The 72,089-nt window shown below is 36.0% G+C and overlaps 2 protein-coding genes and 1 non-coding gene across 5 annotated transcripts in view; 2 read left to right on the top strand and 1 right to left on the bottom strand.

The window, feature by feature from the left end:
* Window positions 1–29,985: 29,985 nt before the first annotated feature.
* LOC130935208 (B2 protein) lies at window positions 29,986–33,103 on the bottom strand. 3 transcript variants are annotated; one of them, XM_057864823.1, is made up of 6 exons: window positions 32,962–33,103; window positions 31,445–32,055; window positions 31,267–31,367; window positions 30,690–30,773; window positions 30,475–30,585; window positions 29,986–30,393 (listed from the first exon to the last, which is right to left on the bottom strand). In XM_057864823.1, the coding sequence occupies exons 2-6, from the start codon at window positions 32,004–32,006 to the stop codon at window positions 30,346–30,348; spliced, it is 906 nt and encodes a 301-aa protein (XP_057720806.1). In that variant the 5' UTR covers window positions 32,007–32,055; window positions 32,962–33,103; the 3' UTR covers window positions 29,986–30,345. The 3 variants fall into 3 exon arrangements, with proteins under 3 accessions (XP_057720806.1, XP_057720807.1, XP_057720808.1); XM_057864824.1 differs by having other exon boundaries at window positions 31,445–32,017; window positions 32,962–33,065; XM_057864825.1 differs by having other exon boundaries at window positions 31,445–32,031; window positions 32,962–33,046.
* An 11,452-nt stretch (window positions 33,104–44,555) lies between these two features.
* LOC130938098 (small nucleolar RNA R71) lies at window positions 44,556–44,659 on the top strand. Its single transcript, XR_009069278.1, has one exon. It is a non-coding gene; the product is annotated as a small nucleolar RNA R71 (small nucleolar RNA).
* Window positions 44,660–71,047: 26,388 nt separating this feature from the next.
* Window positions 71,048–72,089, top strand: part of LOC130933064 (uncharacterized) — a 3,932-nt gene continuing 2,890 nt past the window's right edge. Inside the window, exons 1-3 of the mRNA XM_057862564.1 lie at window positions 71,048–71,433; window positions 71,600–71,715; window positions 71,976–72,029. Of these exons, the coding sequence (XP_057718547.1) occupies window positions 71,248–71,433; window positions 71,600–71,715; window positions 71,976–72,029 (356 nt within the window). The 5' untranslated portion in view covers window positions 71,048–71,247. The remainder of the gene's footprint in view (window positions 71,434–71,599; window positions 71,716–71,975; window positions 72,030–72,089) is intronic.

Here is a 72,089-nt window from a genome sequence, read left to right as displayed (position 1 = left end):
AATCTATATCCGAGAGTACTAGTCTCCCGAGTCGTCCTCCCTTGGAATTGCCAAAGTGTGCATCTTATTGATTAGTAAGCCTTGTTGGATTTCTTTGAAGGTTTTAGCAAAGTAATGAGAAACAAGCAATCAATCATTAAAAGACTTGGCTTAGGGTTGGCATTAGAAATTCTATCCTCATAGTTCATTCAATGATGACAACAATTAGGCCTTGCTTCAATTAGTCATCCCCTAGGTATAGGGGAAAGTCAAATGAAAATAATCAACTTGAGTCACAAGTCCTAGCTTCACCTCATGGGAATCTAGCTTTAGTGCACTCCAAGCCAATTAGCAATTCCTAATTCCAAATCAACAATTGACACAACTATTCAACTTCTTCTAATGGCCAAACCCTATGCCAAGTGAGAAATTTCTACTCCATAACTAGTGTTGACATTTTATCAAACATGTGATGAGCAAGAAAGGAAGTCATAGTAAAATGAGAAGAAAAGTAGAATTAAAAGTATTGCAACACAAGGAACTAACAACAAGTATCAAAGAGCAACAATGAAAATCAAATTCTCAAAGTTTTGATGAAATCCAAAATTACAAAGTTGAATTCTAGATCTATGAGAATTGATCAATTACAACTACTACTTGAAATTGGAGAAGAAAATCTATGACATGAACAAAATGGAGTGGGGATTGTAATGGATCTCACCAAAAAGTGATTGAAAATTCAGAAATTGGATGAGGATGAACCCTAGTGAAAAGCTTGGAATCTCTCTCTCCTCCTCCAAGAGTGTAACTAACTATCCCTCAAAATATCTAAAAAATAGAAAAATGAACTAAAAGTCCTTAACCCTTGCTCCCTTGGTCTTCTTAAGCTTTTCCCGCCAAGGCATTCCCTAAAGATGGGATTCTCAACTAACTCCATGCCTAAGTCACGTGACCTCTTAAAAAATCATATTCGCAGATCGGCGCGCACGCGCAAGGTACGCGCGCGCGCCACCGAAGCGTCTTGTAATGTGCGCGGAGGCGTGATGTACGCGTGCACGCCCATGAAGATTATGGCTTAGCCACTACTCAAGTCGGCTCGTGGCTTGGCTCTTGGCTTCGGCTTCAAGTTGCTCTATCCACGCGGACGCGCCAAGCGCGCGCACACGCCCATGCTGAGATTTCCAAAGCTCAATTCTCATGCTTCCTTCCTTTGCACCCGTCTTCCTTCTCTCTTCCTGTCCATTCCTGCTCTATATTCTGAAACCACTTAACACCCAGGTCATGGTATCAAATGGCATCGAGAGAAGATTAGAAATGTATCTATTTTAGTGCAAAATGAGCATATTTTCATTCATGGGGCAAAACTAGGAAAGGAACACAAAATCTCTTATTTTCATATAGAAAGTGTGTGGAATCATTGATAAAACCCCTGAAATCAGCACAAGATAAACCCTCAAAATGGGGTTTGTCACTCTTCCTGTTCCCTTAGGTGCCATGATCTTGATGAGTTTTAGCTCAGTGATCATGGCGAATCACACCAAACTTAGAGGTTTGCTTGTCCTCAAGCAAAAAAAAGGAAAGGAGAGGAATAGTAGGAGAGGCAAATTCGAAATTCAAAAGATATGATGAGTTGAAAAAGATATGAGAAGAAATTAAAAAGATTTGAAAAGAGTTCAAAAAGATAGATGAGTTTTGAAAAAGATTTGAAAAGAAATTAAAGAAAAATCAAGAAATATGTTTAGGATTAAAAATTTTTTGAAATTGAAGTTGAAAGATGAGAGTTTGTAACATGTTTATGCAAGAAATCATGAATTGAAACGTGAAAATTGGAAAAAATTTGAATTGAAAACGAAATTACCTCCTCCCTACAATCCTGGCGTTAAACGCCCAAACGCCGCATGTTTTGGGCGTTTAACGCCCAGTTGCTGCTTCTCTTGGGCGTTCAACGCCCAGCTGTTGCTTCTTTTTGGCGTTGAACGCCAGGAAGTCCTTTGTCACTGGGCATTTTTCTGAACGCCCAGGACGCTATCAATCTGGCGTTAAACGCCCAGAAGATGCTTCTTTCTGGCGTTTAACGCCCAGATGGCTACCCTCACTGGCGTTGAACGCCCAGTGGGTGCTTCTTTTGGGCGTTCAACGCCCAAAATGTTTCTTACTGGCTTTTTCACGCCAGTGAGCTTCCAAATTCCCTTGTAACTTTGTGAATTCAAGCAATTGCTATTTTACCTTGAAGATACCTGACATATACCTGTAAAAAAAATGAATTAATTAACAAATACTTTGTAAATGGCTGGGTTACCTCCCAGCAAGCGCTTCTTTATTGTCATTAGCTGGACTATTACTGAGCTTTAATCAAGCCTCAGTTTTGAGCATTCTTGCTCAAAATTGCCTTCAAGATAATGTTTGACTCTCTGTCCATTAACAATGAACTTTTTATTAGAATCATTATCCTGAAGCTCTACGTATCCATATGGTGACACGCTTGTAATCACATATGGACCTCTCCACCGGGACTTCAATTTCCCGGGGAATAATCTGAGCCTAGAATTAAATAGCAGAACTTTCTGCCCTGGCTCAAAGACTCTGGATGACAATTTCTTATCATGCCATCTTTTTGCTTTCTCTTTGTATATTTTTGCATTCTCGAAAGCATTGAGTCTAAATTCCTCTAGCTCATTTAACTGGAGCAATCGTTTTTCTCCAGCTAACTTGGCATCAAGGTTCAGGAATCTGGTTGCCCAGTAGGCCTTATGTTCCAGTTCCGCTGGCAAGTGACATGCCTTTCCATACACAAGCTGGTATGGAGAGGTCCCTATAGGGGTCTTGAATGCTGTTCTGTATGCCCACAGAGCATCATCCAAGTTTCTTGTCCAATCCCTTCTACGGTTAATTACAGACCGTTCTAGGATTCTTTTGAGTTCTCTATTTGAGACTTCAGCTTGCCCATTTGTCTGTGGGTGATATGGAGTGGCCACCCTGTGGCTAACTCCATAACGAACCAAAGCAGAGTAGAGCTGTTTATTGCAGAAATGAGTGCCCCAATCACTGATTAGTACTCTAGGGGTGCCAAATCTGCTGAAGATGTGTTTCTGGAGGAATTTTAACACTGTCTTAGTGTCATTAGTGGGTGTAGCAATAGCTTCCACCCATTTGGATACATAATCCACTGCCACCAGAATGTAAGTGTTTGAGTATGATGGTGGGAAAGGCCACATGAAATCAATACCCCATACATCAAACAACTCAATCTCCAAGATCCCTTGTTGAAGCATGGCATAACTGTGAGGCAGATTGCCAGATCTTTGGCAACTGTCACAATTAAGTAAAAACACTCAGGAATCCTTATAGAGAGTAGGCCAGTAGAAGCCACATTGGAGAACTCTTGTGGCTGTTCGCTCACTTCCAAAATATCCTCCATATTGTAATCCATGGCAGTGCCAGAGGATCTTCTGTGCTTCTTCTTTAGGCACACATCTACGGATTACTCCGTCTGCACATCTCTTGAAGAGATATGGTTCATCCCAAAGATAGTACTTTGCATCCGTGATCAACTTCTTTGATTGCTGCCTACTGTACTCTTTGGGTATGAATCTTACTGCCTTGTAGTTTGCAATGTCTGCAAACCACGACACTTCCTGTATGGCAAAGAGTTGCTCATCCGGAAAGGTCTCAGAGATCTCAGTAAGAGGGAGGGACGCCCCTTCTACTGGTTCTATTCGGGATAGGTGATCTGCTACTTGGTTCTCTGTCCCTTTTCTGTCTCTTATTTTTATATCAAACTCTTGCAGAAGCAACACCCATCTGATGAGTCTGGGTTTTGAATCTTGCTTTGTGAGTAGATATTTAAGAGCAACATGATCAGTGTACACAATCACTTTTGATCCTACTAAATAAGATCTGAACTTGTCAATGGCATAAACCACTGCAAGTAATTCTTTTTCTGTGGTTGTGTAGTTCTTCTGTGCGTCATTTAAAACACGGCTAGCATAGTAAATGACGTGCATGAGCTTGTCATTCCTCTGTCCCAACGCTGCACCAATGGCATGATACTGACATCACACATCAAATCAAATGGTAATGTCCAGTCTGGTGCAGAAATGACTGGTGCTGTGACCAGCTTAGCTTTCAGGGTCTCAAACGCCTGCAGACACTCCTTATCAAAGAACGTGTGTCAGCAGCTAGCAGATTACTCAGAGGTTTGGCAATTTTTGAAAAATCTTTTATAAACCTCCTATAGAATCCTGCATGCCCCAGAAAGCTTCTGATTGCCTTAACATTGGCAGGTGGTGGTAATTTTTCAATTACCTCTACCTTAGCTTGATCCACCTCTATACCCTTGTTCGAGATTTTGTGCCCAAGGACAATTCCTTCAATCACCATAAAGTGACATTTTTCCCAGTTTAAAACCAGGTTCGTCTCTTGGCATCTCTTTAGAACAAGTGCTAGATGGTCAAGACAGGAGCTGAATGAGTCTCCGAATACTGAAAAGTCATCCATGAAGACTTCCAGAAATTTTTCCACCATATAAGAGAAAATAGAGAGCATGCACCTTTGAAAGGTTGCAGGTGCATTGCACAGACCAAATGGCATCCTTCTGTACGCGAATACTCCGGATGGACATGTGAATGCTGTTTTCTCTTGATCCTGGGGATCTACTGCAATTTGATTATAACCTGATTATCCATCCAAGAAGCAGTAGTATTCATGACCTGCCAGTCTTTCTAGCATCTGGTCTATGAATGGTAAAGAAAAATGATCTTTTCTGGTGGCTGTATTGAGCCTTCTGTAATCAATACGCATACGCCACCCTGTAACTGTTCTTGTGGGAACCAGTTCATTTTTTTCATTATGGACCACTGTCATGCCACCTTTCTTAGGGACGACTTGGACAGGGCTTACCCAGGGGCTATCAGAAATAGGATAAATAATCCCATCCTCTAGTAATTTAGTGACCTCTTTCTGCACCACCTCATTCACGGCTGGATTCAGCCGCCTTTGTGGTTGAACCACTGGCTTGGCGTCACCCTCTAATAAGATCTTGTGCATGCATCTGGCTGGGCTAATGCCCTTAAGATCACTGATGGACCACCCAAGAGCTGTCTTATGTGTCCTTAGCACTTGAATTAGTGCTTCCTCTTCCTGTGGCTCTAAGGTAGAGCTTATGATTATAGGAAAGGTATCACCTTCTCCCAGAAATGCATATTTCAGAGATGGTGGTAATGGTTTGAGCTCGAGTTTGAGAGGTTTCTCCTCTTCCTGAGGGATTTTCAGAGGTTCTACTATTCTCTCTGGTTCCTCCAGATCAGGCTGAACATCTTTAAAGATATCCTTTAGCTCTGATTCGAGACTCTCAGTCATATTGACCTCTTTTACCAGAGAGTCAATAATATCAACGCTCATGCAGTCATTTTGGGTGTCTGGATGCTGCATGGCGTTGACAACATTCAACTTGAACTCATCCTCATTGATTCTCAGGGTTACTTCCCCTTTTTGAACATCAATGAGGGTTCGGCCAGTTGCGAGGAAAGGTCTTCCCAGAATGAGAGTTGCACTCTTGTGCTCCTCCATTTCCAGCACCACAAAGTCAGTGGTAAAGGCAAATGGCCCAACCTTGACAATCATGTCTTCAATCACGCCTGATGGGTATTTAATGGAGCCATCAGCAAGTTGGAGACATATCCGAATTGGTTTAACTTCATCAGTCAACCCAAGCTTTCTGATAGTAGCTGCAGGTATTAGATTAATACTTGCCCCAAGATCACATAGAGCTTGCTTGGTACAAGTACCTTCTAATGTGCATGGTATCATAAAGCTTCCCGAATCTTTAAGCTTCTCAGGTAAGCTTTTCAGAATGACTGTACTGCATTCTTCAGTGAGGTAAACTTTCTCAGTTTCCCTCCAATCCTTCTTATGACTTAAGATCTCTTTCATGAACTTTGCATAAAAGGGTATTTGCTCAAGTGCCTCTGTAAACGAAATCTTTATTTCAAGAGTCCTGAGATAATCTGCAAAGCGGGCAAATTGCTTATCCTATTCCGCTTGGTGGAGTTTCTAAGGATAAGGCATTTTGGCTTTATATTCCTCAACCTTAGTTGCTGTAGGTTTATTGCCTACAGGTGTGGGCTGAGAAGCCATTTTAGAGGGCTTGTTATCAGCACTTGTATGTGTCTGATCTCCCACTGGCGTTCGAATGCCAGGGGTGGAAGCTGGAGTGGCGTTAGACGCCAGCTCCTTACCTGTTTCTGGCGTTTGAATGCCAGAACTGTGCTTCCTTTGGGCGTTCAACGCCAATTCATTGCTTGTTTCTGGCGTTGAACGCCAGGACTGAGCATGGTCTAGGCGTTCAGCGCCAGCTTTCCCCCCATTTTCTGGCGTTTGGGCGCCAGAGTCATTCCTTTCTGGGCTCTGTTTGTCCTCAGATGGATTTTGGGTGGTTTGCTCATTTCTTGGCTTCCTGCCAACTTGAAGTGAGGTATTTAATGTTTTCCCACTCCTTAATTGAACTGATTGGCATTCTTCTGTTATTTGTTTTGATAACTGTTGTTCTGTCTGCTTCAACTGTATTTCCATATTCATATTAGCCATTCTTGTTTCTAGTAGTATCTCCTTGAATTCGGCTAACTATTTTGTTAGAAAATCTAATTGCTGATTGAATTCAGCAGCTTGATCTGTAGGACTGAGTTCAGCAGTTACTGTTTTAGCCTCTTTGTTGATGGAAGATTCCCTGCTTAGGTACATATGTTGATTTCTGGCAACTGTATCAATGAGCTCTTGAACTTCTTCTATTGTCTTCCTCATGTGTATAGATCCACCAGCTGAGTGGTCTAGAGAAATCTGAGCTCTTTCTGTAAGCCCATAGTAGAAGATGTCTAATTGCACCCACTCTGAAAACATTTTAGAGGGGCATTTTCTTAGCATCTCTCTGTATCTCTCCCAGGCATCATAAAGGGATTCATTATCTCCTTGTTTGAAGCCTTGGATGCTTAGCCTTAGCTGTGTCATCCGTTTTGGAGAAAAATAGAGATTCAGGAATTTTTCTGACAGCTGTTTCCATGTCTTTATGCTGTCCTTAGGTTGATTATTTAACCACCTCTTAGCTTGGTCCTTTACAGCAAATGGAAATAGTAATAATCTGTAGACATCCTGATCTACTTCCTTATCATGTACTGTGTCAGCAATTTGTAAAAATTGTGCCAGAAACTCTGTAGGTTCTTCCTGTGGAAGACCGGAATACTGGCAACTTTGCTGCACCATGATAATGAGCTGAGGATTCAACTCAAAGCTACTGGCTCCGATGGAGGGTATACAGATACTACGCCCATATGAAGCAGTAGTGGGGTTAGCATATGACCCCAGAGTCCTTCTAGACTGTTCATTTCCTCTTAGTTCCATGATGGAGCAAGGGAGATGATATGGATATTGAAAAAAAAAATTTATATATATTTTCGAAATAATAAAATAAAATAAAATAAAATAAAATAAAATAAAATAAAACGAAATAAAAATGAAAATAAAAATAAAAATAAAAATTTGAAAATATTTTATGAAGATTTTCGAAAAAAAAATGAGGAGAGTGAAATTGGTTAGGATATTTTCGAAAATTTTGAGAAAAGATAAGATAGAAGATATGATTTGTAAAAGATAAATATGATAGGAAACAGATGTAATTGAAGATTAAACAGATATAAAAGGTATTTGAAAAAGATAAATTTGTTTTGAAAAAGATATTGTGAAGATTTGAAAAAGATATTTATGAGTTGAAAATATTTTAAGAAGGAAAATATAAATTTTTTTTTAAATCTTAAAAGGATAAGATTTGAAAAATTTTGAAATTAAAATCTGAATTTTTATAAAAAAAATTTGAAAATATGGCTTAAAAATAGTTAGAAAATATATTTTTTTGAATTTTGAATTTTATGATGAAAGAGAAAAACACATAAAAGACACAAGACTTAAAATTTTTAGATCTAATGCTCCTTGTTTTCGAAAATTTTGGAGGGAAAACACCAAGAAATACCAAACTTAAAAATTTTAAGATCAAAACACAAAGAAGACTCAAGAACACTTTGAAGATTCACAAAAACACCAAGAACAAAAGAAAGAACACCAAACTTAAAATTTTTAGAAAACCACAATAAAATTTTCGAAAATTAAAGAGAGATTAACAAGAAAACACCAAACTTAAAGTTTGGTATAAGATTTAATCAAAGAAAAATTTTTTAAAAAAGGTTTTAAAAAGGGAAGATACCCAATTGCCAAGAACATAAGCCAACGCTCTAGCCAACTGATTTACAAATGTAACGTGTTTTAATATTGTATATAAAAAGATTTATTTTTGAAAACTAATAATTTGAAATTGCACCATAAAAACACGAAAAATACACAAAACAAAACAAACCAAAGATCAAACAAGAGAAATTGACAAGAACAATTTGAAGATCAAGGAAGATCAAGAACATTCAATTCGAAAAATTAAGAGACAAGGAAAAACATGCAATTGACACTAAACTTAGAACAAGACACTAAACTCACGAAAAAAGTTAGAAATTGATAAAGAAAAATAATATTTTTGAAAAAATTTTTGAAAAGGGAATAAAGGACTTAGAATTTAATAACTCTATAACAACAAAAATAAATTATTCCAAATCTAAGCAACAAAATAAACCTTTAGTTGTTCAAATTTGAAAAATCCCCGGCAACGGCGCCAAAAACTTGGTGCACGAAATTTTTAATCTTAATATCAAAATCAAGATTTCTTATGATCTTGTACCACTAACCAGCAAGTGCACTGGGTCGTCCAAGTAATACCTTACGTGAGTAAGGGTCGATCCCACGGAGATTATTGGTTTGAAGCAAACTATGTTTATTTTATTATTCTTAGTCAGGATATCAATTAAAATTATCAGTTTGAATTATTAGAAAAATAAAAGAGCGTGAAATAATTACTTGTTGTGCAGTAATGGAGAATATGTTGGGGTTTTGGAGATGCTTTGTCCTCTGAATTCCTGCAATGTAATATTCAACTCAATAGCATAATGCAAGGTTCCTTCCATGGCAAGCTCTATGCAGGGTGTCACCGTTGTCAATGGCTACTTCCCATCCTCTCAGTGAAAATGGTCCAAATGCTCTGTCACAGCACGGCTAATCATCTGTCGGTTCTCAATCAGGTTGGAATAGAATCCAATGATTCTTTTGCGTCTGTCACTAACGCCCTGCCTTAAGGAGTTTGAAGCTCGTCACAGTCATTCAATCCCGGAATCCTACTCGGAATACCATAGACAAGGTTAGACTTTCCAGATCCTCATGATGCCGACATCAATCCGGCTTATACCACGAAGATTCTGATTAAGGAATCTAAGAGATATTCATTCAATCTGATATAGAACGGAGGTGGTTGTTAGACACACGTTCATGGGTTGAGGAAGGTGATGAGTGTCACGGATCATCACCTTCTCCATAATTAAGCGCGAATGAACATCTTAGATAGGAACACGCATATTTGAATGGAAAAATATAAGTGATTGCATTAATTCATCGAGACGCTGCAGAGCTCCTCACCCCCAACAATGGAGTTTAGAGACTCATGTCGTCAAAGAGTATAAAATTCTGATCTAAAAATGTCATGAGGTACAAAATAAGTCTCTAAAAGTTGTTTAAATAGTAAACTAGTAACCTAGGTTTACAGAAAATGAGTAAACTAAGATAATTGGTGCAGAAATCCACTTCTGGGGCCCACTTGGTGTGTGCTGGGGCTGAGACTTAAGCCTCTCACGTGCTTGGGCTGTTTCTGGAGTTGAACGCCAGGTTGTAATGTGTTTTGGGCATTGAACTCCAACTTGTAACCTGTTTCTGGCGCTGGACGCCAGACTGCAACATGGAACTGGCGTTGAACGCCAGTTTACGTCGTCTATCTTTGCGCAAAGTATGAACTATTATATATTGATGGAAATCCCTAGATATCTACTTTCCAACCCAATTGAGAGCGCGTCAATTGGACTCCTATAGCTCCAAAAAATCCATTCCGAGTGCAGTGAGGTTAGGATCCAACAGCATCAACAGTCCTTTTTCAGCCTAACTTAGATTTTTGCTCAGCTCCCTCAATTTCAGCCAGAAAATATTTGAAATCATAGAAAAATACACAAACTCATAGTAAAGTCTAGAAATATGATTTTTGCCTAAAAACTAATAAAATTCTATTAAAAACTAATTAAAACATACTAAAATCTACATGAAATTACCCCCAAAAAACGTATAAAATATCCGCTCATCACCTTACCTTATCCACTGAAATTTGGGATAGAACCCAACAATCTCTCTCTAATGATTAGTACCTAAACAACTAAAATACAATTTCACTCAAAACCGAAACCCACAAACTCAAAATTCTTAGGGCAGTAAACTGGGAAGAGATGAATGAAAAGCTTACCACAATATTTAGCTATAAGTGACAGGCTCGGCAAGAGCTTCACGTAGCCACTGACGACACGCGAATTGGAGCACCGTAGCTCAAGTTATGGTTGAATGAAGAAGATGGTGAATAGTGTTCAAAACCCTCACCTCTCCTCTTCTTCAATTTCACGTTGCTACTGCTGGTATGTGGTGGAAATGGCTGACTTTGCCACTTAAGGGGCTTTATACTTGGGCCCGGTCCAACCCGTTAGCATTTTTGGCTAGGCCAAACCTTTAAAATTAGTGCCCGATTTTCAATTCTAAATATTTTTCTAAGGTTTTCTGCTATTTTTATTCTCGCACAGTACCAGACAGACTTAAGCCGGTACTGCCGGTTAATTTACCGGTACACATTTTTATGCAATTTTCCAAAGAAAATTATATTTTTCAACTCAGAAAAATTTGCTGAGTCCAAATATCATATTTATATTTCTAATTAACATTCTAAATTTTTTAATCTAATTCGGGCAATTAAATTATTATTATTTAACGTTAATTAATCGATTAATTAATTCACGGTTCTTACAACTCTAGGAGACTATGGGTGTACCCGATCAAGAAAAAGTCATATGTGTTTGCGATGTTTAAGAAGTTCAAAGCAAAGTTGGAACTTGAATCTGGAAAGAAGATCAAGTGTTTAAGGACAGATAATGGAAGGGAATACATCGATAGTGATTTTCTAACATTTTGCAAGCAAGCAGATATTCAACGACAATTCGCAATTGCATATACGCCTCAGCAAAATGGTGTAGCAGAGCAAATGAATAGGACTATCCTAGAATGAGCATGAGAGTTATGTTGCAAACTGCAGGTTAAGCTAAGTCTTTTTTAGTAGAAGTTGTTAAAGCTGCCTGTTATGTGATAAATCGATCACCATCAACTGCAATTGGATTGAAGACACCAATGGAGATGTGGCAAGATAGGCCACCTAATTATTCTTCTTTGCATATATTTGGTTGTCCTGTGTATGTGATGTACAATTCCTAAGAAATAACAAAGTTGGACCCAAAGTCTAGAAAATATATATTCTTGGGTTATGTTGACGGAGTTAAAGGGTATCGCTTGTAGGATCCCACCACCCGCAAGGTAGTTATCAGCAGAAATGTAATATTTTCAGAAGATGAATTCCGAAGAGAACAAGAAAATGACAGCATTATTAAAGAAATAACAACTGTTCAAATAGATGAGAAATGTAGAGAATGTGATTTTTCTGAAATAGAACCAAAACACACAGAACAAGAAGTAGAGGCCGATGACATAAAAGTTCGTCGATCCACTCGACAAAGAAAAACACCATCATGACATTCAAATTATGTTTTGACAAGCCATGATGCATATTGTCTTTTGACAGAAGATGGATAGCCAACAACTTTTATGGAGGTTATGCACAATCCAGATGCTTCTATGTGGATGACAGTACAAGAAGAAATTGAGGCATTGCATAGGAACCATGTGAAAACTTGTTACACTTCTAGAAAGTCGAAAAACCATTAGTAACAAATGAGTTTACAAGATCAAGTGAGATAGTAATGATCAGGGAAATGATATCGTGCAAGATTGGTTGTCAAAGGATATGTTAAGAAAGAAGGTGTTAACTTCAATGAAATATTTTCTCCAGTAGTGAGACTAACTACTATTAGAGTAGTTTTGCCTATCTATGTTGCATTTGATTTATATCTAGAGCAATTAGATGTAAATAATGTTTTTCTTCATCGAGAACCTGAAAAAGAGATATATATGAACCAACCAGAATGTAAGGCCCCGGATTTTTTAAAATTAAATAATAAGTTACTTACGATTTATTATATTTATTTAAGACTATATTTTAGAGATTTTTATATATAAGTTAGAAAATTCTTATTTACAATTTAGAGCTTTAATAATTGAAAAATAATGAGAATTTTATGTACTTTAATTTAAATATTAAGCTTTTGAACCTTATTTTATAAATAAAAGAGAATTAATTTAATTATCTCCAATTTTTATTGAATTAGTATCTATTTGAAAATAATTTACAAGTTGATAGTAAAATGATATTTCAAAGATAATTATTTTGTATTTAATTTGGTTTTAATTTATCACTTTATCCTTTATTTTTATTAAAATTACTACACTATCTTAACTCCAAAATTTTCAATAATCTACACAAACCCTAATCCAAACATACTTTACACACACACTCACCCTCACTTACCTCCCTCACAGCCGCCAGCTCCCTGCCCCAAACTCACACACAAACGCACACACCCACACCCACACAACAAAGAGAAGAGAGGATGGAACTGTCCCGCACTGCCACTGCGCCACGTTTCCATAGCACCGTCTAACTCGCTATTCTGACGTGCCGCCGTGCTCCTCGCAAAAGCCGTCGACGTCAACCCGAAGAGGAAGAGAGAGAGAGATTGCGACATTGAGGAGAGAGAGAGAGAGAGAGAGGGAGTCTGAACGCTGCTGCCAACTCGTGTCGCTGTCGTGCCCGATGCTGTCGCTGAGAGGAAGCCCGTCGCTACCGTTCGTGCCTCTGTCACCGTCAGATCTATCACCGTCACTGAGAGGGACATCGAGGAACTCAGAAAGAGAGAGGAAGAGAAATGCATGAAGCTGTGCCATGAAGGGAGAATTATTTTCGTCACCGCTGTCGCGTTGCCATCGACGAAGCTTCTGTCGCCGTTGCCATAGGTCCACGCCGCCGTTCTAGCCATCGGAAACTGCCATTGGAGCCGCCACCCTCTTGGAAAGCGCTACCCCTGTTTTTTATTCCTTTCTGAGATGCCAAAGTGGTGATTACCGTGAGGGTTGTCACTTAAGTCGTATATGTTGGATGATGTTGTCACTGTGAGTTTTTCCGCCACTGGGTGCAGCCGCCGTTGTTGGAACTCGATGAACTCAACCGTTGGAGCTACGGATGTGCTGTACTTAGTTCCTTTTGGTACAAAAGTTATCTTTACTCCGAAAACCCTTTTAATCGTTGTTTTATTATATGTTGCTAAGGTTTTTGCGACATTATTGCCTTAAGGTTGAGTTTTGATTCTTGTATATGTGACTAAAGTTGCTATGATTGCTGCAAACATGGAGTGGATTTGAGGTTACGGCTGCCGCTGTTGTGGGCCGGGAGAAAGAGGAGTTTTCACGCATTTTATAGCTTTCGGGTTTCAACTATTTAAGGTAGGGGACTTTTCTTAAAATTGTTTTATTATCCAAAATTGTTACGAGTCGATATTACCATGGAAAATGTATTTTTATAATTTTGTGAGTCTTATGGATTGATTTATTGACTGTTTGAGAAGTTGGATACTCTGGTTTGTCGGTTGGTATTGTTGAATTGGTTATCTTAAATTATTGGAAATCATTGGTTGTTATCGAAGTGGTCGCTTGATGGTTATTTTGGTTTCTTGATTGAATTATTGATTTCTTGAGTTGACATGCGGTTGTTGATGAAAATGAATTTGGAATAGCATATTTGAATGCTTATACTGAGAAATAGTTTTTATGTTAAAAATCATATTTATATATTTATATTGAGAAATGATTTTGTTTTGAAAATCGGATTTATATGTTTATATTGAGGAATTGTTTGTTTTTGAAACTGTTGAGAAAGGCTAAGAAATGTAGTTTGGATGGAACCCGTGAAAGGTGGTAAAGTCTAGGTTTTAGAGGAGGTGCTGTTGAAATTGCTATAAGTTTGGATTTAATTAAGCAATTGATTTAAGGATGAATAATTTTTGAGTCTTTTTTAAAAAAGGCTCAAACTTGAAATGGTTTTTGAATTTAGTTTGAGGTTTGGTTAAGTGAAAACGAATTTTTATAAAAGAGAAATGGTTTTAAGTGATGTCTTGGAGTTTTCGAAAAGGTTATAAAAGGTGGTATTGGTTTTTAAAGGAAAACGATTCGAGGAAACATGTTAAATGGTGGGATGTAACAAAAGTGGAGTTTTGAAAAGAACAAATTTGGAAAGGAGTGTATATTGAAAGTTTTGTGTAAAGTGATTTCTGACTAAATTTGACAGGCTGTCCTCGGATCTCGAAAATTTGTGAAACTGGTTTGAATTAAAGCCAGGTCTGACGTGTTTTTGACGTTCAAAAAATGGACAAAAAAATTAAATTTTTAAAACAAAGTTATGAAGATTTGAAAACTAGGCTTTAAAACTGAAACTTAGAAATTTTGTAGCACCTATCCTATTTTCTTGAAAGAACTCCATTTTTGGATTATTCAGCCTTCCTGACAAGCTTGTAAATCCCATTTGGCGTTTGAAAACTGATTTTTAATCTTTAAAATGAGATGTGATTCACTGTGCTGGCAAAGGTCGGGGTTAATCTTCCTTACAAATTATAATTATGAATTAAGTTTGATTGAGATTAAAAAGTGCGTCGGAAACTATATCCCAAGAGTGTACATGGCACTATATCACAGTTGTATATGTCAGAAGTGCGACCCCAGTGAGATGGTGGAAGGAGAGGATCCCCTTTTTTGTTCCTCCTGAGAATGTAACATCGCCTTCAGAGAGACAGTGGAAGGTTAGGATCCCCACTAGATGTGTATAACAACTCGAACAAGGGTTGTTTGGTTAATTAAGCTTATTTGTGATTTTCTCTCTAGTTGCAAGGTGGTAGAGCACTAATCTTCCGATCTGTATGGCTCATTCTCACCAGGAAAAGGTGGTAGGTCACTCATCCCCCGATTTATTCCCCATGATGTCTACCTCTAGGAGAAGGTGGTAGGACACTAGTCCCTCGATTATATGCCTCCTGGAGATGTGCAATAGAGAGACAATATTTGGATTAGCTACCGAGTGTGTCGGGTTCTGCCAGTTTAACCGACGCGTGTGCTCATGGCCAGTAGGACATGTATGTATCATATGCATTTATGAGTGACATTATTTTGGGTGTGCATATTATATTTGGTTTGCCTATGTGAATATTGATGTTTAACTGCTAATTGCCATATTTGCTCAAATTGCTTTTGATTGTGTTTGAACTCCATTACTTGTGTTTGTGACTGGTTGGTTCAGAATATGGTGGTTTGAGTAGTAACTTGATTTTGTGTTGGGTTAGAGGCCATTATTTGGTTTGTGTTGGGTCAAAGGCTGTGATTTGGTTGTGTTTGTACCGAAGGCCGTGATTGGATGACTCAGTAGAACGTTATGGTATATTATGTTTGGTTTGGAGTTTTTTACAAATAAAATATGAATTTGGATTTTCGGATAATTAATCGTTGTTTTAAAAATATTCATAAGACTTATGATGATCACTGCGGTTGAAAATAGTTTTCTTCTATATATCTTCTTATTACAATTCTGAAACTCTTATAGTGAGAAAGTGTCGTTAGTAAGGGTATTCGCAGTGCAGTTTGATTCGATTTTTTAAAGAAAAACTATCTGATCCAATTTTATATTAATAGTGCAGTTCGGTTTGGTTCGATTTTTTATTAAGATCATCCGAACCAAACCAAACCTATTAAATTCGGTTTGATTCAGTTTGGTTTGTTCAGTTTTTTATTTCATTCAAAAAAAATTGTCAATGCACCAATTCTACAAATTCTTCCTCTTTCTTGCATTAACACTGAATTAACAATATCCATGATTCCATGTTATTATCCAATTCAAAAATCAATGGAAAATGATTCATTTTCAATCAATAAATTTGTTGCATTTGTAGGAACTACAAAAAATTTTTGTGACACTGCTTCAAATTCCTTGAGGCTAGAGATTGTTCCTCCTTTCACATTTTATTCTTCCATATTGGTTAAAAAAATCAGAACTGACAACTCTAGAGCTGCATACAAGAATAAATAAAATAGAACCATAGCTTCAACTCTAAACCAGAATTATCCTAAATCAGAAACAAAACAAAAAATTTTGATTTAAAAAAATCAGAATCAAGAACAATCCAACCAAGTTTTCATTATAAATTAGAATCAACAACAAGATGACTAAACCAAAATTAAAAAAAGAATACAATAAAAAAAATCAAAACAAAACTAAGGCTTAGGCTTTATTACAGAGGACGATGGAGATGCAAAATGATGAGACGACGACGGTGATGAACCAAAAAATTGAGGCGGAAGGACAAAACGGCTTCAACGACGGAGAAGAAACTGGACGGACGGCGCAGCTTCAGCGACGAAGACGAACGGGCTAGGCAGACGGCACACGACTTCAACAACAACAAACGGATTCAAGCGTTGCGATGAGGAGGATGAAGAGAAGCTCTTCGAGCGAGAGGGCTGGGTCGCACCGCCGCGTGATGCGGGCGAGTCAAGGTGATGTGGCTTGTGGGGCGGCGTCGACGGTGGAGAAGAGCGCTGATAATTTCATTGCTGTGAGAGAGTGAGAGAGTGAGAGGAAGTGGAAGACTGGGAGGGAGTGAAACAGCGCTACAAGTGTGAATATCGAAGAGAGAAGAGGGAGAGGGGTTAGGTCATTTGGCTTGGGCCTGGGTCTTGAGGGCTATTAAAATTTAGGGTTTTCATTAAATTCCGGTTCGGTTCAGTTTGGTTAGGATTTTTCCTAGCAAAATCAAAAACCAAACTGAACCGCAACAAAAACTGCAAAAGGTCATTTTTTATTTTTTCGATTTTTTTGGTTCGGTTCATCGGCTTTGTTCGGATTGGATCGGTTCTCACTGCCCCTACAGACTTCTTTTTTCAGGATAGAGGAAGAAGCTTGTGAAGGGATTTTTGTGCTAATGATTTATGTGATATCGTTGTATTAGCTTAGACTGCGTTTATTTATGAGAATAGGACAAAGCAAGACACTGAGAACAAGACATAAAGGACAGAGATATGAAATTCTGTGTTCTTGTATCGTGTTTGGTGATAAACTAGAACAAATTATGAAAATCTAATTTTTTTCTAATTTTTTTCATTAAAAAATTTGAGACAAAAAATATAATAATAAAAAATATAATTATAAAAAATTAACAAGAATAATGATAGAAAAAATGAAAAATAAGTTGTTTCCCTTGTTAGTGTCTCTGTGTCCTTCCTGTCAGGATGGACACAAAATACACTAATTCAGTGTCCTTAAACACATTGTCTCTGTCCATGTCTTCTCTGTCAAACACGATTTTGTGTCTCTGTGTCTCTGTCTCAGTGTCCTATCTTTATAAACAAACGGTATCCTTAGTGATTGTTTTTCCCTCGCCATTATTATTATATTTTTGTAAGAGGGATAGGAGTCGTTATTTGTAATGTTTATTAGTTGTTATATAAAGAACTCTGGATTATTATGTGTGTGTTTGTATATATATAGATATATATGTATCAAGTGTTGTGATTGGTTTTATATGTATGTGCGTACATTTTCAAGAAAAAGTATTTTCAATTTTTCAAAAAAAAAAGTTTATACAATTTCGAGTTGAAAGGATCATATCTTATTATTAAATATGCGGATGTTGTCATATGTCTTCGCTATCAGAGTGGCGCAACTGGTAGCGTGACATTCTGGTAGTAAGGGTGTTACCTTATAGTATCAGAGCAGTCTTTCTTGTAGAGCATAAGGAATGGGCTGACTATGCTTCAATTGCATACTCTGAACATCTGTCATGTAGTAGGTCTTGTTCAGATGACAAGAGTTAGAGCTTTATGCACATGATGGTCTATTGATTAATGCCGTTAGTCTATCTCTGCATACCTCATGGTATTAAGTTTGACCAGTTTAACACTAATGGTTTATGTATATGAAAACATTAAAGTATTATCATAAACGATATAGGAGTTATCAGTAACGCATATCGCAGGTTTTGGGAATATTAGGAGATATTTCTCGAGGTTACTTGGTTACTTATCTTGTTCTTTCATGGTCTGCCTTGAGTGTTCTCATTTGGGATTTCTTTCTTTCTTGGAAAGTAATTTGATTATCTTTCAACTCTATTCTCTTGTTTATATGCATTCTCGTTTGATCTTAATTGTGTATGTCTACCTAAACTCCTTGGGATGTTTGCCTTTTATTGTTTAAACTTCTCTTCTTGATTCCTATACTCTTTAACGTAACTTTGAACTTGTTTGATGCATCAAAGTAATCGTTGAAACCTTCGAGAATTCGCTACTGATTGAGTTGTCTCTCTTTGTGAGCTATGTATTCCTTTGAATAAGATAAAAACTTGTTTGATTTGATGTGCTTTGTGAATCGTATCTGAATCCTTTGATTTAAGCTTCTTTCCTGAAATGTGAATTTATTTCCTTCTTTAACATATCTCAATATTCTTGAATATCCTTATAAGATTATAAGTTCAAGTATTCTCTCAAAATTTTGTTTTAAACCTTTTTAAAGAAGTTTTGGTTTATTCTTATGCAAGATTGTCCTTGACTTTGCATTCTTTTATTTGAGCTGTGCGACTCATTGTTGTGATTTAGATTCATTTTGGTGCAACCCATCATTTCTTGTAACTTGCTTCTAAAGTTCTTGTTTCGGATTCTCTTTGAAGAAGATTTCAGTTTGATTCTTCTCTTGCCTAATTATGTCCATAACCTTTTGAATTTTTGATAAGATTGTTTTTAGTTCTGCATTCACTTCTTTATATGAACTCTGAAAACTTATGTATTTTAAAATCTTACCTCAGTTTTTCTTTTCTGAATAAAATTTGATTCTCTTCCATCATTGCTGCAATTTCACTGCATACCTTATTTATTAACTACCTAAGTATCTTTCGAGAAATTTTGTTTTGGACCTTAGCTCAATAAATTTTCATCTTTCAAATCTCACCTATTCTATCCTTAACTTAGAAATTGTTTTGACAGAATGCAACTTGATTTTCTTCTGACCATATTACAGTTATATGCATTATTTTGTTTAGTTGTGCACCTAAATATCTTTCAAGATATTTGAGAAAATATTTATGCTCTTAGCCAAACTAGTTTTCATTTTTCAAACTTTGCATAATCAACTTGCACTTGTTCTAACATGACGTAACATTTGTGCTCTTGTCATTCTTTTGCAAAATGTTGGTTGCGTACCTTTTCTTTTAAAATGTGAAATAATTTTCCTTAAGTTTGTCATTCTTTAAAAACCATGTATTCAAAGGTGTTCAAATCATACTCTTAAATTTTGCGCGCTACCGTTGGCTTTAGCCACTTTTCTTCAATAAAATTTCATACTTCTTTGACTCAGCTTGAATTCGTTTCAAATTACTGTATTATTTTTCATCTTATTATTTCTATCGGATTTCTTTGATTCGGAAGTTATTCTTAAGATTGCCAAATTGATTATCTTTCTGACACTCTTCATTACTTGTGATTTCAACAATTCTTTCAAACTCTTGCGGATATTGTCCTTATCGCTGGTCTTTTTTCCAAGGTCTTGTATCCTTCTAAGTAAACTTGAGATTTGTTTTAGTGTCACGTGCGACCTTTAGGTATAGTGAGCGATGCATTAGTTCTTAGGACACGGTTGGTAGATGCGGAAGGTGAAGCTTGTAAGTGTGTGACATCACAGAAAGTGGAGCTTTGATTCACGTGAAAGAGCTTTGTGAATGTTAGACTTGTGACCAGTTATATGTTTACGAAGTGACTGATGATGTTGAGAACTTTCGGATGAGTCATTCGATAAAGCACGGTTGGGAATGGTGAAGGTACGTCACGTCAAAGTTCTGAAGTTAGTACGAGATCAGTGTGCGAACGTTATCCCCGGGGTTTTAATACCAACCTATTTTGTAACCTTTCGCCATATTACCCTACCATCACATGTTTGAACCATGTAATCTTTTACACATCAAGCCTACCTTATAGCTTATGTTTTGCATCATACTTTTTTTCTTATATTTTATACCATATGAATATCCTGGTATTTGAAACTATATATACATATCTATGCTGAAACTTTTGCTTTTTCCATAAGGTGTTTAAAAAGTAAAGTGTTGAAACTATGTAATATTTTATGTATTACGTTAATTTTAAAAAGTAAAGTGGAGCTCCATGCCTCCGTTCTGACCACCGTTGGATCCGCCGCCCTCTTGGTAAGCTCTACACCTATTTTTGATTCTTTTTTGTGACGCCAAAGTCGTAATTACCATGAGGGTTGTCGCTTAAGTCGTATATATTGGATGATGTTGTCACAGTGGGTTTTTCCGCCGCTGTTGGAGCTCGCCGAAGTTAACCGCCGGAGTTGTGGCTATGCTGTACTTAGTTCCTTTTGGTACAGTAAGTTATCTTTGCTTTGAAAACCTTTTTAATCGCTGTTCTAATACATGTTGTTGACATTTTTGCAGCGTTATTTCCTTAGGGTAGAATTTTGGTTCTTGCATGTACGACTAAAGTTGCTACGGTTGTTGCAAAAGTGGAGTGGAGCTGAAGTTACGGCTGTCGCTGTTGTAGGCTAGGAGTAAGAGGGGTTTTGACGCATTTTGTAGCTTTTGAGTTTTGACTATTCGAGGTAGGGGTCTTTTCTTAAAACTGTTTTATTATCTAGAATTATTACATGTTGATATTACCATGGAAAATATATCTTTATGATTTCGTGAATTTTATAGATTGATTTATTAACTATTTGAGAAGTTGGATACTCTGGTTTGTCGGTTGGTGTTGTTGAATTGGTTATCTTGAATTATTAGAAATCATTGGTTGTTATCGAAGTGGTCGCTTGATGGTTATATTGGTTATTAATTGAATTATTAATTTCTTGAGTTGGCATGCGGTTGTTGATGAAAATAGATTTGGGAAAGCTGATTTGAATGCTTATACTGAGAAATTATTTTTATGTTAAAAACCATATGTATATATTTATATTAAGAAATGATTTCATATCGGAAATCAGATTTATATATTTATATTGAGAAATGATTTTGTATCGGAAATATGGTTTATATATTTATATTGAGGAATTGTTTGATTTTGAAACTGTTGAGAAGGGCTGAGAAATATGGTTTGGATGGAATCCGTGAAGGGTGGTAAAGTCCGGATTTTATAGGAGGTGCTATCAAATTTTTTATAAGTTTGGATTTAATTAAGTGATTGATTTAAGGATAAATGATATTTGAATCACTTGAAATAGTTTTTGAAGTTAGTTTGAGGTTTTGGTTAAGTGAAAATGAGTTTTTATAAAAGAGAAATGGTTTTAAGTGAAGTTTCAGAGTTTTCAGAAAAGGTTATAAAAGGTGGTATTGGTTTTTAAAGGAAAATTATTCGAGAAAAAGTGTTAAATTGTGTGATGTAAGAAAAGCAAAGTTTTGAAAAGAATGAATTTGGAAAGGAGTCTATATTGAAAGAGTCGAGTTTTTGGCTAAAAAGTCATTTTTAACTAAATTTGACAAGTTATAACTTGGTCTTTGGATCTCGAAAATTTGTGAAATTCGTTTGAACGAAAACTAGGTTTGACGAGATTATAACGTTCGAAGAACGGGCAAAAAAAATGAATTTTTGAAACAAAGTTATGAAGGTTTGAAAACTGGGCTTTAAAACTGAAACTTAGAAATTTTGTAGCACCCGTCCTATTTTTTTGAAGAACTCCATTTTTGGACCGGTTCAACCTTTCCTGCAAGTTTGAAAACCCCATTTGACATTTGAAAATTGATTTTTAAGCTTTGAAATGAGATGTGATTCACTATGCTGGCAAGGGCTAGGATTAATACCGCTTGCAGATTATAATTATGAATTGAGTTTGATTGAGATTGAAAAGTGTGTCGGGCACTATATCCCAAGAGTGTGCATGGGCACTATATCCCAGTTGTATATGTCAGAAGTGCGACCCTGGTGAGATGGTGGAAGGAGAGGATCCTCTTTTTTGTTCCTCTTGGGAATGTAAGATCGCCTGTAGAAAGAGGGTGGAAGGTTAGGATCCCCTTCTTGATTTCTCCTAGATATGTATGACAATTCAAACAAGGGCTGTTTGGTTAATCCCGCTTGTTCGTGGTTTTCTCTCTAGTTGCAAGGTGGTAGGGCACTAATCCCCCGATCTGTATGGCATGGTCTCATTAGGAGAAGGTGGTAGGACACTTTTCTGCCGATTTATGCCCCCTGATGTCTACCTCTATGAAAAGGTGGTAGGGCACTAATCCCCCGATTATATGCCTCCTTGAGATGCACAACAGAGAGACCAAATTCAGGTTAGCTATCGGGTGTGTCGGATTTTGGCAGTTTAACTGGAGCATGAGCTCATGGCTAGTAGGACAAGCATGCATCATATCCATTTATGTGTGACATTGTTTAGGTATGCATATTGTATTTGGTTTGCCTATGTAAATATTGATTTTTAACTACTAATTGCCATATTTTCTGTAATTGCTCTTGATTGTGTTTGAACTCCATTACTTGTGTTTGTAACTGGTTGGTTTGGAATATGGTGGTTTGAGTGGTGACTTGATTTTGTGTTAGGGCAGAGGCCGTAATTTGATTTGTGTTAAGCCGGAGGCTGTGATTTGGTTATGTTTGGGCCGGAGGTCGTGATTGAATAACTCAGTGGAACATTATTGAATATTATGTTTGGTTTAGAGTTTTTTACAAATAAAATATGAATTTGGATTTTCGGATAATTAACCGTTGGTTTTAAAAAAATTCATAAGACTTGTGATGATCATTGCGATTGAAAACAGTTTTCTTCTATATATCTTATGACAATTCTGAAATTTCTATTGTGAGATCGTGTGGTTAGGTTCTCACCCCCTACAGACTTCTCTTTTAGGATGGACGAAGAAGCTTATAAAGGGATTCTTGTGCTAATGATTTATGTTATATCATTGTATTAGCTTAGTGATTTTTTTTCTCGCCATTATTATTATATTTTGTAATAGGGAAATGATATAGGAGTCATGATTTGTAATTTTTATTAGTTGTTGTATAAAAAAACTCTGGATTTTTATTAGTTGTTTTTTATATATATGAAGTGTTGTGATTGGTTTTGTATGTATGTGCATAAGTTTTCAAGAAAAAGTATTTCTAGATTTTCAAAAGAAAAGTTTATATGGTTTCGAGTTAAAAGACTCCTATCTTATTGTTAAATATATGGATGTTGTCGTAATGTCTTCGCTATCAGAGTGAAGCAATCGGAAGTGTGACATTCTGGTAGTAAGGGTATTACACAGAAGGTTTTGAAGAACAAGGTGAAGAAAACTTGGTTTGTAGGTTAACTAAACCCCTATATGGTCTAAAGCAGGCGCCAAGGTAGTGTTGGTACAAGAGACTTGATTCTTTTATTATTACCCTTCGATACAACATTCTTAGTTCAGGTCATTGTACCTATTACAAGAGGTCTGGTGTTAATGATTTCATTATTCTACTGTTTTATGTAGATGACATGTTGATGGTAGGCTCTAACAAAAATCAAATCCAAGAATTAAAGGCTGAGTTGGCTAGAGAGTTTGATATGAAAGACTTGGAACCAACAAACAAGATTTTAGGGATACAGATCCACCGAGACAAAAGGGATAGGAAGATTTGGCTATCGCAAAAGAACTATTTAAAAAAGATCTTGCAATGCTTCAACATGCAAGAATGTAAGCTAATTTCAACCCCACTTCCTATGAATTTTAAATTATCCTTAAGTATGTGCCCTAGTAATGAAGTAGAATGGATGGAAATGTCTCGAGTACCGTATGCATCAGTGGTGGAAAGCCTTATGTATGCCATGATATGTACAAGATCATATATTTCTCAAGCAGTTGCGGTAGTAAGTCGATTTATGGCAGATCCGGGTAAAGCGCATTGGAATGCTCTTAAAAGGATCCTAAGATAAATCAAAGGGACCTCGAATGTTACAATATATTTTGGAGGATCGGAATTCATTGCCAATGGATATGTTGATTCAGACTTTGTAGGTGATCTTGATAAACGAAAATCTATTACAAGATATGTGTTTATACTTGCAGAAAGAGCTGTGAGCTGGCTATCTAAGTTATAGATTGTTGTAGCTCTATGTACTATAGAAGTTGAATATATGGCAGCTACACAAGCATGCAAGGAAGCTATTTGGATCCAAAAATTAATGGAGAAACTCGGCCACAAATAGCAGAAAATTCTTGTGTATTGTGACAATCAGAATGCCTTGCACATTGCAAGGAATCCTGCCTTTTCATTCGAGAACAAAACACATTGGAGTACAATATCACTTTGTTCGGAAAATAGTAGAGGAAGAAACTATTGATATGCGAAAGATTCACACTAAAGATAACCTAGCAGATGTCATGACAAAACTAATCAACACAAAAAATTTTGAATAGTATAGATTCTCATATGGCCTATCGAATACATGAGCAACATAAATTTTGAAATTTTTCAAAATTAACTTTAAGTAGGAGATTGTATGTTTAGTGAAGCTAATTATAGAAAATAAAAAGAAAACTAAATAATAAAAGAAGAAAAATACTCATACGTAATAGCCATCAAACTTTGATGATAGATGGAGAGAGAGAAGGAATAGTAATCTCATGTTACGAGTGATTTACGTAACATGAATTCGCTTATAAATTGAAAACTTTTTCATTTTGTTTTCAATCAATCCTTTCAACAAGAACAATAGTAACATTGAGTTACATAAAGAGTTTTTTTAGAAGTTTTCTCCTATAATTAAAGAGAGGTGTAATCTTTTCTTTATTAAGAGAAAGTGTTATTATAATCTCCCAATAATAGAAAAAAATTGTAATTCTCAAAAAAAATTATTCTATATAAATCTTTAATTTTTTATCTTTATATTTTGTTACGTCATTTGTCTTGGTACTGGTACTTAACAAAATATTAAATTGTAAGCAAGTTATTTATGCTCCAAGTGAATACAAAATGTAGACATTGTATATATGTGGTTTAAGGATATACAGTTTATTAGATTAATGTCAATTTATTTTTTATTAAATTTGTCAATATACTATTTATTTAAGAAAAAGTATAGAGTTCTAACATATTATCTACTAATTTATTACCAACAATAATTAATTATTATATTTTAAACACATATATAAAGACATATCCAGAAAATATATCTATAAAGACATTTCTCTTAAACACAACCATAAAAAAGACATTTTTATTAGACACATCTACAAAAATATTTCTATTAAATACAATTATAAATAAGAATTGACAGAAGTTGGCAGAAATGTTGTTAGTAACGTAGCGGGATTGTTTATTTAAAATTCAGCAAAGACGAAGGGTCTTGTTTCTTAAGAGAAATAGAGATTTGTTTAAGGACTATTAAACACGCTCCTCCTCTATCGTTTCTACATTAGACTAGAGGACAAGTGGTGACCATCGGAACTTGTAGATTGTACGGTGCATGAAGAGCCCGCTTTCAGTATCACCGTCAAACAATTGTCATATTGACAACAAATATGCGACCATCAGTACAGTACTTTACTTGGTGGGCTAGCAATTGCCGTAGCAATTTCCTGGATCGTCTGGATGCACATTGTTACATGTTCTACCTTCGTGTAGCCTACAGTATGCACCGTTGTATGAGCCTCGAAAACTTCTAGTGGATTATCCCCATCGGAGACAAAGGCACATACAAGCACACATCGGTGAGAGACAAATAGCATAGGGAACAGCTAGATGTTGAGGAGGATGAGGAGCCTAAGTACCATCGACAGGAGAAGCCAGAAGATGGTCGGCGAATGAGGCATCCACTACGCAGCCATCTCAGCCTCCGAGGCACACGGTGTACTAATTTAGATCATCATCGGTGGCCGATTAGTTGCATGATGACTTAGCCATTGATATGGATGACATGTTCGATGTGGCTCACATTACAGATGAAGAGCTTCGACGTGTCACGTCTGAGTATCACTAAGGACGGTACTCGTAATCAGGTCACTAGGCGTTGCACAACATCTGATGTAAAATCCACAACAGAGTGGACTACACTAGATTATCGCTATCTCCCCCTAGCGCCACCGTTGGAGGATTTGGGTCATTGTTCGACTTTCAGCGACTCCATCAATTATTGCAAACTCGTTATACTTTTTGACTTCGCAGTCACAACCAGACCCATTACAGCTAGATCTTATTCAGGTTTTGCATGTGCAAGTACCCAAGCTTGAGACAGATCCATCAAGATGTGGAATCCATGGTATCATGAGTGTGTGAGGTGTTAGAAGTACACAAGTCATTAGATAAGTTATCCTCCAATTTGTGTTAAAAGTGGAGAACATGACAGAATAATTTATCCTCTCATTTTCAAAAGATATTAGAATAATTATACTTCAATTTTTTACGAAATGATTTTTGCATCAAACAATTTCATTTCATTATTTTTTATTAAGCCCAATGAAAATGTTAAAAATATCTTTTTATAAAGATATTTGTTTAGCCACACTCTAAAAGTGTAGCTTATTAGAAAAAAATAACTATTTAAAGAGAATAATGATACTTTTAGATAAAGATAAGACTTCTATAACATGCTAAAAATAAATTCTACATTCCACCAATTAAAAAAATATTTTCATATGAAGATAATAATAAAGTCATTGGAATATATATATATATATATATATATATATATATATATATATATTATACTCGAAATTTTCAAGCAATATACAAATTATAGAACAAAATAATTATTCAAAAAAGTTTTTTGGGTCATCACCTGAATTGTTGATTAAAATTAAAAAAAATCAATTCGTGAAACTTTAATGAGTTAAACTCTAAAATGGTCCCTGAGATTGGCGTTTTGCACTAAAATCGTCCCTGAGATTTCAATTGCACCAATTACGTCTCTGAGATTGAAAAAAAATGCACCATATTAGTCCCTGACCTATTTTTCATTAACGACATGTGACATGGCATGATGACGTGGACTGTAAGTGACACATGTCACTTTATGGTTTGGCCACGTGTAATAGTATGATGATGTGGTGACCAGTGACACGTGGCATGCTGACGTGGATGGTTGTGTCACGTGTCACACTGTTATTTGGCCACGTGTCCTGTTGTGTCACGTGTCGCAACAGTATTCGTCCACGTGTCATCCATTTGTCGTCGTTGTATATGCACCAAATTAGTCCCTCACTTTGCACTAAGTGACTCATTTTAGTCCCTGAAATTGAATGTCGTGCACCAAACTAGTCCCTTCACCGATTTTTTTCTCATTTTTTTCAAATTTAAAATTTTAATATCTTGGATACACTAATTTCAATTCTATTTTTTCATATATCATTTAAATACAACTGCTTTTATAAAAAATTTAAGATTTTAGTTTTAATTATATAATTTTTTTTAATAATTTAACATTGGTAAATTTTGTAATATATAAGTATGTTATTATAAAAAAAATAATTATATGATTGATTAGACACATTTTTTTCATAAAAAAACATGTTGTAACAGCCCAGACCACCCGCTAGCATGATATTGTCCGCTTTGGCACACAAGGCCTCACGGTTTTGCCTTTGATGATAGGGATGCTAGCCGAAGCCCCCACACTCACTCGTCAAAACGCGTCATGCTAGGAAGAGGTATCCACACCCTTATAAGGCATGCTTCGTTCCCCTTCCCAACCGATGTGGGACCTTACAATCCACCCCCCCTAAGGGAGCCCAGCGCCCTCGCTGGCACATCGATCCGGGTTCTGCCTCTGATACCATCTATAACAGCCCAGACCACCCGCTAGCACGATATTGTCCGCTTTGGCACACAAGGTCTCACGATTTTGCCTTTTACGATAAGGATGATAGCCGAAACCCCACACACTCACTCGTCAAAACGCGTCATGCTAGGGAGAGGTATCCACACCCTTATAAGGCATGCTTCGTTCCCCTCTCCAACCGATGTGGGACCTTTACAATCCACCCCCCTAAGGGAGCCCAGCGCCCTCACTTTAACAAGAAATTAATAATTAAAATAAATATTTTTTTTCTTATGAAATACACGTTTTCGTTATGTATAAATGAGCTAGATTGAAGGAACTTCAAGCACCCTCATTACCACCTTTGACCTCTGCAGTCTAGACGAAAGAGGTCGGAGATGGTAATGAGGGAAGCTTGAAATGCCTTCACGTCAACTCCAAGACGGCGGCTATTAGAGGTATCCGCAAGAAAAAAAAAATATTTTATAAAAGTACTGAAAGAGGTCGGAGATGGTAGTGAAGGTATTTGAAAAGCCTTCACGTCAACTCCAAGTCGGCGATTTGGGTATTCGTTAGAGAAAAAATATTTTATAAAAACACTTTTATTTGAAAAATATGTGAAAAAATAGAATTGAAATTGATGCATTAAAAAATATTGAGAATTTTGAATTTATAGAAAAAAAATGAGAAAAAATTGGTGAAGGGACTAGTCTGGTGCACGACATTCAATTTCAGGGACTAAAATGAGTCACGTAATGCAAAGTGAGGGACTAATTTAGTGCATATACAACGATGGCATAATGGATGTCACGTGGACGAATACTGCTGCGACACGTGGCACAATCGAACACGTGGCCAAATAATATTATGACACGTGGCACAACCATCCACGTCAGCATGCCACATGTCACTAGTCACCACATCATCATACCATTACACGTGGTCAAATCATGAAGTGACACGTGTCACTTACAGTCCACGTCATCATGCCATGTCATCACGTCGTTAATGAAAAATAGGTCAGGGACTAATATGATGCATTTTTGTCAATCTCAAAGACGTAATTGGTGCAATTGAAATCTCAAGGACGATTTTAGTGCAAAACGCCAATCTCAGGGACTATTTTGGAGTTTAATTCAACTTTAATGGATTATGTTTTTCAAACCCAGAAAATAAAACACTTCGTTCTATCGACCCCTCAAGATAAATTGGAAAAAGAAACCAGCCTCAAAAAATAAGGAAGTTAGAAATAAATAAATTATGTTTCAAGTTCTGTTTTTTCAAACATAAGCACTTCTGCACTTGGTGGCAACTGATTCAATTTTCATCACAAGTCATGGGTGGATGCTTGTTTCAGTTTTGGGTTATGTTTAGGATTAAGGATTGGTCAAATCTATCCCAAAATTATATTCTAATTATATACAACAAAAAGCAATCACCAAATTTAGTAAATTTTATAAAATATATATTATAAATAAATTAAATATATATTTATATATAAATACATAATAATTGATTTGGTAATTAATTTTTATGTATGCACTATTCTTTTTATACTCTATAGCAAAAATACATTTTTTATAATAAAATTAATGATACCTTTAAATATATTTATATAGATATTATATAATATTTATTAAATTTAATTAAAGTCATTTTATTTTAGTATTTAAAATTTATAAAATTATACTAACTATATATGATCAAATTGAATCCAAATTATTTCAAATTAATTTAAAATCAAATTCAAAACTTCACAATAAACCAACAAAATACTAAAATCAAATCCAGATCACCGGACCGAGCACACACACCCCCTCTGTCATGTTATATTCCTTTGGAAAATGTGATTTGTTTAATCATATTGACACGGAAAGCCAACCCATGCCATTCCATGTCCTTCATCGATATTCTATAATTGAAACAAGAATGGTATGCCTTTTTGGCTTTTTCTGTCTAATTTGGTGGAATGTCGGTGCTTTGTGTTTAGCAGCTTCTAAATGAACTCTCTTCTTTTATATTAAAAAAATTATTAAAAAGAAAAATCCATTTCTCATTTTGAGAGGACATCAAACTGACAGTAAGTAAAGATTCACTTCAAGCAACTTAATATTTGATAATCTTACAAAAAACACCACTTTTTTCTTCTTTGGTTTTAACAGAAATATATAACACTTTACTTGGTACAGACAGCCATCTCTATGATTTCATAGCAGGTCTGTACTTAATCATACATTTAAAATGTCATGCAAAAGCTTAAGCTACAACGCATCTTCATGTGGACACCACATCATTTATTCAGCAGCTTCTCAACACTCAACACGTAACTGGCTTTCCAAGCTTACGCTTCATGGAAAATCTGTGAAAAAGCACACAGCTGTCACACCAAGCCTTACCATCCTTTTTTCTTTTTTGTTGCATATTCGGTTGTTTGCTTATGCAGCCGAACCAGCTTGTTCACATAGATCCATCAAATCCAGAGTCTAAAAATCAATTCAGAATTCCACACCATTAGAGAGAGAGCATACATATATTGGTAAATGAGAACAGAAATACTGTCATACCTCTGGAACTGACAGCTCAAGACGAAACTTTGGACCATCATAGTGATGCAACACTGGCCTGAATGCGTCTTCCTCCAATGCCTTACAGACTTTCCTGACACGGATTCTCACCTACATATGAAGATTTGGAAGAAAATTGACTATCCCTTCAGTATCTTAGAGAAAGACAAGCTAAATATATGTCTTTCTAAATATATGGACTCTTCCATTTCTACCTGAGCTGGGAACCTTGACTCGCCTTTGCACTTTTTGTCCTCCCATGCAGTTGGATCTATGTTAGAGCCACCAAAACTTGCTGCCTGCAACCAAGAATTATCTTAATGACTAAATAAACTAAATCTCACTTAGGCTATCATTAACTTTTTCTTCTCTATTTTCCACCATTACACTCTAGCTATTTAAAAGAAGCAAGAGAAGAAGCAAGAGACGACAGACCTCTTCAAAAACACAAGATTCCCAAAACAGAACATACCCCACTAGATGAAGAATAACAAAATTATTGGAGAGCGAATTCAAACAGAGTCATTATCATGCCCTCGTACTCGGAAAAAGTAGTAGATACCCCAAAACGACCTATGAAACTGCAGCTAAACATAAATCCCCAAACAGTGTACCTCTCTAATTCTATAAATGGCACAAAAACCAAAATGAAATCTGCTGGTAGTGCACTCTTGTTCTTTGACCACACAAATCAGCACACAACAGTTCTCAGGTTTTGTGGCTTTTCCAATGAATGTAGCCTCTTTCACACAACATATTCAAGCATACTCTGAAAAATTAAGAATAGCCCACCTCAAAAATGCCATGCAGTTGGTGAGTAGTATAGTTATACAGAAAAAGAGGTAATCCTGGTGTTATGGCCCGAACAGAATCTCGATATCTTGGAGGCAAACCTACAAAATAAATGCAAGCATCAGTCCTCAAGTATTTGAATAAGAGAATATAATCAAATAGCCATAATATTGCTTACCAAATAGCTGACGTTTGAGGTCTTCCTGCATTGTGTCATTATTACAGACAAAGATGTATCCCCCAAGCACTTCATTCCGTGGGAGTGTCTCTGCTGCAGGTAGGGTCTTAAACCTTTTGTCAGCTGCATTTGAATTGTTGTTTTCATTGTTATTGATATTGCTGTTATTGTTGGACTCTTTGTTGTGCGGAATATTAGCACTATACTTGTTGCTGTTCAAGTTTCCCACCAAGTTTGCATTGCTTTTGTGGTACACAGCATTAATATTGTAAGCACTGTTCCGTAGCGAGCTTTTGCTCACATTTTCAGTAACTTTCGGGTCCAGATTTAGCATGCTTAAGTTAAGTGTGTCAAACTTGTTCTCCTCCTGGAACCCAAATTTATCTCTTGGCTTTGGTTCAATAGGGCCCTTTGAGAGATCTAAGTTATTCACTCGTTCTCCCTTTGATCTTGTCTGCTCAGCCAATTTAGAAGCAACCATCAACCATTTGTGATCCTCAGATGACTTTGAGTGACCACGAAGTTCATCACCCAATTGCCAGAAGCTATGCATGCCCTCCATCTTGTGAAACCCTAACAACACAAACCTTATTCAAGCAGCACACCAAACACTTGAAAATAAATAAATAAATACAGTGAGAACAGGAAATAGCAGTAAACAATCAGAAAAAGAATACAATTGTTGCAGATTGATATTTGAAGTCCATCTACTTATGTATTAAATAATAAAAAAAAGTGAGGAAGTAAAATCCACCAAACTAGTATAATCAAGAGAAATGGTACAAGACACCACAGATATTATATAACATTTCACAAAAAGCAGAAACTGACCCACTGGTACTAGTGCCATCTAATCTATTTCCAACAATAGACAAGCAATAATTCTAACTTTAAATGTTAAATTGAATAAACATCGTCTTCAGAGCTTGCAATCAGCTCGCAAATTCAATCAAGAGACCAATCATATCAATTCTGAAGCCATCTTAAATATGTTAAGGAAAAAGAAAAGAAACATCGAATCAACCGGTCAAATTTTCAGATTGATAACCACAACTCTGGTAACATGAGATCCATTTCTCATGGCTGAGTAGCTTTGAAGAAACTCCATCACAATAATAAAGTTACCATAACGATCGCAGCACCACAATAAACAAAACACAGAAACGGAACAAGCAAAAGAGAAAAAAAATCAAATCTACGAAAAAAATCCGCACTTCCGCAAATTAAGTGAAAGAACTATGATCAGAAAAAAGGAACCAAAGATCTCAAAGATGTATTTTACAATTATGAGAACAATTTACTGAGGTAGAGCCAAAAAGTCAGAACTCAAGAAAAGTTTAGTGAGTAACATTACAAGGACTGAAAGATGGAAGAAATGAATATTAGCCTTGCATATCTAGATTTGGATAACGAAAACTGTTGACCCGATCAGGGAAATTTCAAAGAAGGATGGATGAGGATGAAGCCCTAGATTTGAGGATCCAAAGCGCAGAGAGAGAAAGAGAAAGAGAGAGTACCTTTTACGACTTCGCTGAGAACCTCGAAGACGCGAGTGAGAGAGAGAATGAGAGAAGGGAAAGAAGCTTATAAGTTCTACGTATTTTGGATTTACAAAAGTGCCCATGCATTTTTGAGACAATTGCGCATATTGCCACTGTGATTTTGATTTATAGTTTTATACACATTTTTGTATTTTTGACACCTATGCGTTTGGAGTGGCGACGGACGACGACTTGACGAGGTTCATTGAATGTGCACTATTCACGTGGCACTCGCGCTCAGAAACTGCCGGAGATATTATTATCGCCAATAAATTGAGTTGGAAGTTGGAACTGGACTTTTTTTAATTAAATAAATTAAATTCATTATTTATAGTTTTATACATACATTAATATTTAAAATTATTTATATTTTTGCGTAATATACAAACGACATAAGGGTTACGTATTACTTATTTTATTTGTAACGTAAATGATATTTTAATGATCAAAATTTTATCATAAAAAATTTATTTATTTTAGTTGCAAACTAAATTCTTTACTTTTTCTCTTCTTTCACGAATTATAATAGCCTACTTATATTTGTGAGCTTGTATAAGAAGTATTTATAAATTTGATTAATTAATATATTATTATTAATGTTATTATTAGTATTAAAAATAGTTATTAATCGTTTATATATTATAAATTATGATAATAGTACATAGAGTCATAATTATTTATGTACATAGATAAATTATAATTGCTATATACAATAGATATAAATAAAATTTTTGTTTACTATTTAAATATACTAATCAAGTGTGTATTTTAATTATTAAAAGATCTTTTTGTTTAAGAGAGTTGAGAATATTTTATTATTGCTAATTAAGAAATTTTTAAGTTTCATTGTATCCTGTGAGAGTATTGTCATCAACCCTATAGCAACTAAGTGTGGACAAATATCTCTTTAAAGAAAACGATCTAATCATGCCTTGAAACCATCTTCATATATATTCAACAATTTTAGAGAAATATTTCTTGAAGATGGTACAAGATCAAAATACCACGTTCAAGGTCATGAATCAAGAGTTTGTCAAGTTGGATCGCTTTGATATAACAAACTTCAACCGTTAGAAAGACAAGATGATGTTTCTTCTTTCGATTCTTAATCTTGCATATGTGATTGACGCGAAAACTACCCCAATTATCGATGTTGCTGAAAATTCCACACTGGAAGAGAAAGAAAAAATTGTTCAATTGAAGAAGAAATGAGATGAAAATATTTTTGCATGTCGAGGTCATATTCTCAATACTTTATCCTACCGACTCTATGATCTCTACATTTCAATTCAATCACCATTGGAGGATTGGAAGTCTTTGGGAAAAAAGTACAATATTAAACGACAAGGAACAGAAAAGTTTATTATGTTGAAATATTTTGAATTTATTATGAATGATATTATGCCTGTTATGGATCAAATTCATGAAATACAAATCTTTGTAAATAGATTTCGTGATCTATAAATAATGATCCTTGAATTATTACAAGTTGGAGCAATTATTTCAAAATTGCCTTCATCTTGAAATGGTTATAGGAACAAACTTTTACATCTTGGTAGGATTTCACAATTGAGAAATTACTAAGGTATATACATATAGAGAAGGAAACTTCAAAACGTGATACTGTGTATTTTTCTCAAAGTTTTAAAGTGAATCATATTGGTGAAAACAACACCAACAAGAAGGAAAAAAAAGTTTTCAAAAAGATTCAAAGTAAGCAAAAAGAGATAAAAAGTGTTATCATTGTCACAAGAAAGGACATTACATTAAAAAATATAAACTTCTAAAAAAGAAAGTACCAAAGATCAACTCAGTGCGTGGAAGAGAATGATCTAATTACTATAGTTGCAAAAAAAAGTCTAAAATATGCATATTGGCATGGTTACAGAACACATAACAACAAAAAAAATTGTACCTTAGTGGATATGGTTAATTCAATGTTACTAAATGTAAAATTGTTTTACAATTTGTGGGATGAAGCGTTATTGACATCATGTCATATCCATAATAGGATACCTTAAGACATAGAAAGGTTTTTCTTTATAAATTCGGAAAGAAAAAAAATCTAATTTGAATTATCTAAAAGTGTAGGGGTGTTTAGCCTTTTATCGAGTTTCTGATCAAAAGAAAATCAAATTGGGGCCAAGAGTCAAAAAAGGAACTTTCATAGGATATGCTCAAAATTTTAAAGCATATAGAATATTAGACTTAGTGTCTAATATAGTTATTAAATCAAGAAAGATAAAATTTATTGAAAATAAATTTATCAATGATTCAACTTCTAGTTCAGAATATTCCCAAAATGGTACTAATATTTTACAAGAAATAAATAATCAAAATAATAACGTCTAAGTGACAAAGAATTGATTGAACCAAGAAAAAAATTGAGAATGAGATAAAAAAAAAGGACTTGGGTCCAGATTTTATTTCTTCTCAAGCTATCGCCTTTTTTATAGAAGGAACTAGAGATTTTGTGACAAACAAGATTGAGTAAAGTATCGTTTTTATCCCCAACGTTTATGATAAGTCCCAAAAGTATTCCTAACATTTAAATCATCTTATTTAAGTCCCTAACTTTTTAAAATTGGCTCAATGTTGTCCTGTCGTTAATGATCTATTAACAGAATTGACGGTGGACAACATTGAGATGATTTTGAAACGTTAGCTAGGGACTTAAATAGGACGAAAATGTTGGGGACAAAAACGATACATAAAAATAAATTTTAATTTTATTTTTAAATAATATTATTTTTTACGGTACATAGTTATTCAATTATTTTTTTAACCACATCTAAGTAAATTAAACTTAATCACATTACTTTTATTCTAAATAAATTCAAATTTTTATAATTTTACTCTTAAAAATTTTTACTAATCATGAAATATTTGTAGAATGACTAGTACATAAACTTACAAAAAAGAAAAAAATTATACATATACAATAAAGTATAAATTGTACCTTGAAACCATCTTCATATATCCAACAGTATATCCAAATATTGATATAAAAGACAATAAAAAAAGTTTTATTTAAACGTATTTATCCTACTTATTTTGATAAATGTGACACTTTTCAAAAGAAATTTGAAATGTGGGATATAGATTTTTAATAGCCTTTGACAACTAATAATTTCGATATCACATTTTATATTTTACAATTTATAATAATACTCCAAATTGGTCCTCAAAAATTTGGCCATCCGATAAATTTATCCTTAAAAAAAATTAATTAGGTCCTCTAGTCCCTAAGAATTTTAGATATATACTAAATATGTCTCCCTCCCAAGTTTAGCCGGTTAACAAAACACTCTTTCTCCTACGTGGAGGTTGTAAGTGTGATGTGTCAGGTAAAATGTTACGCATCACTCGCATGACACATTAGTTTCTACACACGTGACTAAAACCATGTCGTTTTTGACAACTCCAAATGACGTCATTTTGAATAGAAAAAATTAGTCCTCAACCTTTCTCTTGGACCTTCTATGAAATTAGGATTTCTCTTAAACTCTCTTCCAACGTAAACCATAACTGATTTTTTCCCTGTGCTTTTTATCGAAATCAACGTAGATTGAGGGAAGTTAATTGGTAATGGCAAGTAAAGGCAGCACATCGACAAGTAGGCGTCATGGAGGGAGACCTTCCAACGATGGGTTGAGCGTTGAAAGTACCACTGTTGGGAGTAAGAGGTGTTTTAGAAAAGTAGAATACCCTAAGTGCAAGTGCAGGATGTATGCTATAGTCTTCCAGTCTCAGACAATGGAGAACCCTAATAGATTATTCTTTGGGTGTCCTTATGGTGCATGAAATTGTGATCATCAATGGCGCCATCAACATGGTACGCTCAATTGCAATCTCAACTCTTTATCACAACTTCGCACAACTAACCAGCAAGTGCACTGGGTCGTCCAAGTAATAAACCTTACGCGAGTAAGGGTCGATCCCACGGAGATTGTTGGTATGAAGCAAGCTATGGTCATCTTGTAAATCTCAGTCAGGCGGATTCAAATGGTTATGGAGGATTGATAATTAAAAGATGAATAAAACATAAAATAAAGATAGAGATACTTATATAATTCATTGGTGAGAATTTCAGATAAGCGTATGGAGATGCTTTGTCCCTTCCATCTCTCTGCTTTCCTACTATCTTCATCCAATCCTTCTTACTCCTTTCCATGGCAAGCTGTATGTTGGGCATCACCGTTGTCAGTGGCTACAGTCTCGTCCTCTCAGTGAAAATGTTTAACGCGCTCTGTCACAGCACGGCTAATCATCTGTCGGTTCTCAATCAGGTTGGAATAGAATCCAGTGATTCTTTTGCGTTTGTCACTAACGCCCAGCCTTTAGGAGTTTGAAGCTCGTCATAGTCATTCAATCCTTGAATCCTACTCAGAATACCACAGACAAGGTTTAGACCTTCCGGATTCTCTTGAATGCTGTCATCAATTCTAGCTTATACCACGAAGATTCTGATTAAGGAATCCAAGAGATATCCACTCAATCTAAGGTAGAACGGAGGTGGTTGTCAGGCACACGTTCATAGGTGAGAATGATGATGAGTGTCACAGATCATCACATTCATCAAGTTGAGGAACAAGTGATATCTTAGAACAAGAATAAGCCGAATTGAATAGAAGAACAATAGTAATTGCATTAATACTCGAGGTACAGCAGAGCTCCACACCTTAATCTATGGTATGTAGAAACTCCACCGTTGAAAATACATAAGAACAAGGTCTAGGCATGGCCGAATGGGCAGCCTCCCAAAGATGGTTCAATCATCAAAACATGATCAAAAGATAGCTACCAAGATAAGAATACAATAGTAAAAGGTCCTATTTGTAGAGAACTAGTAGCTTAGGGTTTACAAAGATGAGTAAATGACATAAAAATCTACTTTTGGGCCCACTTGGTGTGTGCTTGGGCTGAGCATTGAAGCTTTCATGTGTAGAGACTTTTCTTGGAGTTAAACGCCAGCTTTTGTGCCAGTTTGGGCGTTTAACTCCCATTCTTGTGCCAGTTCCGGCGTTAAACGCCAGAATTCTTGAGCTGACTTGGAACGCCTGTTTGGGCCATCAAATCTCGGGAAAAGTATGGACTATTATACATTGCTGGAAAGTCCAGGATGTCTACTTTTCAACACAATTGAGAGCGCGCCAATTGGACTTCTGTAGCTCCAGAAAATCCACTTCGAGTGCAGGGAGGTCAGAATCCAACAGCATCTGCAGTCCTTTTCAGCCTCTGAATCAGATTTTTGCTCAGGTCCCTCAATTTCAGCCAGAAAATACCTGAAATCACAGAAAAACACACAAACTCATAGTAAGGTCCAGAAAAGTAAATTTTAACTAAAAACTAATAAAAATATAATAAAAACTAACTAAAACATACTAAAAACAATGCCAAAAAGCGTATAAATTATCCGCTCATCACAACACCAAACTTAAATTGTTGCTTGTCCCCAAGCAACTGAAAATCAAATAAGATAAAAAGAAGAGAATATGAAATGAATTCCAAAAACATCTATGAAGATTAGTATTAATTAGATGAGCGGGGCTTTTAGCTTTTTGCCTCTGAACAGTTTTGGCATCTCACTTTATCCTTTGAAATTCAGAATGATTGGCTTCTATAGGAACTCAGAATCCAGATAGTGTTATTGATTCTCCTAGTTAAGTATGATGATTCTTGAACACAGCTACTTTATGAGTCTTGGCCGTGGCCCAAAGCACTCTGTCTTCCAGTATTACCACCGGATACATACATGCCACAGACACATAACTGGGTGAACCTTTTCAGATTGTGACTCAGCTTTGCTAGAGTCCCCAATTAGAGGTGTCTAGGGTTCTTAAGCACACTCTTTTTGCCTTGAATCACAACTTTATTTCTTTCTCTTCCTTTTCGTTTTTTTTTTTTTTTGCTATTCACTACTTTTTCTTGCTTCAAGAATCATTTTTATGATTTTTCAGATCCTCAGTAACATGTCTTCTTTTTCATCATTCTTTCAAGAGCCAACATTCATGAACAACAAATTCAAAAGACATATGCACTGTTCAAGCATACATTCAGAAGTCAAAAGTATTGCCACCACATCAAAATAATTAATCTGTTATAAAATTCAAAATTCATGCAATTCTTCTCTTTTTCAATTAAGAACATTTTTCATTTAAGAAAGGTGATGGATTCATAGGACATTCATAACTTTAAGGCATAGACATTAAGACACTAATGATCATAAGACACAAACATAGATAAACATAAGCATGAACATTCGAAAAACAGGAAAATAAAGAACAAGGAAATTAAAGAACGGGTCTACCTTAGTGATGGCGGCTTGTTCTTCCTCTTGAAGATCTTATGGAGTGCTTGAGCTCCCCAATGTCTCTTCCTTGCCTTTGTTGCTCCTCTCTCATGATTCTTTGGTCTTCTCTAATTTCATGGAGGAGGATGGAATGTTCTTGGTGCTCCACCCTTAGTTGTCCCATGTTGGAACTCAATTCTCCTAGGGAGGTGTTGATTTGCTCCCAATAGTTTTGTGGAGAAAAGTGCATCCCTTGAGGTATCTCAGGGATTTCATGATGAGTGGGATCTCTTGTTTGCTCCATCCTTTTCTTAGTGATGGGCTTGTCCTCATCAATGAGGATATCTCCCTCTATGTCAATTCCAACTGAATAACAGAGGTGACAAATAAGATGAGGAAAGGCTAACCTTGCTAAGGTAGAGGACTTGTCCGCCACCTTATAAAGTTCTTGGGCTATAACCTTATGAACTTCTACTTCCTCTCCAATCATGATGCTATGAATCATGATGGCCCGGTCTATAGTAACTTCAGATCGGTTGCTAGTGGGAATGATTGAGCGTTGAATAAACTCCAACCATCCCCTAGCCACGGGCTTAAGGTCATGCCTTCTCAGTTGAACCGGCTTCCCTCTTGAATCTCTCTTCCATTGAGCGCCCTCTTCACAAATGTCTATGAGGACTTGGTCCAACCTTTGATCAAAGTTGACCCTTCTAGTGTAAGGGTGTTCATCTCCTTGCATCATGGGCAAGTTGAATGCCAACCTTATATTTTCTGGACTAAAATCTAAGTATTTCCCCCGAACCATTGTAAGCTAATTCTTTGGGTTCGGGTTCACACTTTGATCATGGTTCTTGGTGATCCATGCATTGGCATAGAACTCTTGAACCATTAAGATTCTGACTTGTTGAATGGGGTTGGTAAGAACTTCCCAACCTCTTCTTCGGATCTCATGTCGGATCTCCAGATATTCACTCTTTTTGAGTTTGAAAGGGACCTCGGGGATCACTTTCTTCATGGCCACAACTTCATAGAAGTGGTCTTGATGCACCCTTGAGATGAATCTCTCCATCTCCCATGACTCGGAGGTGGAAGCTTTTGCCTTTCCTTTCCTCTTTCTAGAGGTTTCTCTAGCCTTAGATGCCATAAATGGTTATGGAAAAACAAAAAGCAATGCTTTTACCACACCAAACTTAGAAGGTTTGCTCGTCCTCGAGCAAAAGAAGGAAGAAGAGAGCAGAAGAAGAAGAAATAGAGGAGATGGAGGTGGCTTTGTGGTTCGGCCAAGGGGGAGAAGTAATGTTTAGGTTGTGTGATAATGAAGGAGTGAAGATGGGTTTATATAGGAATGGAGAGGGGGTGTATGGTTCGGCCATTATAGGTGGTTTTGGGAGGAAAAGTGGTTTGAATTTGAATGGTGAGGTAGGTGGGGTTTTATGAAGGATGGATGTGAGTGGTGAAGAGAATAGTGGGATTTGATAGGTGAGGGGTTTTTTGGGGAAGAGGTGTTGAGGTGATTGGTGAATAGGTGAAGAAGAGAGAGAGTGGTGGGGTAGGTGGGGATCCTGTGGGGTCCACAGATCCTGAGGTGTCAAGGATAATTCATCCCTGCACCAAGTGGCAAGCAAAATTGCTCTTTCTGCCAATCCTGGCATTAAACGCCAGGCTGGTGCCCATTTCTGGCGTTTAACACCAGCTTGATGCCCATTCCTGGCGTTAAACGCCATTCTGGTGCCCCTTTCTGGCGTTAAACACCCATAATGGTGCCAGACTGGGCGTTAAACGCCCATTTGCTGCCCTTACTGGCGTTTAAACGCCAGCAAGGTTTTCCTCCAGGGTGTGCTATTTTTCTTTCTGTTTTTCATTCTGTTTTTGCTTTTTCAATTGATTTTGTGACTTCCCATGATCATTGATGAACGGATTTTTGACGGTTTAGAATTTCACAAATGAAATCTCGTTGAAGTATAGTCTCTAAACCAACAATAATCCTTTCATGCAAAAATTTGTTTGTCACAAGTACAAACCCCTAAAATCTATAAACCGAAGTATTTAAACCTCGGGTCGTTCTCCCTATGATTTACAATAAAGTGTCTTGTTATTGGTTAGAAATGTGTTTTGGGGTTTTGGATAAGAAGCATGAAAAGTAAATGGCAATGAAAATAAACTAACAACTATAAAAGGCTCTTGGCAAGGTATGAAAATTAGAAGTCCTATCCTAGTTATCCTTCTCAATTGTGATGATAATTGTTCATTGCTACCACTTAGTTAACCCTTACTAAATAAAGGAAAGTCAAGTGGATGAATTGACTTGAGCCACAAGTCCTAGCCAACTCCCAAGGAAAGACTAGCTTTAGTGCACTCCAAACCAATTAGCAATCTCTCCAATTACCAATCAACAAAGGAATTAGATAACTCAAGTATCACTAATTACTCTACCTAGGCCAAGAGGAACAAAATCTATACTATATCTAGAAGAGGCATTTCAGCAAACACATAAAAGGCAATAAAAGTAAACAATATAAATTGCAAGAATTAAAGAGAGATCTAACTACAAAGGCAAGAGATCAACAATAGAAAAGCAAAGAAGAACAATTATTATGAATTACCTCTTATTGAATTGAAAGAAAATAAAATGAACAATAGTAGATCTACAACAAAGCATAAGAACAACATAAAGGAAATTTCAACAAAGGAATGGAAGAAGAATGAATGTAACTACAAGGAATTGAGAAGATAGAAGTAGAAGAAGATAAATTAAAATCTTGATCTAAGAACTAAACCTAATTCTAATCCTAATCCTAGAGAGAAGTGAGAGCTTCTCTCTCTAGAAACTACTTCTAAAACTAAACTAAGCTAATTGGTTAAAAGTATGTTGATTCCTCTTCAATACTTGGCTTAAATAGCATCAGAAATGAGTTGGATTGGGCCCACAAGGCTTCTAAAATCGATGGCCACGTGTTGCATTAAGTGGGTCATGTGCCACCATCGGTGCGTCCGCGTATCGTGCGTGTACGCACCCCTATGCGCGATGCAACTATGGCAAATCTTATATCGTTTCGAAGCTCCGGATGTTAGCTTTTCAACCCAACTTGAACTGCATCATTTGGACCTCTGTAGCTCAAGTTATGGTCATTTAAGTGCGAAGAGGTCGGCTTGACAGCTTTCCGGTTCTTTCATCTCTTCATGAGTTCTCCAACTTTTCATGCTTTCTTTCTTCATTCCCTTGATCCAATTTTTGCCTCCTAAACCTTAAATAACTTAACAAACATATCAAGGCATCTAATGGAATCAAGGTGAATTAAATTTATTTATTTTAAGACCTAAAAAGCATGTTTTCACTCTTAAGCATAATTAAAGGAGAATATACAAAACCATGCTAATTCATTGCATAAATGTGGGTAAAAGGTTATAAAATCCCCTAAATCAAGCATAAGATAAGCCCTACAAATGGGGTTTATCAACCATCAACCTATAGAAAACATAAAATAACAAAGGAAAATAGATAAATATAACATTGGGTTGCCTCCCAACAAGCGCTTCTTTAATGTCAGTAGCTTGACAGTGGGCTTTCATGGAGCCTCACGGATGTTCAGAGCAATGTTGGAACCTCCCAACACCAAACTTAGAGTTTGAATGTGGGGGTTCAACACCAAACTTAGAAGTTGGTTGTGGCCTCCCAACACCAAACTTAGAGTTTGACTGTGGGGGCTCTGTTTGACTCTGTTTTGAGAGAAACTCTTCATGCTTCCTCTCCATGGTTACAGAGGAGTATCCTTGAGTCTTAAACACAAAGGATTCTTCATTCATTTGAATGATCAATTCTCCTCTGTCAACATCAATCACAGCCTTTGCTGTGGTTAAGAAGGGTCTGCCAAGGATGATGGATTCATCCATGCACTTCCCAGTCTCTAGGACTATGAAATCAGCAGGGATGTAATGGTCTTCAACTTTCACCAAAACATCCTCTACAAGTCCATAAGCTTGTTTTCTTGAATTGTCTGCCATCTCTAGTGAGATTCTTGCAGCTTGCACCTCAAAGATCCCTAGCTTCTCCATTACAAAGAGAGGCATAAGGTTTATGCTTGACCCTAGGTCACACAGAGCCTTCTTAAAGGTCATGGTGCCTATGGTACAAGGTATTGAGAACTTCCCAGGGTCCTGTCTCTTTTGAGGTAATTTCTGCCTAGACAAGTCATCCAGTTCTTTGGTGAGCAAAGGGGGTTCATCCTCCCAAGTCTCATTACCAAATAACTTGTCATTTAGTTTCATGATTGCTCCAAGGTATTTAGCAACTTGCTCTTCAGTGACATCTTCATCCTCTTCAGAGGAAGAATACTCATCCGAGCTCATGAATGGCAGAAGTAAATCCAATGGAATCTCTATGGTCTCATTATGAGCCTCAGATTCCCATGGTTCCTCATTAGGGAACTCATTGGAGGCCAGTGGACGTCCATTGAGGTCTTCCTCAGTGGCGATCACTGCCTCTTCCTCCTCTCCAAGTTCGGCCATGTGGGTCATGTTAATGGCCTTGCATTCTCCTTTTGAATTCTCTTCTGTATTGCTTGGAAGAGTACTAGGAGGGAGTTCAGTAATTTTCTTGCTCAGCTGTCCCACTTGTGCCTCCAAATTCCTAATGGAGGACCTTGTTTCAGTCATGAAACTTTGAGTGGTTTTGATTAGATCAGAGACCATGGTTGCTAAGTCAGAGTGGCTCTGCTTAGAATTCTCTATCTGTTGCTGAGAAGATTATGGAAAAGGCTTGCCATTGCTAAACCTGTTTCTTCCACCATTATTGTTGTTGAAACCTTGTTGAGGTCTCTGTTGATCCTTCCATGAGAGATTTGGATGATTTCTCTATGAAGGATTATAGGTGTTTCCATAGGGTTCTCCCATGTAGTTCACCTCTTCCATTGAAGGGTTCTTAGGATCATAAGCTTCTTCTTCAGATGAAGCATCCTTAGTACTGCCTGGTGCAGCTTGCATTCCAGACAGACTTTGAGAGGTCATATTAACTTGCTGAGTCAATATTTTGTTTTGAGCCAATATGGCATTCAGAGTATCAATCTCAAGAACTCCTTTCTTCTGATTCGTCCCATTGTTCACAGGATTCCTTTCAGAAGTGTACATGAATTGGTTATTTGCAACCATTTCAATGAGTTCTTGAGCTTCTGTAGGCGTCTTCTTCAGATGAAGAGATCCTCCAGCAGAGCTATCCAATGACATCTTAGACAGTTCAGACAAACCATCATAGAAGATACCTATGACGCTCCATTCAGAAAGCATGTCAGATGGACACTTTCTGATTAATTGTTTGTATCTTTCCCAAGCTTCATAGAGGGATTCACCTTCCTTCTGTCTGAAGGTTTGGACTTCCACTCTAAACTTACTCAATTTTTGAGGTGGAAAGAACTTTGCCAAGAAGGCATTGACTAGCTTTTCCCAAGAGTTCAGGCTTTCTTTAGGTTGTGAGTCCAACCATATCCTAGCTCTGTCTCTTACAACAAAAGGGAATAGCATAAGTCTGTAGACCTCAGGGTCAACCCCATTAGTCTTCACAGTGTCACAGATTTGCAAGAACTCAGCTTAAAACTGATGAGGATCTTCCAATGGAAGTCCATGGAACTTGCAATTCTGTTGCATTAGAGAAACTAATTGAGGCTTAAGCTCAAAGTTGTTTGCTCCAATGGCAGGGATAGAGATGCTTCTCCCATAGAAGTCGGGAGTAGGTGCAGTAAAGTTACCCAGCACCTTCCTTCCTTTGTTAGCATTGTTGTTGTTTTCGGCTGCCATGTCTTCTTCTTGTTTGAAGATTTCTGTTAGGTCCTCTACAGAGAGTTGTGCTTTAGCTTCTCTTAGCTTTCGTTTCAAGGTCCTTTCAGGTTCAGGGTCAGCCTCAACAAGAATGCTTTTGTCTTTGCTCCTGCTCATATGAAAGAGAAGAGAACAAGAAAATATGGAATCCTCTAAGTCACAGTATAGAGATTCCTGGAGGTGTCAGAGGAAAAGAAAAATAGAAGGAAGAGGTAGAAGAATTTGAACTTATCAAGAAAGATGGAGTTCGAATTGTGCATTAAGGAGTAGTGTTAGTCCATAAATAGAAGGATGTGAGAAGAGGGGAAGAAATTTTCGAAAATAAATATAAAATATTTTAAAAACATTTTGAAAAAATGAAGAATGATTTTTGAAAAATATGATTGGGAAAGAAATAAAGTGATTTTTGAAAAAGATTTTGAAATTAGAAATAAAAAAGATATGATTGAAAACTATTTTAAAAAAAATTGTGATAAAAAGATATGATTGAAAAGATATAGTTTTAAAAAGATATGATTGAGAAGATATGATTTGAAAAACAATTTAAAAAGATTTGATTTTGAAAATTAATGACCTGCCTAACAAGAAAGATATGATTCAAACATTAAACCTTTCTCAACAGAAAAGGCAACATACTTGAAATGTTGAATCAAATCATTAATTGATAGCAAGTATTTTTGAAAATGGAAAGAAATTGATTTTGAAAATATATGATTGAAAAGATTTGATTTGAAAAAGATTTGATTTTGAAAAAATTTGAAAACTTGAAAAAAATTTGAGTTAAAAACAAAATCTTCCCTCTTGTGCCATCCTGGCGTTAAACGCCCAGAATGGTATCCATTATGGCGTTTAACGCCCAAAACACTATCCTTTTGGGCATTAAACGCCCAGCCAGGCACCCTGGCTGGCGTTTAAACGCCAGTTTTCCTTCCTCACTGGGCGTTTTGAACGCCCAGCTTTTTCTGTGTAATTTCTCTGCTGTATGTTCTGAATCTTCAATTCTCTGTATTATTGACTTGAAAAGACACAAATAAAAAATTTTTTGAATTTTTAATGATGAGGAATAATCAAAATGCAACTAAAATCAAATAAACAATGCATGCAAGACACCAACTTAGAAGTTTGTATACTACTGACACTAACAAATTGAGAATGCATATGAGAAACAACAAAACACTCAATACAAGAGAATGTAAAGATCAGAGCAAGGGAATCATCAAGAACAACTTGAAGATTAATGAAGACACATGAATGAATTCGAAAAATGCAAGAAGAATAGAAACATGCAATTGACACCAAACTTAAAATGAGACACTAGACTCAACAAGAAACATAAAATATTTTTTTGATTTTAAGATTTTATAATTTTTTTTTCGAAAATTGATTGAAAAAAGAAAATAAGGGTATCAAAATTCTTAATGAGAATCCCAGGAATCATGCAATGTTAGTCTAAAGCTTTAGTCTAAAGAAATTAGACATGGCTAGCCAAGCTTCAGCAGGACATTACATTCAAGAGCTAAATTGATGAGAATCAATTAGCTTTGGTGATGATAAGAACATCACTTTGAAACACTAGAATTCATTCTTAAGAACTCTGAAAAAAATACCTAAGCTAAGCAACAAGATGAACCGTCAGTTGTCCAAACTCAAACTATCCCCGGCAACGGCGCCAAAAACTTGGTGCATGAAATTGTGATCATCAATGGCGCCATCAACATGGTACGCTCAATTGCAATCTCAACTCTTTATCATAACTTCGCACAACTAACCAGCAAGTGCACTGGGTCGTCCAAGTAATAAACCTTACGCGAGTAAGGGTCGATCCCACGGAGATTGTTGGTATGAAGCAAGTTATGGTCATCTTGTAAATCTCAGTCAAGCGGATTCAAATGGTTATGGAGGATTGATAATTAAAAGATGAATAAAACATAAAATAAAGATAGAGATACTTATGTAATTCATTGGTGAGAATTTCAGATAAGCGTATGGAGATGCTTTGTCCCTTCCGTCTCTCTGCTTTCCTACTGTCTTCATCCAATCCTTCTTACTCATTTCCATGGCAAGCTGTATGTTGGGCATCACCATTGTCAGTGGCTACAGTCCCGTCCTCTCAGTGAAAATGTTCAACGCGCTCTGTCACAGCACGGCTAATCATCTGTCGATTCTCAATCAGGTTGGAATAGAATCCAGTGATTCTTTTGCGTCTGTCACTAACGCCCAGCCTTCAGGAGTTTGAAGCTCGTCACAGTCATTCAATCCTTGAATCCTACTCAGAATACCACAGACAAGGTTTAGACCTTCCGGATTCTATTGAATGCCGCCATCAATTCTAGCTTATACCACGAAGATTCTGATTAAGGAATCCAAGAGATATCCACTCAATCTAAGGTAGAACGGAGGTGGTTGTCAGGCACACGTTCATAGGTGAGAATGATGATGAGTGTCACGGATCATCACATTCATCAAGTTGAGGAACAAGTGATATCTTAGAACAATAATAAGCCGAATTGAATAGAAGAACAATAGTAATTGCATTAATACTCGAGGTACAGTAGAGCTCCACACCTTAATCTATAGTGTGTAGAAACTCCACCGTTGAAAATACATAAGAACAAGGTCTAGGCATGGCCGAATGGCCAGCCTCCCAAAGAGGGTTCAATCATCAAAACATGATCAAAAGATAGCTACCAAGATGAGAATACAATAGTAAAAGGTCCTATTTGTAGAGAACTAGTAGCCTAGGGTTTACAAAGATGAGTAAATGACATAAAAATCCACTTCCGGGCCCACTTGGTGTGTGCTTGGGCTGAGCATTGAAGCTTTCATGTGTAGAGACTTTTCTTGGAGTTAAACGCCAGCTTTTGTGCTAGTTTGGGCGTTTAACTCCCATTCTTGTGCTAGTTCCAACGTTAAACGCCAGAATTCTTGAGCTGACTTGGAATGCCTGTTTGAGCCATCAAATCTCGAGCAAAGTATGAACTATTATACATTGCTGGAAAGCCCAGGATGTCTACTTTCCAACGTAATTGAGAGCGCACCAATTGGGCTTCTGTAGCTCCAAAAAATCCACTTCGAGTGCAGGGAGGTCAGAATCCAACAGCATCTGCAGTCCATTTCAGCCTCTGAATCAGATTTTTGCTCAGGTCCCTCAATTTCAGCTAGAAAATACCTGAAATCATAGAAAAACACACAAACTCATAGTAAAGTCCAGAAAAGTGAATTTTAACTAAAAACTAATAAAAATATAATAAAAACTAACTAAAACATACTAAAAACATACTAAAAACAATGCTAAAAAGTGTATAAATTATCCGCTCATCACCTTACTTCAAGGTATAGGCTTTGTTCAGTGTGAAAATCTTAGTTTGGAAGGAGTTTGTTAAGAATTAGTTGGTGATTGTTGGATGTGTTATTCTGTTTGTAGAAAAATCAACCACATTGTGAAATTTTTTTTCGGTGGTTTGATGATATTTTTGGTTTTGTGAATGACAACGTAGCAGATCGAAGTGAATTGGCTTATTTGAATGGATATTTGGATGGTGCAAGTTTACATAGTGGTTTAGATGAAAAATTTAAGGTGTTAGAAGAGTTGGCTGATGAGCGGATATTTTATACGCTTTTTGGGGGTAATTTCATGTAGATTTTAGTATGTTTTAATTAGTTTTTAATAGAATTTTATTAGTTTTTAAGCAAAAATCATATTTCTGGACTTTACTATGAGTGTGTGTATTTTCATGTAATTTCAGGTATTTTCTGGCTGAAATTGAGGAAGCTGAGCAGAAATCTGACTTAGGCTGAAAAATGACTGCAGATGCTGTTGGATCCTGACCTCCCTGCACTCCAAATGGATTTTCTGGAGCTACAGGAGTCCAATTGGCGCGCTCTCAACGGTGTTGGAAAGTAGACATCCAGGGCTTTCCAGCAATATATAATAGTCCATACTTTGCGCGAAGATAGACGACGTAACTTGGCGTTGAACGCCAAGTTCATGCTGCTGTCTGGAGTTAAACGCCAGAAAAACGTCATGATCCGGAGTTGAACGCCCAAAACACGTCATAACCTGGAGTTTAACTCCAAGAAAGGCCTCTACTCGTGGATAGCTTTAGTCTCAACCCCAGCACACACCAAGTGGGCCCCAGAAGTGGATTTCTGCACCAATTATCTTAGTTTACTCATATTCTGTAAACCTAGGTTACTAGTTTACTATTTAAACAACTTTTAGAGAATTATTCTGTACCTCATGACATTTTCAGATCTGAATTACATACTTTTTGACGGCATGAGTCTCTAAACTCCATTGTTGGGGGTGAGGAGCTCTGCAGCGTCTCGATGATTTAATACAATTCCTTTGTTTTCCATTCAAACACGCGTGTTCTTATCTAAGATGTTTATTCGCGCTTAATTGTGAAGAAGGTAATGATCCGTGACACTCATCACCTTCCTCAATTCATGAACGTGTGTCTGACAACCACCTCCGTTCTACATCAGATTGAATGAATATCTCTTAGATTCCTTAATCAGAATCTTCGTGGTATAAGCCGGATTGATGGCAGCATTCATGAGAATCCGGAAAGTCTAAACCTTGTCTGTGGTATTCCGAGTAGGATTCTGGGATTGAATGACTGTGACGTGCTTCAAACTCCTGAGGGCTGGGCGTTAGTGACAGACGCAAAAGAATCAATGGATTCTATTCCAACCTGATTGAGAACCGACAGATGATTAGCCGTGCTGTGACAGAGCATAGGAACGTTTTCACTGAGAGGATGGGAAGTAGCCATTGACAACGGTGACACCCTACATAGAGCTTGCCATGGAAGGAGCCTTGCGTGTATTGAAGGATTTCAAGGAAGAGTTGAAGTCAAAGGACAAAGCATCTCCAAAACTCCAACATATTTCTCATTACTGCACAACAAGTAACATTGTTATTCTCTTTTATTTTTATAATCAAATCTAATAATTCCAACTTACAATTTTAAACACTTTGACTTCTTACAATTAAATCCAAATAACCTTGTTGACATCCTAACTAAGAATAATAAAATAAATATCGATTGCTTCAAACCAATAATCTCCGTGGGATCGACCCTTACTCACGTAAGGTATTACTTGGACGACCCAGTGCACTTGCTGGTTAGTTGTGCGAATCATAAATTCGTGCACCAAGTTTTTGGCGCCGTTGCCGGGGATTATTGAGTTTGGACAATTGAAGGCTTATTTTATTTCTTAGATTAGGAATAATTTATTTTTATTTTTATTTTTATTTTTATTGTTATAGAGTCATTAAATCTTGATAGGATAGTTTCTTTTCAAAAATTTCTTTTCAAAAATTTCTTTTCAAAATTTATTATTTTTCTTTTAATTAATTGCTAATTTTCGTGAGTTTAGTGTCTTGTTCTAAGTTTGGTGTCAATTGCATATCTCATATTTTATTTAAAAATTTCGACTTGTGTTCTTTGTTCTTCATTGATCTTCAAGTTGTTCTTGCTTATTTTTCTTGTTTAATCTTGAGTTTTTCTTGCTTTGTGTCTTTTCTTGTTTCACTTGTGTTCTTTTTAAAGCATTAATTGGAATATCTAGAACAAGTGTTACATTTATTCCCAATTGGCTAGAGTATTGGTTTATATTCTTGATAATTGGGTATACGCTTTGGAACCTTTTCAAAAATAATTTTTCTTGAATTAATCTTGTGCCAAACTTTAAGTTTGGTGTTTTCTTGTTAATCTTTCATAATTTTCGAAAATTTTATTAAAGTTTTCTAAAAATTTTAAGTTTGGTGTTCTTCCTTTTGTTCTTGGTGTTCTTGTGAATCTTCAAGGTGTTCTTGAGTTTTTCTTGTGTCTTGATCTTAAAATTTTTAAGTTTGGTGTTCCTTGGTGTTTTCCCTCCAAAAATTTTCGAAAATAAGGAGCATTGGATCTAAAAGTTTTAAGTCTTGTGTCTTTTGTGTGTTTTTCTCTTTCATCATAAAATTCAAAATTCAAAAAATTTTTATTTTCTAACTAATTTTGAACTACATTTTTCGAAAATTTTATATAAAAATTCAATTTTCAATTTCAAAATATTTCCACTTTCTTTTATTTATTTCGTTTTTATTTTATTTTATAAAAATTTATTTTTATAAAATAAATAATATCAACATATATACCATTTCTTTTATTCCAACATGGAATTAAGTGGGAATGAACAGTCCAAGAGGACTCTGGGGTCATATGCTAACCCCACTACTGCTTCATATGGGAGTAGTATCTGTATACCCTCCATTGGAGTTAGTAGCTTTGAGTTGAATCCTCAGCTCATTATCATGGTGCAGCAAAACTGTCAGTATTCTGGTCTTCCACATGAAGAACCTACAGAGTTTTTGGCACAATTTTTGCAAATTGCTGACACAGTACATGATAAGGAAGTGGATCAGGATGTCTACAGATTATTACTGTTTCCATTTGCTGTAAAAGATCAAGCTAAGAGGTGGTTAAATAACCAGCCTAAGAACAGCATAAAAACATGAAAGCAGCTGTCAGAAAAATTCCTGAATCACTATTTCCCTCCAAAACGGATGACACAGCTAAGGCTAAGCATCCAAGGCTTCAAATAAGGAGATAATGAATCCCTTTATGACGCCTGGGAGAGATACAGAGAGATGCTAAGAAAATGCCCCTCTGAAATGTTTTCAGAATGGGTGCAATTAGACATCTTCTACTACGGGCTTACAGAAAAAGCTCAGATTTCTCTAGACCACTCAACTGGTGGATCTATACATATGAGAAAAACAATTGAAGAGGCTCAAGAGCTTATTGACACAGTTGCCAGAAATCAACATCTGTACCTAAGCAGTGAATCCTCCATGAAAGAAGAAGCTAAAACAGTAACTGCTGAACTCAGTCCGGTGGATCAGGCTAATGAATTCAATCAGCAATTAGACTTTCTAACTCAGCAGCTAGCCGAATTCAAGGAAATATTACAGGAAACAAGAATGGCCAACAGGAACATGGAAGCACAATTAAAGCAGACAGAAAAGCAACTGTCAAAACAAATAACAGAAGAATGCCAAGCAGTTCAATTAAGAAGTGGGAAAACATTAAATACCTCACTTCAAAGCAGCATGAAACCAAGAAATGAACAGGTGGATACTCAAAATCCCTCTGAGGACAATCAGAGCCCAGAGAGGAATAAAGCTGGCGCTGAACGCCCAGACCATGCTCATTCCTGGCGTTCAACGCCAGAAACAAGCATGAATCCGGCGTTGAACGCCCAAAGGGAGCATGGTTCTGGCGTTCAAACGCCAGTGACAAACAAGGAAGTGGCGTCTAACACCACTCCAGCTCCCACCACTGGCATTCAAATGCCAGTAGGGAATCAGTCACATACAAGTGCTGATAACAACCCTTCTAAGAAGGCTTCCCAACCCACTTCTGTAGGTAATAAACCTGCAGCAACTAAGGTTGAGGAATACAAAGCCAAAATGCCTTATCCTCAAAAACTCCGCCAAGCGGAACAAGATAAGCAATTTGCCCGCTTTGCAGACTATCTCAGGACTCTTGAAATAAAGATTCCGTTTGCAGAAGCACTTGAGCAAATACCCTCTTATGCTAAGTTCATGAAAGAGATCTTAAGTCATAAGAAGGATTGGAGGGAAACTGAAAAAGTTTACCTCACTGAAGAATGCAGTGCAGTCATTCTGAAAAGCTTACCTGAGAAGCTTAAAGATCCTGGGAGCTTTATGATACCATGCACATTAGAGGGCACTTGCACCAAGCAAGCTTTATGTGATCTTGGGGCAAGTATCAATCTAATACCTGCATCTACTATCAGAAAGCTTGGTTTAACTGAAGAAATCAAACCAACCAGGATATGTCTTCAACTTGCTGATGGCTCCATTAAATACCCATCAGGCGTGATTGAGGACATGATTGTCAATGTTGGGCCATTCGCCTTTCCTACTGACTTTGTGGTGCTGGAAATGGAGGAGCACAAGAGTGCAACTCTCATTCTAGGAAGACCTTTCCTAGCAACTGGCCGAACCCTCATTGATGTCCAAAAAGGGGAAGTAACCTTGAGAGTCAATGAGGAGGAGTTCAAGTTGAATGTTGTCAAAGCCATGCAACATCCAGACACCCCAAATGACTGCATGAGTGTTGATATTATTGACTCTCTGGTAAGAGAGGTCAATATGGCTGAGAGTCCCGAATCAGAGCTAGAGGACATCCTTAAAGACGTCCAGCCTGATCTGGAGGAGTCAGAGAAGATAATAGAACCTCTGAAAATCCCTCAAGAAGAGGAGAAACCTCCAAAACCCGAACTCAAACCATTACCACCATCCCTGAAATATGCATTTCTGGGAGAAGGTGATACCTTTCCTGTAATCATAAGCTCTACCTTAGAGTCACAGGAAGAGAAAGCACTAATTCAAGTGCTAAGGACACACAAGACAGCTCTTGGGTGGTCCATCAGTGATCTTAAAGGCATTAGTCCAGCCAGATGCATGCACAAGATCCTATTGGAAGGTGACGCCAAACTAGTGGTTCAACCACAAAGGCGGCTGAACCCAGCCATGAAGGAAGTGGTGCAGAAAGAGGTCACTAAATTACTAGAGGCTGGGATTATTTATCCTATTTCTGACAGCCCCTGGGTGAGCCCAGTCCAAGTCGTCCCTAAGAAAGGTGGGATGACAGTGGTTCATAATGAAAAAAATGAACTGGTTCCTACAAGAACAGTTACTGGGTGGCGTATGTGTATTGATTACAGAAGGCTCAATACAGCTACCAGAAAGGATCATTTTCCTTTACCATTCATAGACCAGATGCTAGAAAGACTAGCAGGTCATGAATACTACTGCTTCCTGGATGGATATTCAGGTTATAATCAAATTGCAGTAGATCCCCAGGATCAGGAGAAAACGGCATTCACATGCCCATCTGGAGTATTTGCATACAGAAGGATGCCATTTGGGCTATGCAATGCACCTGCAACTTTTCAGAGGTGCATGCTTTCAATTTTCTCTGATATGGTGGAAAAATTTCTGGAAGTCTTTATGGATGACTTTTCAGTGTTTGGAGACTCATTCAGCTCCTGCCTTAACCATTTAGCACTTGTTCTAAAGAGATTCCAAGAGACCAACCTGGTTTTAAACTGGGAAAAATGCCACTTTATGGTGACTGAAGGGATTGTCCTTGGGCACAAAATTTCGAACAAGGGAATAGAGGTGGATCAAGCTAAGGTAGAGGTAATTGAAAAATTACCACCACCTGCCAATGTTAAGGCAATCAGAAGCTTTCTGGGGCATGCAGGATTCTATAGGAGGTTTATAAAGGATTTTTCAAAAATCGCTAAACCTCTGAGCAACCTGCTAGCCACTGACATGCCATTTATCTTTGATAAAGAGTGTCTGTAAGCATTTGAGACTCTGAAAGCTAAATTGGTTACAGCACCAATCATCTCTGCACCAGACTGGACATTACCATTTGAATTAATGTGTGATGCCAGTGACCATGCCATTGGTGCAGTGTTGGGACAAAGGCATGACAAGCTTCTGCACGTCATTTACTATGCCAGCCGTGTTTTAAATGACGCACAGAAGAATTACACAACCACAGAAAAAGAACTACTTGCAGTAGTTTACGCCATTGATAAATTCAGATCCTATTTAGTAGGATCAAAAGTGATTGTGTATACAGATCATGCTGCTCTTAAATATCTACTCACAAAGCAGGATTCAAAACCCAGACTTATAAGATGGGTGATGCTTCTGCAAGAGTTTGATATAGAAATAAGAGACAGAAAAGGAACAGAGAATCAAGTAGCAGATCACCTGTCCCGAATAGAACCAGTAGAAGGGGCGTCCTTCCCTCTCACTGAGATCTCTGAAACCTTTCCGGATGAGCAACTCTTTGCCGTCCAGGAAGTGCCATGGTTTGCAGACATCGCAAACTACAAGGCAGTGAGATTCATACCCAAAGAGTACAGTAGGCTGCAATCAAAGAAATTGATCACAGATGCAAAGTACTATCTTTGGGATGAACCATATCTCTTCAAGAGATGTGCAGACGGAGTAATCCGTAGATGTGTGCCTAAGGAAGAAGCACAGAAGATTCTATGGCACTGCCATGGATCACAATATGGAGGACATTTTGGAGGTGAGCGAACAGCCACAAGAGTCCTCCAATGTGGCTTCTACTGGCCTACTCTCTATAAAGATTCCCGAGCATTTGTACTTAATTGTGACAGTTGTCAAAGATCTGGCAATCTGCCTCACAGTTATGCCATGCCTCAGCAAGGGATCTTAGAGATTGAGTTGTTTGATGTATGGGGTATTGACTTTATGGGACCCTTTCCACCATCATACTCAAACACTTATATTCTGGTGGCAGTGGATTATGTATCCAAATGGGTGGAAGCTATTGCAACACCCACCAATGACACTAAAACAGTGTTAAAATTCCTCCAGAAACACATCTTCAGTAGATTTGGTACCCCTAGAGTATTAATCAGTGATGGGGGCAGTCATTTCTGCAATAAACAGCTTTACTCTGCTTTGGTTCGTTATGGAGTTAGCCACAGGGTAGCTACTCCATATCACCCACAGACTAATGGGCAAGCTGAAGTCTCAAATAGAGAACTCAAAAGAATCCTGGAACGGACTGTAATTAACCGTAGAAAGGATTGGGCAAGGAGCTTGGATGATGCTCTGTGGGCATACAGAACAGCATTCAAGACCCCTATAGGGACCTCTCCATACCAGCTTATGTATGGAAAGGCATGTCACTTGCCAGTGGAACTGGAACATAAGGCCTACTGGGCAACCAGATTCCTAAACCTTGATGCCAAATTAGCTGGAGAAAAACGATTGCTTCAGTTAAATGAGCTAGAGGAATTCAGACTCAATGCTTTCGAGAATGCAAAAATTTACAAAGAGAAAGCAAAAAGATGGCATGATAAGAAATTGTCATCCAGAGTCTTTGAGCCGGGGCAGAAAGTTCTGCTATTTAATTCCAGGCTCAAATTATTCCCCGGAAAATTAAAATCCCGGTGGAGAGGTCCATATGTGATCACAAGCGTATCACCATATGGATACGTAGAGCTTCAGGATAATGAATCCAACAAAAAGTTCATTGTTAATGGACAGAGAATTAAACATTATCTTGAAAGTAACTTTGAGCAAGAATGCTCGAAACTGAGACTTGATTAGAGCTCAGTGGTAGTCCAGCTAAAGACAATAAAGAAGCGCTTGCTGGGAGGCAACCCAGCCATTTACAAAGTTTATTTACTAATTATATAAATTTTCTTTTTTTACAGGTATATGTCCAAGTATCTTCAAAGGGTAAAAATAGCAATTAATTGGACTCACAGAGTTATAAGAGAAATTGGAAGCTCACTGGCGTGAAAAAGCCAGTAAGAAACATTTTGGGCGTTGAACGCCCAAAAGAAGCACCCACTGGGCGTTCAACGCCAGTAAGGGTAGCCTTCTGGGCGTTAAACGCCAGAAAGGAGCATCTTCTGGGCGTTAAACGCCAGAAAGAAGCATCTTCTGGGCGTTTAACGCCAGATTGACAGCATCCTGGGCGTTTAGAAAAACGCCCAGTAACAAAGGACTTCCTGGCGTTCAACGCCAGAAAGAAGCATCAGCTGGGCGTTGAACGCCCAGGAGAAGCAACATTTGGGCGTTAAACGCCCAAACCATGCAGCAGTTGGGCGTTTAACGCCAGGATGGTGGGGAGGAGGTAAAATTCGTTTCTCTTTACAAATTTTCTAATTTTTTATGTTTCAATTCATGATTTCTTGCATAAACATATTTTAAATTATCATCCCTCAATTCAAATTAGTGTTCTAAAAATCCTAATTTCTAAAATCCCTTTTTCAAAAATATCAAATGTATCTGAATCCATAAAGACAAATTATTTTTCAATCCAATCAAACTCTTTTAAAAATTTGTTTTCAAAACTCAATTATCTCTTTAAAAATCTTTTTCAAAATTAAAAATTCAAATCCATCTTTTTAAATATTATTCATATCTTTCTCTTTTTAAACTATATCTTTTTCTTCTCATATCTTTTTCAACTCTTTTTTTTTTCGAAACTGCCTCTCCTTCTACTCCTCTCTTTTCCTTTCTTTTGCTTGAGGACAAGCAAACCTCTAAGTTTGGTGTGATTTGCCATGATCACTGAGTTAAAACTCATTAAGATCATGGCACCTAAGAGAACAGGAAGAGCAAGGATGTGAACTTAAGGGAGCTGAAGCATCAGGAATTAATTCTTGAAGGCACCCCACAGACTAGAGGAACATCCACTTCCCAAAATACAGGTTGTTAAGTTCTAATTCCAGCTTTAACTCTGTGATAGTATTATTATAGGATTTTACCTTAGAAGTTATATAGGAGTAGTAGTAATTAGCATATCTTTTTTTGACTTTATTTCCAATTAAGCTATAATTTATTTTTCTCATCATCATCAGGCATGAATAAAGTAGTAGATTTTTTTTAGAATAAAGAAGTAATCTATATTTTTCGAGTTCTTAATAATAAAAATTATAATTAATTATGTGTAGTGGCAATACTTTTTGTTCTCTGAATGAATGCTTGAACAGTGCATAACTTGTACTTTGAATTTGATGAATATTGGCTCCTGAAAGAATGAGGAACACGAAAAATATTATTGATGATCTGAAAAATCATGAAATTGATTCTTGAAGCAAGAAAAAGCAGTCTCAAAAAAAAAAAAAGAAGGAGCAATAGAAAAAGCCACGAGCCCTTAAAACCAAAAGGCAAGGGTAAAAAGGATCCAAGGCTTTGAGCATCAATGGATAGGAGGGCCCAAGGAAATAAAATCCAGGCCTAAGCGGCTAAATCAAGCTGTCCCTAACCATGTGCTTGTGGCATGCAGGTCCAAGTGAAAAGCTTGAGACTGAGTGGTTAAAGTCGTGATCCAAAGCAAAAGAGTGTGCTTAAGAACTCTGGACACCTCTAATTGGGGACTCTAGCAAAGCTGAGTCACAATCTGAAAAGGTTCACCCAATTATGTGTCTGTGGCATTTATGTATCCGGTGGTAATACTGGAAAACAAAATGCTTAGGGCCACGGCCAAGACTCATAAAGTAGCTGTGTTCAAGAATTAACATACTACACTAGGAGAATCAATAATACTATCTGAATTCTGAGTTCCTATGGATGCCAATCATTCTGAAATTCAAGGGATAGAGGGAGATGCCAAAACTGTTCAGAAACAAAAAGCTACAAGCCCCGCTCATCTAAAAGAATCTGAGCTTCATTTAAAACTCTAAAATATTATTACTTCTTAATTTCTGTTAAAACCTATTTTATTTATCTAGTTGCTTGAGGACAAGCAACAGTTTAAGTTTGGTGTTGTGATGAGCGGATATTTTATACGCTTTTTGGGGGTAATTTCATGTAGATTTTAGTATGTTTTAATTAGTTTTTAATAGAATTTTATTAGTTTTTAAGCAAAAATCATATTTCTGGACTTTACTATGAGTGTGTGTATTTTCATGTAATTTCAGGTATTTTCTGGCTGAAATTGAGGAAGCTGAGCAGAAATCTGACTTAGGCTGAAAAAGGACTGCAGATGCTGTTGGATCCTGACCTCCCTGCACTCGAAATGGATTTTCTGGAGCTACAGGAGTCCAATTGGCGCGCTCTCAACGGCGTTGGAAAGTAGACATCCAGGGCTTTCCAGCAATATATAATAGTCCATACTTTACGCGAAGATAGACGACGTAACTTGGCGTTGAACGCCAAGTTCATGCTACTGTCTGGAGTTAAACGCCAGAAAAACGTCATGATCCGGAGTTGAACGCCCAAAACACGTCATAACCTGGAGTTTAACTCCAAGAAAGGCTTCTACTCGTGGATAGCTTTAGTCTCAACCCCAGCACACACCAAGTGGGCCCCAGAAGTGGATTTCTGCACCAATTATCTTAGTTTACTCATATTCTGTAAACCTAGGTTACTAGTTTACTATTTAAACAACTTTTAGAGAATTATTCTGTACCTCATGACATTTTCAGATCTGAATTACATACTTTTTGACGGCATGAGTCTCTAAACTCCATTGTTGGGGGTGAGGAGCTCTGCAGCGTCTCGATGATTTAATACAATTCCTTTGTTTTCCATTCAAACACGCGTGTTCTTATCTAAGATGTTTATTCGCGCTTAATTGTGAAGAAGGTAATGATCCGTGACACTCATCACCTTCCTCAATCCATGAACGTGTGTCTGACAACCACCTCCGTTCTACATCAGATTGAATGAATATCTCTTAGATTCCTTAATCAGAATCTTCGTGGTATAAGCCGGATTGATGGCAGCATTCATGAGAATCCGGAAAGTCTAAACCTTGTCTGTGGTATTCCGAGTAGGATTCTGGGATTGAATGACTGTGACGTGCTTCAAACTCCTGAGGGCTGGGCGTTAGTGACAGACGCAAAAGAATCAATGGATTCTATTCCAACCTGATTGAGAACCGACAGATGATTAGCCGTGCTGTGACAGAGCATAGGAACGTTTTCACTGAGAGGATGGGAAGTAGCCATTGACAACGGTGACACCCTACATAGAGCTTGCCATGGAAGGAGCCTTGCGTGTATTGAAGGATTTCAAGGAAGAGTTGAAGTCAAAGGACAAAGCATCTCCAAAACTCCAACATATTTCTCATTACTGCACAACAAGTAACATTGTTATTCTCTTTTATTTTTATAATCAAATCTAATAATTCCAACTTACAATTTTAAACACTTTGACTTCTTACAATTAAATCCAAATAACCTTGTTGACATCCTAACTAAGAATAATAAAATAAATATCGATTGCTTCAAACCAATAATCTCCGTGGGATCGACCCTTACTCACGTAAGGTATTACTTGGACGACCCAGTGCACTTGCTGGTTAGTTGTGCGAATCATAAATTCGTGCACCATTGGCGTTAGAAAGAAAAGAATCACAATTTTGTTAAGAAAGGTGGAATTTTTGTCTTTGTTAGTGGTTTAATATTAGGGGCATTTTGTAGTTGTTTTTTGGTGTAGCTTTGGTGAGGTTTAGGATTGTAAATTTTGTTGTTCTTTTAAATGATCTAATAACTTATGAAATAGCTAAGTTGATATTTTGGTAAATATTGTCATGGTACATGTAATCCCAAATTATAAGATTAGCAATATATGAATCAAGGATATATTATTTTTTATGCAAACTCCAATAGATATATAAAGCAAATATGAGCTTTATAGTAGCAAATACAAACATAGAAGCGTATCTTAAAAAAACCATTGTTAATAAAGTATCTTAAACTAAAGTATCTTAAACAAATAACTTAAACCTTAAGCGAGAGTATCTTAAACAACAAAATATGACTAGAAACAAATAAAGCAACTTAGCCACACAAGGCCAAAAAACAAGGTTCATTTCCTTGAATAAGCCACATAAGTGTTACTCTTAACAAAAAAAAAGTTTCTTTAACAACTAACCATTTCTTCTTAGAGAAATTTAGACCAGGTATAGGAATGATTTCGAAGAGTCTAGAAACTGTGTCACTGGTTGCAACTGTCATTGTCTCTACAGAGACACTAACTGACCGATTCGACCTCACTATAGTTTGCTTTGGGCACCTACAAGGTTGTTGTGAAGGTTTAACTTGCATATTTGCTCTCTTAGCAGGTACATTCTAGCAGTCCAACAGAGAAAAATATAGCATCTTGTTCTTTTGCAGAGCTTTGATCTCTTTATCTCTGTGAATTGGGTGAAGACTAGATTCCAAGTTGGCAGAAACAGGATCATACTAATACATTACCTTGTAGTCATGGTAACCCAAGTCCAAAAAAAATTTCTTCAGGTCAAAGAAACATATTAAGTCAATGTCAATTGAGAAAAGCTTTTTGATTTCTCCATTGATGTACACAAATACCCCTTTGTTGTATCTAACAAAACTTCCACTATAGTGAAATACAGGAACCACATCTTCACTCATCTAAATTCCAAAAAACAAAACTCTGACATAAGTTAACCAAGCAACCAATACAATACAACAACGTCAAAACATAATAAAATTTTTGAACACCTACATTGTACTAAATAGCTATTCGTAATCACTTTACAACTCAGACTTAAGCTACATATACAACACACTATCTTTAATATACCCTAAATATGACATACACGTTTATCATACTTCACTCTTCACCTCCAATTTAATCCAAAAAAAAAGTTGCTTAACTTACCTCGGATAATGGCGATTTGCACGACACACCACCGCTAACAAGTTGCCGTAAAATTTCGTCAAAGCACTATTGCGGACTTCAGTCAACATTAATGAGGGTGAGGAATATGAAGGGTTAGCTCGTAAAACCTGGGTGAAGGTTTGGGGTATTGAGTAGTTTTACAGAGATAAAGGGAGAGGATGAGTTTTTTTTATAGAAGGTCCCCACTTAAAACACCGTTGTATTAGAAGGTCCAGGAGAAAGGTTGGGACTAATCTGTCCCATTCAAAATGACGTTGTTTGGTGTTGTCAAAAATGACGTCATTTTAGCCACAACCTCCACGTAGGAGAGAGAGGGTTTTGTTAATCGGCTAAACCTGGGACAGGGACATATTTGGCATATATCTAAGAAATTAGGGATCGAATACCTAGTTAATTTTTCTGGGGGACAAATTTGTCGAATGGCCAAATCTATGAAGACCTATTTAAGGTATTACTCTATAATTTAGAAACGATGAACATATTTAAATGATATTCGATTGTCATAGGAAAATTCTAGTACAACAAGTAATAGAACTCTATCTTAAGATTAGAAATATTACGAGAAGTGAAGGTGTCATTTGTACATGATATACAACCCCACTAGCAATTTGATACGTTCCTCTAGTCAATGACATGGAGGATAATCTTTAGTCGAATAAGGAATGTGAAACAAAACTCTTAAAATCAAATTAGTCATTGAACTGCTATAGCTACTAGTTTATTGATTTAATGGCTCAATTGATTCAATTGTAGTTCAACAGAAATAATCGAAGTATAATAAATAATATATAAAATTATAAATAAACATTAAGAAAATACACAAATTAAAAATATAATATCATTCAAATTAAAATTTTATAATCTCATTTAATTGCAATACAAAAGTCAAATAACAAATAATATATTCAAATTCCAAATATAAAAAAAAGATACTATTAAAATTTGTCATCAATATTCAAATCAATTAGTAATAATAAAAAATAATACTAATAATAATAATAAGGACAAATGATACAAATAAAATAATTAGAGATCATATTTACACAAATGCAACATTCTGAAAACAAGTTACATTTCAGTCCTAACTAAACTCTATGTAAACTGCGGCAGTCTACCATGTTTTACTATTTTCATGTAATCAACGACACTTATCGCAGATTACAAGCAACAAAGAAATGAACATAATCCGATGAAGCCAATCATGGTTTACGTGAGAAATGGGTGAATTAATCTGTCCCAGGGTGTAGCGGATCATGTAGTATTGCACTGTAATAATCAGCTTGACCTATAACGAATTATGAACAGTTTGAGGCATTATATATACCAGTTTAATATAATTGTTAAGTAGAGTGTCAAATTCACAATTCTAGTGAGGATAGTTTCTTAGTACTAATGCATTGCACAAGAAAAATTCATAAAAGTAAAAAAGAGGGTGTGAAGTTTACTCACGAGGAACCTCTGAATGTCTTTATCCATTCATCAAATACCATGTCAGATCTAAAAAACAGGATAGTGCAAAAATTTGGGGTGTGTGGGATCAAGTACTACAAGAAAAATACCCATTCAGCCACACTTTTTTTTAAGTTACATTTGAAAAGCGTAGCCTATTCAAGCTTTTCTCCGTGTTTCCTTTTTATAAGAGAATAGGAAACACAATTGTGGCATCATTTAAAAAGTGTAGCCTTAGATATAATAAAAATCACATATAAAGCATAGCCTTATGTTAATATCTATGGGTACACTTTTTATATCAAAGGAAGCACTTTAAAAGAGTAACCTATTTATTATGTTTTGGGTGTACTTAAAAAGTGATGCCTAATGTATCTAGGGTTAAATATACACCAACACTTGGTAAATTTTTATCCCCTTTTCACCATATTCCATATTAATAGACTTAAACGTGACATGACCTCCTTTCTCCCTTTTTCCCCTTTTTCCCTTCGCGCACCATTGAGCTTCACCAAAAATCAGAGAAAGCTCACCTTCACGTTGTCACTCATCAACCTCACGCCGTCTGTAACATCCTCACTACCAGAATGTCACGCTTCCGGCTGTGCCACTCTGATGGCAAGAAGTATTACGACTACTTTATATACTAGATATTAAAATAGGAGCCTGTGACTCAACATCGTATCGCTAATTTCTTTGAAAATCGGAAATAAATACTTTATCTTAAAAAAAAAACAAACACATAGATTCATATTCAAGATTTCTGACCTAATAACTTATAAAATAATATACATATAAAACACAAATCTCCTATCCTCTTACAGAATTGTAATAACAAATATGAGGGAAGAAAAATAATCTAATTAATACAACATCATATAAACCAAAACGTAGTATGACTCTTCGTAAGAGTTCTTCATTTGATTCCTGAAAAGGTAAAACTGTAGGGGTTGAGAACCTCACCACATAGTCTTACCACGGAGTTTCAGAATTGTCATAAGAAGATATTTAATAAGAAAACAGTTTTCAAGCTCAGTGATTATCATTGCCTTATGAATCTTTTAAAAACCAATAGCTAATCGTTCAAAACCTTTTCAAAGAAACAATATTCAATCTTTTAGAAAACCAAACCCTTTCTTTTTAGAAGAAAATCTTAATTAGAGACCAACCACAAAACCAATCAACACAATCATCAATTCAACACCCAAGCTCATTCTCAAAAGTAGCACACCAGGACAAACACATGCAAAACAGACAAAGAAAACATAGGTTTAGGTAACAGTTACAGCAAATAGTTCAGGTAGCAGTTAAGAACAGTTTAACTATTAGGCAAACCAAAACAAGTTCAAACCCAAGCAAAGCATACAAATGCATATGATGCATGCCTGTTTGATGGCTAATGAGCTCATCTGTCGGTTATCCAGCCAACCCGACAAGTCTGAAAACCTTAGACTGTCCCTCGTCATGCATCCCCAAGAGTCTATGCATAATTTTTCTCAAATAATCAATATTGCTCAATGGGGGTAACATTCCCGGAAATTTATAGTGTCCGGTCACCCTTACGTCGTAGGGTCAACAGAGTATCGAGTTTCAACCTGGTACATATGGTGGCAAGCCACGGTACTTTATCCAAGGAACTCGTGTCTCAGATAATTCAAATTTATAAGCCATATGGATAATTCGTTCAACATTCATCGACATCTAAGTCATTCTCAATATCATCATCATTCATCGAAACTTCCAATTTTATAAAATTTCGGCAGCATCTCCTCTAAAACTCGAACTCTGCCACCCTTTTTGTGTCCCAACCAAACGTTTCTCAAACATTTTCTCAACCATTTCCAAATCTCAATCATTTTCCAAAATTCAACTAGTTCCAACGTCAAATTATTTTCAAATCGAACCAATTCCAATAATAAAACTCTTTTTAGAATCAAACCAACTCAGATATTAAATCATTCACAAAACCAGACTAACTCAAAATCAAACCGCTTCCAGAATCAATTTATTTTCATATCTCAAATTATTTCCAAAATTGATTCATTTATATTACCAAGTAAACTCCAAAACAAAGAAAATACACTTTTCATAATAATCAAGTAAATAACATTTCAAACCGGTTTCTTATCAACAACCATACACCACCCACGCAATCAAGCAACCAATAATTCAATCTAACAAACCATCACATCTACAAGACAAATATAATCACAGAAGTATATCTTTTTGCATCAATATCTATTTATAACAACCCTGTAATGAAAAATAGATTTTAAGAAAAATCCCTACCTCGACAAGCCGAGACCCGAAAACCAAACGCGTCAAGGGAACCTTCCCTCTTAGCGCGCAGTCTGTGACAGCCGCAATCACAACAACTTTAATTACGGCACGTAAGAGCCAAACTCAAACCTAAAACATTAATGTTGTAAGGACCTTAGAAACATATCATAGAATAGAGACTGAAAGAAATCGGAGCAGGGAATAGCTTACTGATCCTACGAATATCCGAGAAAACGGAACGGCGGCGACTTCGTTGGCGACATAGCAGCTTAATGTCGCATGCACGACTACTGAGCTCGGCATGCACGAACCACAATTCGATCCTATATTACCATCATCTCAGTAACTCTAACAGGATATGATAGAAAAGCTTATTTCAAAGGTCTTAGAGATGATAACGCTTACCAAGATAGAGGATCCAGCGGCAGTCTCCGGCGGCAGCCTCCGGAAACTCTAATGAGCTTCCTCAACGACAATGGTGGCAGGAGCTTTGGCAGTGCTAACCGAGGCTTGACGGCAGTAGAAATGGTGGCGGTTGAAGTTCAGCAGCAACGGAGGCCAGGCATGGCGGTGACTCCACACGCGATGGTGACAGCGACGGATTCACCTCTTCTGCGCGCGCTCTTTCTTCTCCATCTGTGGCTATGGCTCGTGCTCCCTTCCATTTGTAGCTCTGTTCTTGACGCGGCGCAAGAACGATCGACGACGACGGCCAGATCTCCAACGACGGCAACGAGAATGTACGGCGGTGGCTTCTCCCTCCCAGTCCTGGCTCGCTCTCGTCACTCTCTCTCGTGGCTCCCTCCACAAACGCTCTCTCTCCACGGTCCAACAACAACGCGACGGCGGCGGTGAGACCCAGCTCGTCGGTGAGGTCGTCTTCTCCGCCCTCCTCTGCTCTTCCCGTTTCTCTTCTCCCTTTCTTTTTTTCTTTCTTTTTCCAAATTTACTGAAGATGAGGGAAAAGGGTTTACTGAAGTTGAGGGAAAGGTATGGCGACGCTGAGACAAGGAGGAAAGGAGGGGAAAGTCTAATAAAATTAGGGTTAGGAGAGTGTGGGTCTGGGAATTTTGGGTAATTTAGTAATTTTAATAAAATTAGGGTAATAGAGTGATTAAAAACCAAAATTTAATCCAACAATAATATCTATAAAAATACTATTTAATTATTAATTTACAAATTTATTTTTAAATAGATACTCTAACTCAGTAACTATAGATAATTAAATTAATTTCCTTTAAATCATAAAATAAAATTCAAAATCTCATTATTCAAACTAAAACAGATAAAACTCTCATTATTTTTCAATCAATAATAAGAAAATCTGAATTAATATATAAATTTCTGAAAATTATATTCTCGAATAAATAAAATAAATCATTAAATAACAATATTTAGTTTATGAAAATTCGGAGTCTTACATCCTATCCCACTTATAAAAATTTTCGTTTTCGAAAATTAAAGTAATGCATCAGATAAGACTATATCTTAGTACTTTACTTTTAAATACTTTTTAGAAAAGTAATAAACCTTGGCACATGTACATATATATATATATATATATATATATATATATATATATATATACCAAACAACAATAAGATTTAAATATATTTGTAAAGTATGGTGTAAGGTAGAAGATACAAGATAGGCTTGATGCAAAAAGGTTATATGGTTTCAAGATTCTACAAAAAATTTGAAGGAACAAAATAGGGTGCAAATCAAGATAGATGTTCACAAAACAAAGCGGTAATTAATTGTGGCAAAAAGCTATAGAGCAGGTTGGTATTAAAACAACAGATATAGCTTTTGCTCACTGATATTTTACCCACTTCAAAATTTCAACGTTCCAATTTCATTAATTACTTCACAATCCCGTAACTAGTCACAGGCTTAATATCCACAAACTCTTCTACGAGAACCGAAACTCCCACAACTTCTCTTAACACTACACACTTACCGCTTCACCTTTCACATGTACAAACCACGTCTTAAAGAACTAATGTATTGCTTACTATACTTAAAAGTCGCACGTGACATTAAAGCCATTCTCGAGTTTATTTAAAAGGATACGAGATCTTGAAAAGGGACGATCAACAAGGACAATATCTACAAGAACTTGAATGAATTGTCGGGATCACAAGTAATTAAGGTTGTGCAAGGAATGAATAGTGCCGAAAAGAAAATCAGTTTGGCAACTTCAGGAACGACTCCTGAGTCAGAGAAGATCGATAGGAACAACAAAAGAAAAGTAGTGAAATAGTTTGAAACAAAATCAAGTTGAGTCAAAGAAGTATAAAATCATAGAAGAAGATTGACTAAAGTCAGTGATGACGCTTACAAGATTTAAAAATTTATGGTTAAGAACACCTAATACATTTGAATATAAAGAATGAATAACTTAAGGGAGATCACCTCATATTCTAAAAGAAAAGTTATGTAACTCACATTTGCAAAAGTATGACAAAAACATATACAAAACTGCAATATGGTTAAAAGAAAATTAAATTGCATTTCGCCCAAACAGTTTCCAAGTAAAAGACAAAATAGGTGAGGTTTGAAAACGAAGATCAATTGTGTTAAGGCTAAAAGAATTTCTCACAATTCTCGAAAGACATTTAGGTACTAAATCATATAAAGTGGTGCAATGGAATCACGGCAAAGTTGGAAAAAAAATTAAAGGTTTGTTAAAAAATTTCTCAAAGTTCATATTCAATTAAACGTGTATGAAAGTTATACCAAAGATCAAAGTCAAACTCTATTTTAGAAAAGAGAAATTCGAGATAAAAATTTTCGTAAACACACTTTATCTTGTATGAAAAACTTCTCAACTTCCATTCCTTTTGAATTCTCATCTTTATCCATGCTCCACCATTAACTTTGGCTCCCAGCTAACTCACTTGAGGTTTTGAACTCAGTTATTGTCAAGCGGCTTCTAATCAATTGATCTAATAATTTCAAAAACTTTAATAATCTGACACGCATTTAAACACGTCAATGCAATATCACTATCTCATATTGCTCCGATCACTTAGCTAACTTATTACAAGTTATCGTGTAAGCATCGAGCTACTAAAAACTTAAACCTCCTCTTAAGGACATTTCTTTGCCGAATTCAAATGTCCTAACTTGCAACGTCTCAAACTTTCAAGATTCACTCCTCATCTACCAGTTGTTTCCTAAAGAGCTAACACATCGGTTTCTACCTCTAAGGACCACGTGTGACATTGAGATAAGCGTGAGTACTATTCTCATTAAATAAATTTTTGTTTTAGGGACTTCTGTACAGAAAGAACATAAAAAAGGAAGAAAAAAAAAACAAAGAAGTTAGATAAGAAGGAAAAAGGAAAGAAAGAAAAAAAGAAAATTGTTGATCTGGATTCTTCTTTGGAAGAAGAAAGATTTTCTGAATCTGAAACTGAATTCCAATCCGACAAAACACCACCAGCAAAGAGAACAAGACAAAAGAGGGTGGTTAAAAAACAAAAGCTTGTTGATACGGATTCAAAATAACAACTGAAAATGAAAGCACTCCAACAGATTCAGAAAGCAAAAGTGAATCCAAAAACCAGTAAGTTTGATCTTCATATTGATTTCATTTAACTTGTATTTGCTTAAAGTTGTTCTTATGCGTTTGTTCTTATGTATTATAGAGAAGAAGAAATTGAAAAAATTGGCACAAAGAAAAGAAAACAACCACATAAGGTGGTTAAAAAACAAAGCAAAAAAAAGAAAGCATGTGCTGACAGATTCAAAGGGCACAAGCAAATCTGAAAGCCAGTAAATATTGGGTGATGTTCATTTATATGATTGTATGATATTCATCTGGTTTAGTTTTTGCATTTCCTTGCTTAAAATTGTTTATGTATGCTAGTTAAGTATCCGAAAATATTTTTCTTGATGATTGAATGACTATCACATTTTGTTCGGCGTATGAATTTTTTTTGGTTCGGTGCTGTCTGTCAATTTCGTTCATTTGATTGTTAGTGTCTTTTTCTTACTTATATTTTTTTCCGGTATAAATTCAATGCCTTTGTCTACGTTGCAGAAAAAAAAATTAAAAAACACCCATAATAAAAACACCCATAATATCTTTGTCTTTGTCTCTTCACGTTTACATTTATTTATTCTTTTAATGTTTTCTACACCTATGATCATTTTAATTTATGACAAAACACATTCTAAAATTGCTTTTTACTATTTTCTCACTTTTTAATCTATACCATCTTCATTCTATCTTTATTGATTAGTTGGTTTTTATTTCTTTATTTTTTGTTGTTAAAAATACTGATAAAAATTACATATAATTTTGATATTATCTTATTTTATGGTTACAAAAATAGTATGTCTCAAACTAATTCTTAGAAGAGAGAATGAAAAAAAATTTAACTGAAATACAAATGACTGAAAAAGATAAGATGAAATGATCATATTATCAAAATTTTTTTACGTTGTTGTAAACAGGCCTCATATACACTTTAAACGAAAAGGTTGAAAGAACATGGTAATTGAGTTCAAGAATATCACATGTAGTTCCTATGATGAAAAAAGAGTAATTATCCAAATCACTTCCTGTGATTTAAAATCGGACACTATTTTAGTCTCTCAAGTTTTAAAATATACTATAGTCTCCAACATTTATTTCTCTTAAACAATACAGTTTCCTTCTATTAGTTATTAACTATGATTGTTGACGTAAAATATTGACTCGCATACGTAGCCATTAAATATTTACGTGTGTGATATTGCCAAATTAGTTTTGAAAATGAAGTACAAAACATTCTTTGAAGAGTTTACAAAATCTCAAAACAATCACTAAAAAATTTTAAAAAATCTAAAATAGTTTTTTTGAATTATTTATATATAATTATTTTAATTTTAATTTATAAAATTTTTTATTTATTTATCTCAAATTTGATTATTCATATATACAAAAAAATTATACATTGTCAAATCTTAAATTATAAATTAATTTTAAAGTTTTCTTAAAAAAAATTAAAATAATTAAACAAATTTATATTTATTATTTATCATGCAAAATATTAATTTAATTTGTAAATATCATATTTTATGATCATTCTTTAATGATGAATAAGAGAATGAGTTAGTGAAAAATTTTCATTTAACATTAAAATTTTTTTCATTAACAGAAATATTTGTACAAATACTTATGAAAATAACACTTTAAAACTTGCATGCAATGCAAACTAAATCATCTTTGTAGTCAAATTTATAAGTTTTAGTCAATTATAAGTTCAATATGAATGATTAACAAAAGTAAAGATTATTGGTATACTTGAAAAGCTAAAAAAAGATATCTCTATCATATTACTTAATTTTTAAAATCTTATTAGACATTATTTATTTATTTTTATTCTTTGAATATCAGAAAAATTTTGAATATATAATATTTAAAGAAAAAGGTTCTTTAAATATAAAAGATTAATTATCACAATGTATGCATTATTAATATTTTATAAATTATTTATATTTTTTAGTATTTTATAAATTATGAATATAGATCTATTTATATTTTTTTTATTTATATAATCAAGCTGAGAAAACAATGCACTGACTATATAGAAATATTAGATTACTAAAAAAGATTGTGTAGTACTACATATTTTAGAAACGTATATTAAGAATTAAAACACATAAAAAAAAGTAGTGTAGTTATTAGTTATGAGTTTTATCACTTTATGTTTTCATCTTATTTTTTTTTATGTAATTTAAATAAAAAAATTAATTTATTCAAATAAAATTAAAAGTATTTTTTATATTTATTTTTTAAAAATCTATTTAAATATAAAATAACTCTTTTATTAAAAAAATATTTAAAAAATAAAAAATTTAAATATATATATATATATATATATATATATATATATATATTTTAAATCAATCCAAACTTACTCTAAAAAAAACAATTGTTGGCCGAATATTAAAATAAAAAAAGTGGATTTTAGTAGTCTACCAACTTGCTATGAAATAGATATTAGTTAAGCATTTAGGAGAAAACTATCTGCACCGGACGTTTCTTGAGTTTGCTCAGTCACTGATACATGCTACGAGAGAGTTCTTAACTGGAAAGAACAAGGGAAAGTGACTACCATGCCCCTTCTTCCCACTCTTCACCTTCAACTTCAAATTCTTCAGTGTCTTCACCTTCAACACTTGCAACACTGAGAACCCGTTAATGGAAATGGTTTGTATTTACAGCCTCTCTCGTTTTGACGCAACCATTCCTCCCTCTTCATTCCTCGGTTCCTCCGTGTCATTTCCAAGCACTCATGTCGTTTCCAACCACAAGTTCTCGATACTATCAATGACTATTAAGCGAAGCCCTAAGCGTCTCAAATACACCGCTCCTCGTTTCACCAAGGTCTATATACTTCACTTCATTTACATTGAAGCCACGTTTTTTTGATACATATTACAATTGATCCCAAAGATTTTGATTTAGAGAGAGTACTTTGATTCTTTTCTTCTATACTTGTCTTAATGCGAGTGCTATTAACCTTGTTGCGCACTATGGATTCAATAAGCAGGAGGATGGGTTGGTGTACATTGAAGCTGATCCTTCAGGCTCCGACACGTGGAAATTGGAACCAGTTGTTAATCTCTTGAAAGAAGGTGCTGTTGGTGTTATCCCTACCGATACCCTGTGAGTCCTTCTCAATCCTTTGGGGATTTTAATTTAATGTTGTATTCCCTTTTCTTCGATCTTTAGTATCTTTGTATTAGCATATTTTAGGAGAAATTGTATGTATTATCATTTTAATCTAATATTATCATTTTAGGTTAATTCAATTCAAACATACACAATTAGCTTTTTTTCTAACCTATATTTACACTAAAATATGACGTAAATTGATTGATGGATGCACAAGGTTAATGAATGTTTTACCTTCTTTGTCTATTTAGATATGCTATAGCATGTGACTTGAGATGCCAATCAGCTATTGAACGACTTCGTAGGTCGGTAACTTTTTGCTAATATTGATTCTTGTGTGTTTTTTGTTGCCACTGAATGATGCC

This window comes from Arachis stenosperma, chromosome 6 (genome assembly GCF_014773155.1).
Source record: "Arachis stenosperma cultivar V10309 chromosome 6, arast.V10309.gnm1.PFL2, whole genome shotgun sequence".
Taxonomy (NCBI): domain Eukaryota; kingdom Viridiplantae; phylum Streptophyta; class Magnoliopsida; order Fabales; family Fabaceae; genus Arachis; species Arachis stenosperma.
This window is presented reverse-complemented; position numbering and strand designations above follow the sequence as displayed.

Excerpts from the sequence above, each read along its gene's own strand:
- LOC130935208 (XM_057864823.1), bottom strand. The coding sequence starts at position 32,006 with ATGGAGGGCATGCATAGCTTCTGGCAATTGGGTGATGAACTTCGTGGT. Across the intron at positions 31,368-31,444 it reads CCTCAAACGTCAGCTATTTG|GTTTGCCTCCAAGATATCGA; the intron begins GTAAGCAATATT and ends TTTATTTTGTAG. Across the intron at positions 30,774-31,266 it reads AACTGCATGGCATTTTTGAG|GCAGCAAGTTTTGGTGGCTC; the intron begins GTGGGCTATTCT and ends TCTTGGTTGCAG.